Source organism: Leopardus geoffroyi, chromosome D1, assembly GCF_018350155.1.
Source record: "Leopardus geoffroyi isolate Oge1 chromosome D1, O.geoffroyi_Oge1_pat1.0, whole genome shotgun sequence".
Taxonomy (NCBI): Eukaryota; Metazoa; Chordata; class Mammalia; order Carnivora; family Felidae; genus Leopardus; species Leopardus geoffroyi.
The window spans coordinates 110,460,950-110,515,774 of NC_059329.1; the positions used below are offsets into that span (position 1 = coordinate 110,460,950).

The 54,825-nt window shown below is 58.3% G+C and overlaps 5 protein-coding genes and 1 long non-coding RNA gene across 16 annotated transcripts; 3 read left to right on the forward strand and 3 right to left on the reverse strand.

The window, feature by feature from the left end:
• The first annotated feature begins 549 nt into the window (after positions 1 to 549).
• On the forward strand, positions 550 to 7,398 carry LOC123602005 (aryl hydrocarbon receptor interacting protein). Of its 2 annotated transcripts, none has more exons than XM_045486076.1 (6): positions 550 to 787; positions 4,323 to 4,502; positions 5,715 to 5,903; positions 6,365 to 6,541; positions 6,636 to 6,769; positions 7,083 to 7,155. In XM_045486076.1, the coding sequence occupies exons 1-6, from the start codon at positions 689 to 691 to the stop codon at positions 7,153 to 7,155; spliced, it is 852 nt and encodes a 283-aa protein (XP_045342032.1). In that variant the 5' UTR covers positions 550 to 688. The 2 variants fall into 2 exon arrangements, with proteins under 2 accessions (XP_045342032.1, XP_045342031.1); XM_045486075.1 differs by having other exon boundaries at positions 551 to 787; positions 6,636 to 6,777; positions 7,083 to 7,398.
• Positions 7,399 to 7,981: 583 nt separating this feature from the next.
• On the reverse strand, positions 7,982 to 22,290 carry PITPNM1 (phosphatidylinositol transfer protein membrane associated 1). Of its 4 annotated transcripts, none has more exons than XM_045486072.1 (24): positions 22,133 to 22,290; positions 20,248 to 20,366; positions 18,329 to 18,543; positions 18,123 to 18,244; positions 17,722 to 17,946; positions 15,914 to 16,240; positions 15,742 to 15,837; positions 15,552 to 15,656; positions 14,820 to 14,881; positions 14,477 to 14,727; positions 13,973 to 14,162; positions 13,782 to 13,889; positions 13,340 to 13,497; positions 13,045 to 13,250; positions 12,409 to 12,579; positions 11,598 to 11,762; positions 11,205 to 11,353; positions 10,977 to 11,087; positions 10,407 to 10,523; positions 10,094 to 10,242; positions 9,859 to 10,008; positions 9,595 to 9,778; positions 9,141 to 9,269; positions 7,982 to 8,505 (listed from the first exon to the last, which is right to left on the reverse strand). In XM_045486072.1, the coding sequence occupies exons 1-24, from the start codon at positions 22,134 to 22,136 to the stop codon at positions 8,242 to 8,244; spliced, it is 3,777 nt and encodes a 1,258-aa protein (XP_045342028.1). In that variant the 5' UTR covers positions 22,137 to 22,290; the 3' UTR covers positions 7,982 to 8,241. The 4 variants fall into 4 exon arrangements, with proteins under 4 accessions (XP_045342028.1, XP_045342027.1, XP_045342030.1 ...); XM_045486071.1 differs by having other exon boundaries at positions 15,552 to 15,659; positions 22,133 to 22,288; XM_045486074.1 differs by lacking the exon at positions 22,133 to 22,290 and adding an exon at positions 21,864 to 21,954 and having other exon boundaries at positions 15,552 to 15,659.
• A 383-nt stretch (positions 22,291 to 22,673) lies between these two features.
• CDK2AP2 (cyclin dependent kinase 2 associated protein 2) lies at positions 22,674 to 24,873 on the reverse strand. Of its 3 annotated transcripts, none has more exons than XM_045486078.1 (4): positions 24,183 to 24,873; positions 23,785 to 23,885; positions 23,565 to 23,697; positions 22,674 to 23,198 (listed from the first exon to the last, which is right to left on the reverse strand). In XM_045486078.1, the coding sequence occupies exons 1-4, from the start codon at positions 24,262 to 24,264 to the stop codon at positions 23,131 to 23,133; spliced, it is 384 nt and encodes a 127-aa protein (XP_045342034.1). In that variant the 5' UTR covers positions 24,265 to 24,873; the 3' UTR covers positions 22,674 to 23,130. The 3 variants fall into 3 exon arrangements, with proteins under 3 accessions (XP_045342034.1, XP_045342035.1, XP_045342033.1); XM_045486079.1 differs by lacking the exon at positions 24,183 to 24,873 and adding an exon at positions 24,052 to 24,167; XM_045486077.1 differs by having other exon boundaries at positions 23,565 to 23,885; positions 24,183 to 24,867.
• On the forward strand, positions 23,969 to 26,159 carry LOC123602008. The gene is made up of 2 exons (XR_006714312.1): positions 23,969 to 24,154; positions 25,617 to 26,159. It is a non-coding gene; the product is annotated as an uncharacterized LOC123602008 (long non-coding RNA).
• Positions 26,160 to 31,043: 4,884 nt separating this feature from the next.
• On the reverse strand, positions 31,044 to 36,237 carry CABP2 (calcium binding protein 2). Of its 5 annotated transcripts, none has more exons than XM_045487214.1 (7): positions 35,153 to 35,299; positions 34,452 to 34,628; positions 33,841 to 33,871; positions 32,640 to 32,774; positions 32,149 to 32,258; positions 31,888 to 32,035; positions 31,044 to 31,298 (listed from the first exon to the last, which is right to left on the reverse strand). In XM_045487214.1, the coding sequence occupies exons 1-7, from the start codon at positions 35,207 to 35,209 to the stop codon at positions 31,273 to 31,275; spliced, it is 684 nt and encodes a 227-aa protein (XP_045343170.1). In that variant the 5' UTR covers positions 35,210 to 35,299; the 3' UTR covers positions 31,044 to 31,272. The 5 variants fall into 5 exon arrangements, with proteins under 5 accessions (XP_045343170.1, XP_045343169.1, XP_045343172.1 ...); XM_045487213.1 differs by having other exon boundaries at positions 32,544 to 32,774; XM_045487216.1 differs by lacking the exons at positions 34,452 to 34,628; positions 35,153 to 35,299 and adding an exon at positions 36,073 to 36,237.
• Positions 36,238 to 44,905: 8,668 nt separating this feature from the next.
• GSTP1 (glutathione S-transferase pi 1) lies at positions 44,906 to 45,919 on the forward strand. Its single transcript, XM_045486087.1, has 3 exons — positions 44,906 to 44,945; positions 45,335 to 45,441; positions 45,545 to 45,919. The coding sequence occupies exons 2-3, from the start codon at positions 45,349 to 45,351 to the stop codon at positions 45,902 to 45,904; spliced, it is 453 nt and encodes a 150-aa protein (XP_045342043.1). The 5' UTR covers positions 44,906 to 44,945; positions 45,335 to 45,348; the 3' UTR covers positions 45,905 to 45,919.
• The last annotated feature ends 8,906 nt before the right edge of the window (positions 45,920 to 54,825 follow it).

Consider the following 54,825-nt stretch of genomic DNA (forward strand, 5'->3'; position numbering starts at 1 on the left):
GATTCAGTGGACGACACACTACTCCCGAGCCCACAAGGGGCTCTCACAGTCTCTTGGGAGTTTACTGTACTCCCAGGAATACTGAAGCCCTCCCTCCCCTCCCTCTTACTCCTCGTTTTATTTTTTATTTTTCATTTATCTATTTTTAAAGAGAATAATCCAGGACGCAAAAGTCACCATTGTGCTAGAGATGCAAAAAGAAAAGGCCTGAAAAGAATACACAATAATAGTAGTTTTAGGGAGTGGCGTTACGGATGGGGTCCTCCCATTCTCCGAGCCCTGTAATGTTGTTCAACTACTACAACTTTAAACGGGCTGGCGGGCGGGCCAGGCACACAACCACTCGCGAGGGCCGGTCCAAAGCCACACAAGGACGCAACTGCTAGGGACGCCCCGCCCCGCCCCGCCCCGCCCCGCCCCGCCAGGCAGACCCTGGCCCCGCCTCCCTGACAGACCCGGTCCCTCCCCCAGAGGGCCTCAGGCCCCGCCCCTGGGTGACGCGCGCGCTCGGCCGCCGCGCGGAGAACCAATCACCGTCCGCTTCTACGTTTAGTCCCTTTTTGGCGTCCGCCCTCAGCTAAAATGGCGCCATCTCGGAAGTTGCCGAAGCTCTAGAAGTTGCCGAAGCAGGTCCGGAAGCTGCCGAACGGGTCCGGAAGTTACCGAAAGAGAGCAGCGGGGAAGAAGGATGGCGGATCTCATCGCAAGACTCCGGGAGGACGGGATCCAGAAGCGTGTGATACAGGAAGGCCGAGGAGAACTCCCTGACTTTCAGGATGGAACCAAGGTTCGTGCCTAGCCCCCTCCCCTCAACCCTTCTGCGGCGCGGTGCGCATGCGAGGCGGGAGGAGGCCTTAGGCGAGAGGTTGCGCATGCCCAGATAGTAGTGGCCGGTGACCCTACTGCTCACATGCCGAGCTCGACGCTGGTTGGTCTGAATTTCAGTACGGGGTGAATTTGGATACGTCTGCCTCGCCCCGTGGCTTGGCCGTGTGGCTGCATTGGTCGGGGAGGCCGTCAGTCATCCTAAGAACGTTGCAGGGGTTTGGCCTCAGTGTCTAAGCCGACCTGGAGCTGGAGGAGACCCGGAGCAGGAAACCTGGGACTTTGGAGGTGCCCCAGGACTGGGGAAGGGAGCCCAGGGCCTCCGGGTTGCAAGGTTGAAGTTCTTGTATAGATAGGAGGGCCTACTGAAAACAGTGAAACCAGCTCCCATTGTTTAGATGGGAAAAGTGAGGCCCCAGGGCACGCAAACCCATTGAATATGCCCAGAGGTCAGGTCTGCCAGACGAGAGCCTTTCGGCAGTTCTAAGTGATGTTGCTCAGGACGGACAAGGGCTGGGACAAGGGCTCGGAAGGTAAAGGACCTACCACCCTCCTCCTTGGTACATCCAGTCCTCTTTGATCTCCTCCCCCAGACAACCTATGCCTCCAGGCTTCCGTGCTTCTGCTCACGCAGGTCCCTCCTCCTGGAGTGCCTTTCCCAGTTGCCACTTGTCTGTAGAGTAAGGAGCTTCCCAGGGGCAGCCCCTGGGCCCAGCAGAGCAGCCACACAGAACATGCACAGGGAGAGAATGATCAAAGATCCTGGCCTAGACTGAGCACTCCACAAGTCAGAGCAGCTGTGAATGAACACACGCTCCTGGGGTAGAACTATGCGAAGGTTGGGCAGGTAAAGATCCTAGCCTGGCTCGGTGTGAGTGCCCTGAAAGCAGAGGGGAGCTGCATGGTTCTGGTGATCAGTTATATTGAGAGGGATCGTTTCTGAGCGGAGAGAAGAGGTGTGGGTGTGGATGCATGCTCCCATGGGCTGGGGGGGGTTGATGGCCTTGAAGAAGGTCCTGGCAAGGGAGATTCTGGATGGAATACACACCCGGAGGAGACACATTGTAAAGATAGTGAGATAGTGAACAATGGCACCAAAAAACAGGGACAGGTAATATTAAATAACAATCCCCAGGTTAGATTGAATGCTCCTCGTGCACTGTGCTAAATGCTACACAAGTTTATTTCCTTCCATTCCCACAATGTGGGATAGGTACTGTTGTTGACGTGGGCTTCTCTACCTATGTCCTGCCAAGGGTTCAGTCTTCAGATTTCTTCTCTCTGCACTCACCCCCAGATGATTTCCCCCAGGCTCATCTCTAAAAAACTCTCAAGCGTCTGGGTGGCTCAGTTGGTTAAGCGTCCGACTTCGGCTCAGGTCATGATCTTGTGGCTCTGAGTTCAAGCCCCACATTGGGGTCTCTGCTGTCAGCCGCAGGGCCCGCTTTGGATCTTCTGTCCCCCGCCTCTCTCTGCCCCTTCCCCTCTTGTGCACGTGGTCTGTCTCAGAAATAAATAAACATTTAAAACATAATTGTAGGGGCGCCTGGGCGGCTCAGTCCATTGAGCATCCAACTTTGGCTCAGGTCATGATCTCGCAGTTCATGGGTTCAAGCCCCACATCGGACTCTGTGCTGACAGTTGGAGCCTGGAGCCTGCTTGGGATTCTGTGTCTCCCTCTCTCTCTCTGCTCCTCCCCCATTTGCACTCTGTCTCTCTTGCTCTCTCTAAACTAAATAAACATTAAAAAAAGTAAAAATAAGAAATTCTCCTTGCCTGGACTAGTCCCACATGTGTATTTCTTTTCTTTTCTTTTCTTTTCTTTTCTTTTCTTTTCTTTTCTTTTCTTTTCTTTTCTTTTTCTTTCTTTCTTTCTTTCTTTCTTTCTTTCTTTCTTTCTTTCAATGTGAAGCTATCTTTTTAATTTATTTATTTTGAGAGAGCACACACATGTGCACATGCTTGTGTGTGTGTGTGTGGGGGGGTGGGGGACGGGCAGAGAGAGAGGAAGAGAGAGAATCCCAAGCAGCCTCTGCACCATGAGCCCGGAGCCTGGAGCCCAACTCGGGGCTCGATCTCACAAACCTGAGCCAAAATCCAGTAGGATGCTTGACCGACTGAGCCACCCAGGCATCCCCCACATGTGTATTTCTGGCTGCACCTCTTCCTTGTTTAAGGAAGCTCCCAAATGGCTTGTGTATTTCTGGCTGCTCCCAAATGACCATCTCTGCTTGGATGTCTGGTCAGCAGCTCAGACTTCACCCACTGCGCCCAAGCCTTCCCCGTCTCAGTTAAGGGCCCCCGACCTTCTGGTTGCTCAGGAAAAACACCCCCCAGTCTCTGCGGCCCCTTTAGTTCTCTTCGGTTCCACAAGTCTTCAGAATGCAGCCGGGATCTGACTGCTTCTCACCACCTCTCCCATTACCACCTTGGTCCGGGCCGCCGTTGTCCCCCCAGGCCTACGGTGGTAGTCTCCTAACTCCCCTTCCTGCACCAGCCCTCGCCTCTCTGCCTCCTTTTCTTATCTGGGCAGCACCGGAACCCAAGTTAGATCCTGTCCTCCTCTGCTTGGAGCCACCCAGAGTAAAGACACAACGTCCTCACCACAGCCTCCAGGCGCCGCGGGATCCATCCCTGCCGACCCCGGTGACCCCACAGTGCACCCCTCCCCTCGTTCACTCTGCTTCTGCCACACTTGTCTTGACGCTTCTTCTTTTTTTAAATGTTTATTTTTGAAAGAGAGAGAGAGGGAGACACAGAATCCGAAGCAGGCTCCAGGCTCGGAGCCGTCAGCGCAGAACCTGACACAGGCCGCGAGATCGTGCCCTGAACCGAAGTCGAAGCTTAACCGACTGAGCCACCCAGGCGCCCCTGCCTTGATGTTCCTTGAACACACCACACAATCCCACTGCTGCTCTTTTGGCCTAGAAAGTTCACACCCCTTTGTACCCCAGCACCTGTCTGGTGTGCTTTCTTCTGTACTCTGTTCGGATCTCGGCTTATGTTGCCTCCTCAGAGAGTCCCCCCGCCGCCCTGTGTATAGATTCGCCCTGTCTTATTCTGCTGCATTTCATTTTCTGATCCATAACCCTTAGCTCCACTGTTTTGTTTGAGGCTCATCTCCTTCCTTTAGAAGTTCCATGTGAACTCCATGGGCACGGGGTCTTTTGTCTGCTTTACCTACTACTGTGTCCAGCACAGAGCTCAGGCACGTAGTAGGTGCTCAGTAAATATTTGTGGAAACAATATTTGGAGCCAGAGTGCTTGACATCCCATCCCAGCCCGTCCCCCCCACCCCCCACCCAACCATGTGACTTGGGCCCCTTACTTCCCTCTCTGTGACTTAGTTTCTTCCCCTGGGTGCTGGGGTAAAGGTCAGGTGGTGACCCTCGGGCGAGCCCTGTCCCTTGGTGCTATCTGCAGGCTGCGAGCTGGGCTTGGCCTTGGGGGCTTGGCGGGAGTGTGTGCCCTCGCCTTATCCCACGTGTGGCCCGCAGGCCACATTCCACTACCGGACTCTGCACAGCGACAAGGAGGGCACTGTGCTGGATGACAGCCGGGCGCGTGGCAAGCCCATGGAGCTCATCATTGGCAAGAAGTTCAAGCTGCCTGTGTGGGAGACCATCGTGTGCACCATGCGTGAAGGGGAGATCGCCCAGTTCTGCTGCGATGTCAAGGTACCCGATGTCCCGCACCTGCCTGTCGTGTCTGTGCAGTCATCCCCTATTCCCCATCCCAGGGCCTCTGCCCAGGTTAGGCCTCCTCCGACTCCCTCTAGGGCGCCATACCAACAGGACGTTAGGGTCCTGGCCTCTTCCGCCTTCTCCTCTTCATAGACAGACTGCAGCCAGGGGATTGCACATGACCCCTACGACTCCTTCTTCAGTCCTCTCTGGCCCCTAATCATTGCCAGGCTAGACATATATAAGCTGTAGGGTCTGACCCCTGTCAGCTTTCCCCTCCCACTCACCTCCCTGCCTTTCCTTTCCATCCGCTTCTCAGCCAAGATTCTCCCTCATCCTTCAAAGTGAATTCCTGGGTTCACTACCCCCAGGAAGCCCTCCGTGACTGCCGGTGGTTGGCTCAACACCCTCCCCTGGATCCTCTAACCCCTTATGCCCTGCGTGACCAGGATCTGGTCCTCTACCTGGGTCTGAGCTACAGCAAAGCAGGGATTGGATGTGTTTACCCCCAGCTCAAAATGCTCAGCACCGAGACTTAGGACACGTCTGCCGGCTGGATGTTACTGTAGCAGTCTGCCCCCACTGCGGACAGTAGGGACCGTGAATGGAGCTGGTTGAACTGGGGAGTCTGGGTCCCATCATCTCAACAGCTGTTCCTAGTGAAAGTCAAAGGCCAGGTCCTCTATGCCTAGAGGTCTCCGCCGAGGGCTTTGAGTCGCTCCCTTGGGCCCAGCCCTGAGATAGGCCCTGAAGGGGGTGGGGGTGGGGCAGGAGAGAAGGAAGAGACACTGAGAACAGAACGTAGGGGACCCCAGTAGTGGTGACAAGTCCAGCTTGTGGGCCACACCCCTAGGAAGATGGGGGAAGAGGCATGAATCCCGCTGAACTTGTAAGGGCAGGGAGACAGGTTCACAGGGAGAGGGAGAGTGTGTGTTTTTGTTGGGGTAGGAGGGGGAGGTGCTTGGCTTGGTTTGGTGGCCAGAGAGTGTGGCAAGAGCTGGGGACTTGGCCAGAATAGAAGGCTGGAGGCCCGAGGACTCCTGAGGGAAAGGCCCTCCTGCGTTTCAACTGGACCGGTTGCTGCCCCTCCTTGGGCTTCAGTGTCCTTTCGAAGGTGGCGGTGGGGCCAGGGGCTGGGCCTCTTGGGCCCGGTGACCAGGCAGCCCCTGCTGACAGAACCCCTGGTGCCCGCTCGCCTTTTTGCAGCACGTGGTCCTGTATCCGCTGGTGGCCAAGAGTTTACGCAACATCGCGGCTGGCAAGGACCCCCTGGAGGGCCAGCGGCACTGCTGCGGGATCGCCCAGATGCACGAACACAGCTCCCTGGGCCATGCCGATCTGGACGCCCTGCAGCAGAACCCCCAGCCTCTCATCTTCGACATTGAGATGCTTAAGGTGAGGGGCCACCAAGCCCCAGGTGCCTCACCAAACCAGCCCTGCCTCGCCTCACCGCGGGACCTGGCCCTGCCGGCCTGCCTGGGGCTGCTGGGCTCAGTGGATGCACTGTTGGGGGCGGGTGTTGGGACAGGACAGGGGTGTTGGTACGAGAACAGCTGGCGGGGCCCCCGGCAGTCCCCGTGGGTGTCCCTCCCGGGGCCCCTCTGCTTCCACCCGTCTCTGTGAGGGTGGGGACTGTCCCCATCTTGTTCACTGTTCTATCCCTGGAACCTGGTAGTGCCCGCCAGGTAGGAGGTGCTCCTAGAGCGTTTGTTTGTTGAATGGTCACCGGAGGAGCAAGGGGCTCTGTTTCTGGTATTTAGCGTCCAGAGGCCCGGCCGGCCCAGAGGTCGGGTCTGCGGCCGGAGAAGCGGGGGTGCCCCTGGGGCCGCCCCCTGACTTGGCCGGCGCTCTGGCAGGTGGAGAACCCTGGCACGTACCAGCAGGACCCCTGGGCGATGACGGATGAGGAGAAGGCGAAGGCGGTGCCGGTCATCCACCAGGAGGGCAACCGGCTGTACCGTGAGGGCCACGTGAGGGAGGCCGCCGCCAAGTACTACGACGCCATCGCCTGCCTCAAGAACCTGCAGATGAAGGTGCCGCCCAGAGGCTGTGGCGGAGGGGGCGAGGTGGCGCCAAGGGACCCAGCTCTCAGCATCTCCTGCCCTCTCCCCGCCCCCCTGCCCCCAGGAGCAGCCTGGGTCCCCTGACTGGATCCAGCTGGATCAGCAGATCACGCCGCTGTTGCTCAACTACTGTCAGTGCAAGCTGGTGGCCCAGGAGTACTACGAGGTGCTGGACCACTGCTCCTCCATCCTCAACAAGTATGACGGTGAGCGCAGGGCACCGGGCTGCACAACTGGGCCTCTGACCGCCCCCCGCCCCCTCCCCCGCCCAGCCGCCGAGCCCCTGCGCGAGCCCGCACAGATGTCCTCCACCCAGGCCTCCACTGGCCCTGCTGTGCCAGTGACCTACGAATGTGTCATGGGGTTAGAGGTGTGGTTGGCATCCTCAGGTCGGGAGGGCTCTGCCCCACGAGGGGCCCGTGGTGCCAGAAGGCAGGCCGGACGGCTGGCTGGTCCCCCCCACCCCCCACTCATGCCTTCGCGTGCCTGCTGCCCGCTGCTACCCCTGCAGACAACGTCAAGGCCTACTTCAAGCGGGGCAAGGCACACGCGGCCGTGTGGAATGCCCAGGAGGCCCAGGCTGACTTTGCCAAGGTGCTGGAGCTGGACCCCGCCCTGGCGCCCATCGTGAGCCGTGAGCTTCGGGCCCTGGAGGCACGCATCCGGCAGAAGGACGAAGAGGACAAGGCTCGCTTCCGGGGCATCTTCTCCCACTGATGGGGCTCTGCCGGCCCTGCCTGCCCTGCGTTGCCCCCTGCTGCTGCCGCCAGCGCCCCTGCCCCCGCTCCGTCATGCTTCTCTGTATATAAAGGCCGTATTTATCTCTCCCTGGTCCTGCCGGGCTGATTCCATTGCGAGAGAGAATTGCCTGGTACTCGGGTGGTCTTGGGAGGCAAAGGATCAGGGTCCTCCCTCTCTGGGCCTCAGCGTCCCCAACAGAGATAAGGAGGATGGTCTCTGTCACAAAGGAAGTGCGTTTTGCTGGCCACGTGCCAGCTGAGGTTCCTGGGAGCCTTCAGTCTTCAGGGGGAGACAAAGGCGCAGCCAGGGAGCTCCGAGTGAGACGGCCCCCCAGCGCAGCTCTCCCCTTCAGCCTCTGGTCCCGTGGCCTCACGGCCCCCGCTCCGGGAGGCAGAGGATTCAGTCGGAAGCCGAGTCTGGGCCCCTGCGAACTGAAAGGCCGGCCCAGGTCTGGAGGGCTGGATGAGGTGGGAGGACTATTCAGGAGGAGGCCTCAGGTAGGGAGGACACAGCCCTCCATGAGACCTCCAAGGCCCAGTCCCCCATCCTGGCCTCGCCTCTCACCTGTGTGACCCTAGTCACATCCCGGCCCCTCTGCCCTTCAGTGTCCCCATCAAACTGGAAACTGGGCTCGGTTGCCCTGTGGTACCAGACAGGTGGGCAGTCAGGTGGGATGCAGGTGGTTTATTTTCATGGATTCACACACACTGGAAAAGCCTCTGGGCCGCATCCTCCTCCCCGCCCCCCCCCCGCCCCCCACCGAGGCTGGGTGCCTCCCCCGTGAAAGGGAAGTAACACCGAGGGGCAGACAAAGATGTAGGGTGTGGGGTTGGGGGGCCAGAGGTCTGGGCCCCCAGCCTCCCCACCGTGTGCCATTCGGGCCCCTCGAGTGCATGAATAAATAACTCCGGGCCCCCACGGTCCAGGCCTCACTCTTCGCTGTCCAACTTGAGGCTGATGCTTCGGGGCTTGCCTCGGGCCAGGGTGGTGGGCGGTGTCCCCGGGCTCTCCCGCTCCACCTGACTGGGCCCCCTGGAGCGAAGCAGCTGGCTCTGCTTGCGGAGGAAGTCCACGGGGGCGGCCCCAGCATAGCTGCTCTTGGCCAGGGCGGCTCTGGAGGGCCCCGTGGGGGCGTGAGGGTGGGAGCCGGCCTCCAGTTGGCCCAGGTGGGCCACGTAGCCGTCTGACAGGAACTGTGGGCAGAGACGGGTAGGGCTGAGGGCACTGCTGGTCTCAGGCCCACACGCAGCCTCACCTGTCCCCGTCCCCCAGGCTCGTGGGCAGTGCCGGCAGCATTACGGACCCGGCACAGCCTGACCCGGTGTCTTCTCTCAGCAGATAGGAACCCCAGACCGGGAGCCAGAGCACCCTGGCTTTCCTCCTATCTCTGCCCCTCTCGGGGCTTCAGTTTCCTGGGATCTTGGCGGGAAGTAACAGCGGCTGACAGTAAGCACCTACTCTGTTCCCACCCCCGTAGGCATTAAGTGGTGTTCGTGAAAGCTGTGGGGGTTGGTGCCACTTCATCACTTCCGTTCTACAGACAGGAAATTGAGGCTCAGGAAGCTCAAGGTCCATGGCCAGGGCCATGCGGGGGTGGATACGAACATTCAAGGTCTTGAGCACACTTCCGCCTGTTACCTATCCCTGCCCGGCAGCTTCGAGCCGTTCGTGACTCCTGTCCTAGGAGGAGCCCAGTCCCCTGAGGCCAGCTGGCCTTTTTGGAGCCGCCCCTGTCAGGTGCTTCTTCACAGAGGTGGTCTTCGTGGCCTCACACCCAGGCTCCGGCTCCCGGGCCAGCCCCCAACCCCGGCCTGCACTTGGCTCTCACCTGGCACTGAGCCTGCAGCTTCCGCACCGCACGGCCCACGATGTAGGTCTGGCTCGGGGGCAGGCCCAGGGCCCCGTATACGGCCACGTCTTTGGGGGACCCATAGCCGGCCACGATGTTCAGTTCTACCTGTGGCAGGAGAAGCCAGTCAGCCACCCTAGGGCCGCGAGACTGGGGCGCTCGGCTGGGCATCCAGGGTCTGATCGCTTCGGGGAGGGTCTGGCCGGACGGAGGCAGGGCCACGGGGGTCCTAGGTGACCAGGCCCCGACACTAGTCGGAGTTAGTCCAGAGGACTAGGGGCCTCTCGGACCACTAGGGGGCCGGGCCCAAGGGGCCCCTCTTGCCAGTTAGGGTCCCAGGCCCGTGGGGGTGGGACCAGATGGGCCCGCACAAGTCCTACAGCCCCAGGCGGGGACGAGGGCGGGGGCGGGGGCGGGCCCTCCCCAGGCGCACCTCCTGCACCAGGCTCTGCAGAAACATCGCCTTCTGGCGCAGCGGGTCGTGGGTGAGGCCATCGCAGAAGGAGACGACGCCGTGAGGAAAGTTGTGCTGCGACAGCCAGGCCACCACGCGGTGCTTCTGCATATCGGGCCGGCCCGTTACGTACACGATCAGGTAGCCGGCGTCCTGCCAGTGCCTGTGGGGTGGGACGGCGGTCGGTTCCATCTCCGAGGGTGGGGTCGGTCACCGCGACCAGCCGGGTGGCGCCGCTCCTACCTGACCACGTCCACTGCGCCGGCGCGCACCTTGGGGTCGCTGCCCATGATGGAGACGCTGGCGGTGAAGGAGCCGTCGATGCTGAAGACCACGGCCTCCGTGCCGCGGGCCACCACGGTCAGGCAGCACTCGGCGTACGTGTGGTCGCCCCTGCGGCCCACGGACGGCGTGAGCGGCGTGGGTCGCGGCCGGCGGAGCCCCCGCCCCGCCGAAGCCCCGCCCGCCTGGCGCTCACCTGACCACCATGCGCACCGGGTAGACGCCGATGCCCAGCGCGCGCTCCAGGGGCACCGAGAAGGTGAGGCGGCCGGAGCTGTTGGTGACCTCGGTGCCGAAGTGGATCCACTTGCCTGACAGCGGCTGCGTCATGATGTAGACGTCCACCTGGTGGGGAGAGCGGGCGAGGGGGCCCGTGGGGCGGAGCCTGAGCGGAAGGAGGGTCTGGGCGGGCTGTCGTCGGGGGTAGACGGGACCGAGAGTTCCCTGCGGGTGCGAGGTCGGCTCGATGGGGGCGGGTCTACCCGGGGCCAAGACCGCCGCGTCCTGACCTTCTCTCCGGTGAGCGTGACTACGTCCAAGGGCCCGTACATGAAGCGCCCGTTCAGCACCTGGGGGCGGCCCTCGCACACCACCGTGTCGCTTGCCCGGTGGTTGGAAGTGACATTCTGGCGAGAGGAGACGGCGTGAGACCGCGGCCGGGAGACGACGTGGATGCAGGAGCGGCTGCTGAGGGGGACCCTAGCCCAGGTGGGGGCGGGGCCTCTGCAGGAGGAGCGAGGCCCGAGCGGTGGGCGCTTTCCCGACCCCCACCTGAGGTCCCGAGCGCCTGCGTGCGGACTTCGGCTCCCAGGGAGCGGAGCCGTGACAGGACGGGATGCAGAGGATGAGGCTGGGTGGGGAGAGCTGGGATCCGAGGCCCGAATTAGCGGTGGAAGGGGAGGAGGTTCCTGGTTCCCAGGGGCGGGACCGAGACTCGAGGGGGCGGGGCCAGGACTACAGCGGGCTGGACGGCACCCGGGGAGGTCGCGGGAAGGTGGTGAGGGGCGGGGAGGCTGCGGAGAGAGGGCTGGGCCTCTCTCCCCAGAATCTCCCGAGGACCCGAGGGGGCGGGCACGTACCCGGATCTTGACTTGCGTGCGTTTGCGCTGCCACTTCTCCCTGGGGAAGGCCGGGCTGTAGATGGACGGCTCCTCGCACTCCGTCAGCTGTGGCTGCTCCTTCTCGATCACCTGTGCACGCGAGGCCACGTGACCGGGGGACCTGGGTCTGCCCCTCCTCTGGCCGGCGGCTCCCCATCCTTGTCCAGTGCTCATCTCCCACCCTGTATGCCCGATCCCCGAGCCCACCTGGCGCAGGATGAAGGCCACCACATCAGCCGACTCCCAGTAGCTGGCGTGGAAGAGGTGGGGCAGCGTGACGGTGGGGAAGGCGGTGAGCGCCTCGGGGCAGTACAGCGAGTAGTCAATCCGCTTCGTCCCCCACCAGCGCTCCAGGACTGCACGGCCACGTTGGGCAGGGAGTCAGGGGTGGCCCCCCACCTCGTGCCCACGTGTCTGGCCCCTGGGTACTCTTTCCTCCCTCTTTTCTGCCGAGCCTGCTCTTTGCCAAGCCCAGGGTTGGGTACCGGGGCCCCCTCGTCCCAGAGCAAATGCTGGGGAGGGGGGGGCAGGGGGTTTCAGCTGGGCTTTGGGAGTTAGAATAAGGGTCCCCTCCCCAGTCTGGGGGTCTGGCTGACTTACTCTTAACCACTTCACTGGTGGTGCTGGGGGCAGCTGGCTGGGCCGGTGGATCAGTGCCTAACTCACTGCCCTTCCAGAAGGCACCGCTGGCAGAGGTGGGTGTGGAGGGCACCAACATCTCCAGCTCTTCCAGAAAGAGGCCTGAGTGGGTCTGCAGAGTGTCAGCTGGGGAAGGTGGGGCAGCCTGAGCCGTGGTCTGAGCCGGGCCGCCCTCCCAGCTTCCCATCTGAGGGTTCCGGGACAGCTTGGCCCTCACACATCCACCACCTTCCCTGCCAGCCCTCCCTGGTCAGGTCTTGGCTGACGCTGAAGTGCCCTACATTTGGGTGGAAGTGAAAAGGGCCCGACAGCCGACTGTGTTCCTTCCAGAATGCCTGTCACCACCACCCCAGTGCAGTCCCATTTGTCTCATGGGGCCAAACGGGTACCCACTGGCACACCCACGTGTACATGCCCCATACCAATCCGTGAACACAAGTGTATATGGATACACCCCTCCACACACATACAGCAGCCCCTCCACATTGCGGCGATTCTCAGACACTGGCACCCCGGTGCCACCCTGGCTCCTCTCTTTAACCCAGACATCACCGCTGCCCCCCACTCCTTGGCAGAGAATGTCAGAGGGTCTTGGGGAATCCAGACCTCACAAAGGGCCAGGGTAGGGCTCCTTGGTCCTGGAAGTGGCGACATGAGAGGCTACCAATGATAGAGGAACCACCTCACATCTTCCTGGGGGAGGGGCGCCCATCCCCATCCCTCCCTGTTAGTGCCCTCCTCCCTCTCCCCTTTATCTTGGTTGGGGGCATACCCAGCAGCAGGGATGAGCCGTCTCCCAGGGGGAACTTCTGGTAGCGGGGCACGGCTAGTGGGGCGATAGCTTGGAACTTGGGGGCCAGCAAGGGCTCGAGGCGGGAGGCGCAGGGGTCGGCCGCGTGGAAGAGGTTATAGATCTGCTCACAGGCGGGCCGCATCTGGGCCACTGGTACCCAGAAGATAAAGGAAGGAGGAGATTCAGCTGGACGTGCTGGAAGGTAGGGGGTGTGGGAAGCAGCACCTGGCATGCTGGGTGACCCTGAACCGGCCCTTCCCGACCTGTACTCCCCAAGAGGTCACCAGGGTCCTGTTAATGTGAGACAGGTGACTCAGCTAAGAAGAGAGCAGACCCTTCATCTGCCGACGGGGTGCAGGATGAAGCCTTTCCTCCTGCCAGTCAGACCCCGGCTCGCGCAGAGCGGCGTGTGTGGGCCTGAGTTCCTCCTGGTGCGCTTTGGGAAACTTGGCCTTGGCAGGTTTCTGGGCCTCAGGTTCCCCTTCTCTAGCCAGGCCGTTTGATTTGTTCAGTGAGGTATGGCAATAACACCAGCATCTCGTGGGGGACGAAGGAGACGGCAGAGGGACAGATGAAGGAAAAGGCGTGGCTGCCACCCCCACCCTCAGGGCTCACCCTCCAAGGCGGGCATCACGGTTTTGCGCAAAGCCAGCACCAGGCCCAGCGGGGAGCCAAAGAGGAAGAAGCCGGAGACCTTGAAGTCAAGGCGGGCGGCGCTGGTGGGGCCATCAGGAGCCTCAGAAGTGGCAGCAGGGGGGCAGGAGGCTGTGCTTGCCTGCCTGGGCTCCCCGGAGGAGGTGGCGGAGGGGGCCGCCTGCAGGCTGTGGGGGGGGGGGGAGGGGTGCTCAGCGCTGCTGCCTCCACGGCCCAGCACAAGCCCAGGGCACGGGTGATGGGGCAGGAGTGTCACCTGTTCTGAGCACCCTCGGGCTCAGGACTGGCCATGTCGCTGGGGGTACGCTGGGCAGGCAGGGCTGAGGGTTCTGGGCTGGCCCGTCCCAGCCCGTCCACCCCATCTGCCAGGGGGTCCCGCACTGGGCCGACCTCCGGGGAGAGCAGCTCATTGTTCTAGACAGAACAGGGGACAAAAATATCCTTAGGGTTGGAGACGATTCGATTTCTACTTATTTGGAAGCGAGGAGAGAGGCTTGGAGGTTGGGCAGGGACTCAAGGAAGGAACTGGGGCAGAGCCCAAGAGGGGACAGAGCGAAGCAGCAGGGAAGCTGCCCGAAGAGAAGTCCTACTGCGGGGAAGCAGTGGTGGTGGTGGTGGGGGGGGGGGGGGGGGGACCTAGAGACCTAGAGCTGGAGAAACAGCCCCCTCCTGAGTTGGCAGGGTCCGGCCACACTGACCATGCTCCCTCGGCGGCTGCTGCCCCGGCTCCCGGTGCCCGCGCTGGCACTGTGGCAAAGTGCGTCAAAGCCCAGGATTCCGCCCACGCCGTCTCCAATCAGCACCACCTGATTGGGGAGAGCGGCGCCATCAGGAGGACGGACGCGGGGCTCCAGCGGCAAGCTTCCCTGGAACGTCCCCGACCCCTGACCTGCCCGCAGAAGCCGGCACCCTCCGACGAGCGCAGGAAGGCAGCATAGGCCTGGTTGGTGCGGGCGATGACGGTGGCCACAGCGCCCTGGTATCGGGAGGATGAGGTGGCCAGCAGTGGCAGGGCAGCCAGTGGAATGTGGTCCTGGGAGCGGGACAGGCTGTCACCGTCGTGGCTGTAGGGGCTCAGGCTGGAGGAGGAGGGGCGGCGGGTGGGTGGGTGGGAGGGCCTCCGGCCCCTCCACCGCCCCCTCCGAGTCCCCTCGGCCTGTTGGCAAGTCCCAGCTCGGCGGCCGCCTCTGTGGGGAGCATCGGCACCCAGGGGGCCTTTGTGACGGAGCCACTGACTAGAAACTGAAGTCCAGCCGGGTGGGTGGCTGGCCTCCCCCCCTCGCCCCTCCCCCGCCCCTTCCCTCGTGGGCCTCTTTGGTCCCGGGAGCCCCCGGCGGCTGTCTGCACCTTGGAGACCCTGTGTGTCCCCCGCCCTTCCGCCCCTGACCAGTACTTGGAGACAAGGGCATAGGCGGCCGCGCAGATGGGCGGGCAGGGCACCAGACGCAGCGCCACGTGGCCCAGGGCCTCGGGGAAGTGGACTCGGGTGACGGCCTCAAAGGCCAGGCTCAGGGTCTGCACGTCCGCCTGCTTGGAGTTGGCGTCTCCAGGGCCTGAGTCCAGGATGTTGCCGCTGTGCAGGATGAGGAAGAGGGCGTGCACGGCGCACGCCTCGGCGCCCAGCTCCCCGGCTCCGTCTGGGCCCTGTGGGGCACAATGGGGTGCCCGGGTGTCAGAGCAGTAGCCTGCCTGGTGTGGGGCAGAACTGCAGACGTGGGGAAGCCGGCCGTACTCACCTCTGAGTCCCTGGGCGCTCGGGCCCCATCCCCGATGTCTTTGGTGGCCTCGGTTCCAGGGTCTATAGGACGGGGGGTAGCCAGTGAAGGAGACTGAGGGGCCTGCGGGGGTCCCCTCATCCGGCACTTCGGGTACCCTCACTTCGCTGTCTGCCTCTTCCTCTGACCTCTCTCACCAGACTCTCACGGGGCGTCTCACGCGGCCGGGCCTTTGCACGTGTTCGTCCCGTTGCTGAGAGGGACGCCTCCTCCCCACAATGCCCGTTTGCCTGGAAAACTCCTTCTAATCCTGCCCTGTCCAATATGGTGGCCACTGGCCACAGGGGCCTGTTTAAATGGGAAGGAATTAAAGTACAACACAAATTGCAGCTCCTCAGGCTCACGAGCCACAGTTCAAGTGCCGGAAGACCACACGTGGCTGGTGGATGTCCGTCATGGCTGCAAGTTCTGTGGGACGGAGCTGGTGCAATCCCTCAAAGTCTGGCTCACATCTTACCTCGCCCGTGTCGCCTTCCTGGCCTCCACGTTAATTCCTCCACGTTTTGTGCTATGTCTGAACTTGGAGTCCATTCTAAGCCCCCATCTATCCTCGCTCACCCGCCCATCGTTCACCTGCGTGTTCAACGCACACTCTCTCTGGATTGGCGCTCAACTTAGGGCCCCGTTAAGCTGAGGGCTGGGCGGTGCCGAGTGCCCCCTGCATGCAGGGTGCTGGTGGCCGGCAGTCTTTACCTGGGGGCCCCTCAGCCTCCACGGGGGAGGCAAAGGCATCAATGAAGTCACTGGAGTTCCACTTGGTCATCTCCTTGGGGAAGACCTCGTCACTGTCCGAGAAGCCTTCTGAAAGGACAGGGGGCCGTGTCATGGGGCAGTAGGAGCCGCTCAGGGACACCCCTGCCCCCAGCAGGGCTCTGGTGCTGACCGTGGGCATCAAAGAACTCCTCCTCGGAGCTGTTCTCAGAGTCTCGGGCGATGTTCTGCATGCGCCATTCGGACAGGCTCTGGGGAGACACGCCCCCTGCAGGGCCACCTCAGTCTCAGCCTGGGGTCCGGCCCGAGGGCGGCTCCCTCGCTTCCCCGTGCCCCAGCCTCACCTCCATGCTGGGATGAGTAGGACGAGCGGGAAGATGAGGACCACTGCTTGCCAAAACTGGCATCGGGCGAGGCATCGGGGCCGGAGGGTGCCTCGGGCCGGTCGGGGGTGCCAGCATGGCTGGCTGCAGCCCGGGCCTCAGCACTAGGCTTCCCAGGGGCCTGGGCTTCGGGCCCCTCACCGCCCGTGTTGCACTTGGCCATGCGCTGTGCCAACATGCGGGCAGTCTCTTCCTCCAACGCCCGGATGTCAGCCATGCTCAGCTCTGTCCATTCATCCTGCCAGCACCAGGCCTGGCGGTGGGCCCGTAGCATCACTCGACGCAGACCTGGAGGTGCCCAGGCGTCAGAACCATGCCCCCCCCCCCCCCGACCTGAGCAAGAGTTTCCCTGCCACTGCCCACCCCGCCCCCCCCCCCCCCCCCCGGGGCAGCAACATTCCCAGCCCTCTACAGTGGGTGATGGCTCCCCTGGGCATACCACCCACCCAGAGCCACGGAGTAGGGCGAGGCTGGTGCCACCCAGGAGATGGGAATAGAAACTGGGGCATTTGCCTTCCTGCCCCGGCTCCCTCCCTCTGTCCCTGCCTCTTTCATGCCTCTGGACACCCCAACTCGGAGCACAAACCCAACCCCAACACTCTGGGCAGCTGGGACCAAGGCCACTTCTCGCTGTCTTTCAGCTGGCTTCCTGCTGACTTCTTCCGAGAAGTCAACAATTAAGGCATTAACAGTTAATGAAATTGTTGATGGTTAATGAAAGTGTGAATAGTTAATGGAAGCATTGGCACTTAATGAAGTTTGTAGTGAAAGATGATACCCATTCTGGGATGTTTTCATCTTAAGCAGAGGAATAAAGTTAGAAGCTTCAATATCTAGGAAAGAAATTAATAAGGGTTGGATTATAATTATAAACTCCTGGAAGGAAATATATATCGGAATCTTACTAGCGGGTATCTGTGGGTGATTTCATTTTCTTATTTGTGCTTTTTGGTATTTTTACAAACGCAAGACAAGGAGCCTGGATTATTCTCTGAGCTACGTTCCCTCATTTGTAACATGGGAATCGTAGCTCCCGCTCTGGAGGGGTGTCAGGGCGTTAGAGGAAATCTTGCATGAGAAGTGATCGGCAAAGGAACTTGCATGTTGTGAATGCTCAGCGGATGTTAGCTCTTGATACCTGGCCCGGCCTCCTGCTCACTCACAGAAGGGAAAACAAAGATGCAGAGACGCGAAGTAGCTCAATAGAGGTCCCGTGGAGCCCAGGCCCCCAGAGGCCCCCATCCGGGGTTCTTGTACCTGCAGGCGGCCCACCCTCGGACCTGGGGGATGGGGCAGGGCTGAGCTGCAGGGGCTGTGGGGTTAGCTTTAGGAGGGTGAGAAGGGGAGCTGGGAGCGGGAGGGACCCCAAGAGGATGAGTCAGAGTCACAGCCTGTACTTCTTGGTGTGTTGCTGGTTAGGGCTGCTGACCCTTCCGAGAGTTTCTAAGTCTCCCCGGGCCCGCAGAACGTTGGAGAATCCGGGAAGCCTCATGGATGAGAAGCAGCATCTCTGAACGTCAGAGCCTGCGTGGACCTCAGAGCTCAGGCCCCCAGCTTCTTGCCCTCCTGACTCTTACCTCCACCTCAAGGCTAGGCTCCCCTGGCCCCCAGCCAGGCTGTGCTGTTCCCCTCTGCCTCAGTGCCACCATATCAAGTGGGAACGATGGCTTTATGCTTCTGTGTCCCCAGTAGACGGGGAGCGTCCCTGGCTCAAACACGGGGCCTGGTGCATGCTGGGTAAAGGGAGCCTCCCGTGGCTGGGTGCTCACCGACATCGTGGATGAACTGCTCGATCTTGGCCTGCATGCCCCAGTAGCGGAACTCGACCTTGCACAGCTTATAGGCACACATGAGGGGCCCGGTCTGGGCCGCTGTGCGAGCCCAGTCATCGGCCAACGGTCCCCGGCCAGTCTTGGCCGAGCGGTACAGCCGGGGGTCCTCTTCTGCTTTGTATTCTCCTGGGGCCACGGCGTCCCGCACGATGTCGATGGTATCTGAGGGGGTTCCAGCGGCACTGAGCCACACGGACCCCCTGCGTCCCTGCCACCTCCTCCCTGCAGCCAGGAAGCCGAGGCCAGGACAGAGTCTGGGACTTGTCAGAGGCTGCCTACTGAGGTGGCAGGTGGCCTGAGAGGGGCTCTAGGGTCCCCTCACTGGCCCCAGGCCTCACCCAGGATGCGCTGTCTCCTCTCTGCTCCACTCAGGTTGAAGACATTTGGCTGCTGCCCCCCGTCAGGCAGGTAGTAAGTCTCTATTTCAATGGAGAATTTCTCCACAAAGGGGCAGGTGTACCTGGGTGGAGGGCAGGGGCGGGGTCACTACTGTGCCCTCCGGGGCTGTTCTCCTTGTAGCCCCAGGCCTGCCCCACCCACTCACCGAGTTCGGGTGTAGGGATATGCATTCCAGGATTCCTCTTCCACCTGTAGGGCGGCCTTGGGCAGCAGCGCCCGGAACCAGCCTGGGATGTGGGAGCCCACGTGGTACACCTTGTGAGTGTATTGCCCACTGCCGCCGGGCCCGTCCGTGTAGGGCCGGTTGGCCAGGATCTCCACACCACTGCCCTCACCGCTCGACTCCTCCCGACTCTTTTTCTGCACCCGGGGCAGAACAGAATGGGCAGCTCAGCTGAGGCTGAGCTCCCGGGGTCCCCAGCTGAGCCTGGCCCCCTGCACAGTGCTGGAGCCCTAGTCCCAGCCTTCCCACCTCCCTGCAACTTGACCCTGGCCCCCTGCAGCTCCCTGGGATCAGGCCCACAGCTGCTGTCGTCCTCCACAGGGCTCGCAGCCCGGCACTCACTCGTGTATTTATTGTCGGCTCTGTTCCAGGCATATTGGGATTATATTAATTGGGACCTGTTGATGAATAAAACAAAGGTCCCTGCCTGCCCTGCGGGACTTAGGTTCTAGTGGAGGAGGGGGGGGGGCATAACAGAAGCCAAGTGACAGGGTATATTAGAAGTGGGAAGTGTTGGGGCGCCTGGGCGGCTCAGTCGGTTGGGCGTCTGAATAGGGCTCAGGTCATGATCTTGCGGTTTGTGAGTTTGAGCCCCGCGTCGGGCTCTGTGCTGACAGCTCGGAGCCTGGAGCCTGCTTGGGATTCTGTGTCTCCCTCTCTCTCTGCCCCTCCCCCACTTGCGCTCTCTCTCTCTCTCTCTCCCTCGAAAATAAATAAAAATATTAAAAAAAAAAAGTGGGAAGTCTTATGGGAAGAAGAAAGTGTAGACTAAGGTAAGGGATATTGGGTTGAGATTATGGCATATTGGCATATTGGCAATTAGGGCAGGATGATCAGGGAAAGCCTGAGAAGATAACATGACCACAATTTGAACATGACTTAAGTGGGGGAGGGTAGACGGTGGAGTGCAGATGTGGGGTGGGGGGAGCTATTCAAGGCAGAGGGGATGCCAGTGCAGGCTCCTGGGGTGGGAGTGTGTGGCGTGTGCTCTGGGGGCAGCAAGGAGGCCAGGGAGGGTGGGCTGGAAGAATCAGGGAGATCCTCCGAGAACCTGACCCCAGTCCCCTCCCTCCCCGAGACCCCAATATGGGCCCCTGCCACACCCCTTATAGCTTGAGAGCACTCAGATACGGCCCTTTTATAGCTCTGGAGCCTGAACCTGGCCCACTCAACCCCCTGAGGCCGGATCCTGGCCCTCTTGTCTCCTCAGACCCTGACCCTCATTTCTGGGGCCTCCCTGAGGCCTTGCACCCACCCTCTTCTCCCCCTGCCAGGCCCCATGCTTCTCACAGCCCAAGTCCAGACCCCTACCTCTTGGATCCCTGCCTGCCCCTCTCTGTCACAGTTTTGGGGTCTGGTCCCCCCCCCCCCCCGTTTCCCTGACCCCCTGGGGTTGTCAGGACCCCCTGGGGACCCGCTTCCAGTCTTCTCTACCACCCAGCACCCCTCCTCGCTCCCTGCCTCTCACTCTTGCCTCCTCAGGCGCTCCTTTCCCTCCCGCAAGGGGTTAGGATTCTAAGGAGGATTAAAGGAGATCAGAAGTGGGCTGAGCGGCAACCAGCCAGCCGGGCCGGGCACTTGGGGGATGGGGAGGCACCACCAGGCCCTTCTGTCCCTTTTCCCACCGCCGCCCCCCTCCCCGCACTGGAAGGGGGACTTTTCTGTCCTCCCCTAGGCTCTGAGTCCTTCCAGGCCCCAGAGCCGGGCTGGGGGGGGGGGGGGGGGTTGAGGCGGCCCGGACCCTCGTCCCAGGTGCGGCCTGCGCGCTCCTGCCGTTACCCCATCACGAAGTGTGCCCTCCCCGCCCCCCCCCTTAGGCTCCTGCTGCCTCCCGCCCTCACCTGGATCATGTAGAGCTGGGCCACCTGGTACTCATCCAGGCTCATGGGAAGCAGAATGTGGTACTCCTTGATGAGCATCCTGAAGGTGCTCGGCCGGCCGCGCGCGGCCTCCGCTCCGCCTGGCGCAGGGCACGGCGCGGCAGTCAGTGCGGGGCGGCGGCGCGCGGCCCCGAGCCCTGCGCGCGGGCCGGAGGGCTCGGGCCGCGGGACCCCATGCCTGGGCCCGCCACGGGGGAGGCAGAGGCGAGCCCGGCGCCGCCGCCAGCCGCAGCGAGGCTGAGCGCTGACCTCTTTTCCGCGCGGCCCCCGTCCCCCCCCCCCCCTCACCGCCCGCCCGTCGCCATGGCAACCGCGCGCTGACGCGGGCCCCCCGGAGCGGCGGGCGCGGGCCGCCGGGCTAGCGGGCCGGCCGCGCCAGTGTCCTAAGCCCCCTGACACCGCATCCCTCGGGGACCCACCCCCGGGAGCCCCGGTGCCCTCTTTCCCGGCCCGCCTTCCACAGCCGGCCCCTCGGGGCCCGCCCCCTGCATCCCTTTCCCCTAGTCGGTGGGGTCGCTTGCCCCCCACTCCCAGACATCCACTTAGAACCTTGTCCCCCGGGGTGTCTCCGCAGAGCAGCCCCGTGCGCCCCTCCTTGTAACGTCTGTCAGTGTCCTCCCACACCCCCCCCCCCCCCCCCGCCCCGCGCCCCACCTCCCCGAACCTACCTTCCAGGACCAGATAACTAACCCCTCCGGCCCCCAGATCTGCCTTCCCCATTCTGCCCGGCAGCCCAGTCCTCGACTTCCCCGCCTCAGCATCTTTCCTGGACCCCCGGCACACGTCTGTGCAGCCACCCCATCATCCTTCCCGGGGTTGACCCCTCTTCGAGCTGAGGCATATCCCACGGGCCCCGACCCTGGGAGACCCGCTCCGCCCGCCCGCGCCCCGGTTCCGCTGCAGGCACCCCTCCCACCTCCCCACCTCGCACCCAGCGAGCGGGCGAGAGGCCCCATTGTCCCCACTTCCCTCTGCTCCCCGGCGTCCCCGTCCCCTGCCGCGCTCTTGGCCCGCCCGCCCGCCGACGTCCCGGCTCACCTCTAGTCTAGGGCGGGCGCCCCTCACCCGGTGCGGGCGGGGGCGGACGGGCCGCGGGTCGGAGCCCGGAGCACCCCCAGCCCCAGCCTCGGGTTCCAGCGGTGGCCGGACCCTCTGAAGGCGCAGCGCGGGCCCATGGCCCCGACCTTCCTCCGGGTCCGCCCGCCGGCGCCCCTGCTGTCCCTCCCCGCCGCCCGCCGCGTCACGGCGGCCGCCCCGCCCCTTTCCTGGGCCCTGCTGTCCCTCCCCACTTCAGCGGGGTCCCGGCGGCCCCGCCCGCGGTGGAGGAGGGCGGCCCCTGCTTCCTTCCCCCAAGGCGGCAGGGGAAGAGGCAGTTCTCCAAATGCGGGCGCTTTTACTCCGTGTTCTCTGGGATCCCCTAAACACTTCCTATCTCCACCCTGGCCCAGCCCTCCTGTGTGCCTTGGAAATATGGCTGGACCCATCCCCATTCTTCCCAGCCCTCGAGCCCGGGACCCAGGGTAGGGGAGATGCCGCGCGGCCTCCAAAGTCTGAGGAGAGGCTGGCCTAAGACTTGCCTGTCCCTAGGGGGTGGCGTTCCAGCGCCCCGGGCCTCTAGGGTCATTCAGCTATACACTCAGGCATAGGACTGCAGTCACTCCGAAGCCGTGGTCTAGCCCCTGATTGGGGCCCCGTGGCTTTCCCCACTGATACCTTCCGGGTCCACAAGTCTGGCCAACCAGACCCTGGGCAAAGGCTGAAACACCTGAGGGCTGGGCTCACGGGCCACACCCAGCAGGCTAGAAGGTGCTGGGACAGTGGATGGCAGCACCGAGCTGGGTCTCACCCATTTCGGAAGGCAGTCCTCTCCCCTTGGCTCTGCTTCCCAGGTGCTGGGGGGGAGGGAAGCAGCAGTGTCCCCTCTCCCCTGAGGAGTCAGGATGTGTTCAGAGCCTCTCATGGCTGACTCGGAGTTTAAGATGTTAGGGCATGAGAGCATGCGACCGCCTGGCTCACATGAACTGACATTTCCACCCTGCCAGACATCACTGCCAATCCAGAGAAAGAAGCCTCTAGGCCCAGGCTGCCGACAGTGCCCTCCAGCTGCGGAGGCTGCCAAGGCCCTGCGCTGCCCCCTGGCGGCACCATGTGTAGGAGGGCAGGGCTCCCAGGTACTAAAGTTCAACCCTTTCCACAACTGGGAAGGCTGAGGGCAGGAGAAGGGCAAGGTCCCAACCCAAATCAACTGACAGCAAGGGCAAGGCCAGGCTGGGCTCGGCTGCCCTCTCTCTCCCACCACTGCACCGACCCTTTCCCCTCTGTAAGTCTCCTCTTTCCCAATTTCTGCCTGGCTTAGCAGAAGTACCAGACTCAGAAAGACTAAGAGATGAGAGAACAACTCCAAATTATCTTTTATTTATACAAAAAGGGCATATTTAGCAAAAGACACTGAAAAAAGAGTCGCTATGGCCCAGGAGACGAGGCAGGGAGGTGACAGGCCTTCGGAGGCCCTGCTAGGGGAGGAGTCTGGGAAAAGTGGTGAAAAGTCCTGGGTAAGTGCTGAGTGGTGGGGGCCACAGAAAGGAGAACGCTCCAGTTGGATCAACACTGTTGGCAGGTCATGGGTGGGACTCACAGTGACCTCGCTGCTAACTCTTGAAAGAGTCCCAGTTAGTGCTGTCGACTGGAGTGAGAGCCGCCCCTTGGTTCCTGGAGGGCACCCACCACGGGACACAGGACAGGAAGCCCAGGCTGGGAAGTGCAACTCGGGGTGAAGGCCAGGGAGAAGCAGGTGCTCTGCAGTGGCAGGGAAAGGTCCAGATTCGGAGGCGGAGTTGCGTCCTGTTACGTGCGGGCGTTCCGCTCTGTCTCTGCCAGGCACTCTCTGACTAGGGCCCGGGCATGGATGATGCCTGAGGTGGGGATGCGCAAGTGACGTAGAGTGACTCTCCACAGTCCCACCCCTCCCCCCCAGAGGAAGACCCCTCCCTCTCTACCCCCTTTCCTTTCAGTAAAAAGGACAAGGGCTATAATCTAACGAGGGGACTAATACGATTAGAGACGTGGCTAACCCTCAAATCTGCCTTGTTGAAATACAAATGCTCTGGTCCTTCCCCGAAAACGGACTCAATTTCAATTCAATTCAAAACACCTCTCTGGATGGTGATCCTGGCCCTTGTCTAGGCTTGGCTCAGGTGGCCTTCAGATGTCCTTCCCTTCCTCATGAAGGCCTGTCCGGTGTTAGTCTCTTGACCAGGGCGGGTGAAGGCCTCACTTACCTCTCTTCAGACGCTCCATGGCGCTCTTGCTACCAGCATAGGTTGGCCGGATCTCCTTGCCCATCTCCTCTATGACCGACAGCAGGTCCGTGTAGGTGCTCTGGGAGCCCTGGGCGCCCGGTGGCTTCATTGCCTGTGTCAAAAGAGGACAGGGCGATGAACTCAGGCCCCGAGGGGACCTCCAGTCCCCATCCAGAGGCAGTCCCTCAGCCCCACTCACCTGCACATAACCCATGGAGGGCGGTCCGAAGTCGTTAAACAGGGGTCTGAAAGGGGCAGCGGCTCCCGGCACCGAGCCCGATGGCGATGGGACACTTCCGGCTGCAACACGCGCGAGTAAGAGGTCAGCGCGGGGCCAGGACGCCTCCTCCCAGCGTTCCAAGCCCCCGAACGGATTCGCCCGATTCCCTCCAAACGGATGCTTCACTTCAGGAGCTCAACTTCAGGGACAAACCCCTCCCCCTGCACTCCACCAACTAGCCCTTACGTGACCACGCCCACTTCACAGGCCAGCAAACTGAGGCTCAGCGAGGGTAGGCGGCAGGCCCAGTGTTGCAGAACTCAGGCCGTCTTCCCGACCACCCGGGCAGGTGAGCAGGGGTAGAGCTGGATCCTCACCTGTAGGGACCGGGGTGCCGGGCCCAGGGGTGCTGGAGCCGGGGGTACTGCTGGGGGCGGGGGCGATGGGTTTGTAGGACATCCCCAACTCTTGGGTGCGGCGGACGCCGGCCGGCCGCTCCTCCGGGGTTGGCTGCTTGGCCGCTCAGCCGCGCTCTGATTGGTAAACCGGCCGCACGCCCCTGGTAAATAGAGCTCAGGCCGGAAGGGTAGGCGGGCACGAACGCTCTCTCACTCCCTATTGGTGCGCGAAGATGTCACTCGAGCCTCCTCATTGGCCGAGACCGGCCCCAACAGGCCGCAACCGCTGCTGATTGGCCTCCGCCTTTCGGGGCTCGCACCTGTCTGCTCCGGATTGGGCGGTGGCTGACGCCCTACGCAATTGGCGAGTTCGCGGTCCAGGCCGGCGCGCTCTCAATCCGATTAGTCCCAAGGCCCGAGAGGCGGGGCCTCGGAAGCCGGGACCCCGGCCCGGTCCGCCGCGGTTCACGCGGAGGGGTCTTTCCGTGTGCGGGCGCCGCCCTAACGCTTCCCTCGCGCTGTTTTGCACGTCGGCTGCGCTCCACCTGGTCTCGGTCCAGCTGGGGCTGTTATTGCTGCCGCCGCCACCACCGAACGCGCCTTTCTACCGCTCTGGGTGCCGGAGGACGCAGGGCTTTGACGTTCGGAGCCCTGCGTCTCACCCCGTGCGCTTTTACGTCACCTTTCACCGGTTCAACACCCTTTCCCCGGTCCGCGCATGCGCCCTCCTCCTAAAGCCTCCGTGTGTTCCTATGGCAACGGGTCCCTCACCAACGCTACCGCCGCGCCTGTGCTTCTCATTTGCCTAGTGCTCAGGTCCAGGCTGGGTCTCAGGTCCGAGGGCAACCTCAGAGACCCCTCAACCTGGCCCCCCAGACCCCAAGCCGGTGCCTCATACTGACAATAGCAGGAACGGCTCACCTCCGTTGACTACTCACTGCAGGTCGGGCCCTGTCCCAAACTGGTGATGAGAGCATCGACTGGAGTTAAATAAGCTGATGGTTCGAATCTCACACTACCCCCACAGGCGATTTCCTCCTGGGCAAGTTACTCACCTCGGCATGCTTGGGTTTCCCCGTCTTTTAAGAGGTGGACGCTAATAATAACTATCTTATAGGGCTGTCGTGTGGACAAATGAATGTTCATTCTCCTCTTTTCCATCCATTTCTCTACCCAGACCCCTCCCCTGAAATCTCATTCCTCATAACCCTATATCTTAGACTCTCCTCCAAACACTAACCCTTTCTCCCACGCTACTCTTCCTCAAAACTTTTCTGGCCTCGCATACCCCTCATGCCCCGGGTCTGTAGATTTTTCTCATCTGCAGGACATTCGTTCGTTCGTTCGTTCATTCATTCATTCATTCATTCATTCATTCAACAGACATTTTTCTGACTCTATCCTTCGTCCCAGGCCTTGTGCTGGACACTGATGATATGGAAATGAACTGGCCATGGCTTCTGCCCTCAAGGAACTCTTAGTCTCAAGGAGAGACGGACAGGGAAGCGAAGGCACGCAGTATAGTAAGACAATGGGAGGTCTGGTACAGGATGCATTGGAATTTGGAGGAAGGAGCCTGCTTGGTGACATCACAGAAGCCTTCCCAGAGGAGGTGGCGTTCAATTGGCGAATGAGCAAATTAACTGTGATATATCCATATAATGAACTATTATTCAGCAATAAAAGGAAATCATCTATCTCGCCATGAACAGACACGGAGCGGCATATTGCTAAGTGAAAGAAGCCAGTCTGAAAAAACCATGTACTGTATGATTCCAATTGTAGGGCGTTCTGGAAAAAAGGAAACTTCTACATAAGGTAAACAAATGACTGGTTGCCAGGGGTGATGAGGGGTAGAATTAAGTAGCTGAACAAGGGATGTTTTAAATAATTGTTTAGAAGTTTATGTATTTTTTTATAATCTTCTTTCACATTAAAAATTTATTTTTTAGTGTTTATTTTTGAGAGAGAGACAGAACACAAGCGGGGGAGGGGCAGAGAGAGAAAGACACAGAATTCAAAGCAGGCTCCAGGCTCGGAGTTGTCAGCACAGAGCCCGATGCAGGGCTCGAACCCACGAACCGTGAGATCATGACCTGGGCCGAAGTCGGACGCCCGACCCACTGAGCCACCCAGGCACCCTGGACTTTTTTTTTTTTTTAAGTAGCCTTCAAGCCCAGTTTGGAGCCCCATGCTGGGCTTGAACTCATGGCCCTGAGATCAAGACCAGAGCTGAGATCAACAGTGGGATGCTCAACTAACTGAGTCACCCAGTCACCCTGGGGATTTTTGTTTTTTTTTAAGGCATTGAAACCATTCTATATGATACCATAATGGTGGATACAAGATATTAAGCATCTGTCGTAAAGAGTAAGCTTTATGCACAATTTAAAAAATCATTTAGGAGGTCAGGGGATCCCAGGATGGAGTGGAGAATGTGACAAAAGAGTCTAGCTGTTTTACAAATGTACGAGATGGCCTCACTGAAGGGGCGGGTGACTAAGGTGCTAATCTGGAAATGAGTGGATCTGTGACAATGAAGGAGCACTGTCTCTAGTTGAAGTGGTTTCCTGTGGGGGTGTGGGCTGACAATTTTAAAACCACTGTGCACATACACGGGAATTGAAAAGTAAGGAAACGAACATGGATGATTTCTTATTTTTTGGACGAGAAGTTACTTGTAAGCAAGGGGAGGAGGCTAGCATGATCCATGTGATAATGGGTCGGAAATTGGAGACATTAATATGAACTCGTGTTTAGCTCAATATAGAACAGTAGATTCCATACAGAAATATTTAAAAATTGTATATACACAGATTAGTGTACATGCACATCTTCTCTATCAACTGAGAGAGACTAGAAGCAATATAGCACCCAGATCTTGGTTTCTAATAGCATTCTCCAATAAAGTGAACCAGCGTTCCTTGGAGAAAATGGCTAATTCTAAGACTGGGGCAGAAAACAGACAAGATGATCCTGGAGCATCTTATACTGCTAGAAAGTAAGAAAATGCTGAAAAACAAACGAATGAACAAACAAACAAAGAAACTCAAACCCACCACACCCCCAAATCCCCAAACCCTCAATGCCACCATGATGGGGGTATGTCAAAGGGACACAGGAGCTAACTGAAAGGGCTCCCAGTGGCCCAATCTGGAGGAATATGAACAACAAAATTTTTAAAACTTTGGATTATAACTTGTATAAAATAAATATCTATGAGCCCTTACTGACATGTATTTCTATCTCTATTTCTATCTCTGTCTCATCTATCTCTATATCTATATCTAATGGTTGATTAAATAAAGAGAGAGAAGAGACAAATCTATATAGAAGAATTCCAAGTAATTTATGTAGAGACTCTGTCCTTAATGAGGTGGGCTCACCCCTTAAGTGTGGGCTATGCAGAGTAACTTTCTTCCAGAGAGTGTAGTACATAATGGGCGAAAGAAAAAGTAATTTTGTAGTATAGAAACCTGACAAACACTACCTCAAGCCAGGTGATCAAGGTCAACATCAACAGTGAAGTCATGTTGATGCTATGTACCCTTTTTTTTTTTTTTTTTTTTTCCAACGTTTATTTATTTTTGGGACAGAGAGAGACAGAGCATGAACAGGGGAGGGGCAGAGAGAGAGGGAGACACAGAATCGGAAACAGGCTCCAGGCTCTGAGCCATCAGCCCAGAGCCCGACGCGGGGCTCGAACTCACGGACCGCGAGATCGTGACCTGGCTGAAGTCGGACGCTTAACCGACTGCGCCACCCAGGCGCCCCCGATGCTATGTACCCTTGATATGATGGGATGAGAAGGGCACTTTACCTCTGTGGTCTTCCTCCTACAAACCCATAACCCCGGACTAATCATGAGGGGAACATCAGACAAATCCCAACTTAGGGACTTTCTGTAAGATACCTGACCAGTGTTCCTTAAAACTGTCAAGATCAGAAAAATGAAACAACACAAGGGAAGCCTGAGAAACTTTCACAACCAAGAGGAGTTTGAGGAGGCATGATGCCTAATGTAATGTGGTGTCCAGGGTGGCATTCTGGACAGCAAAAGGATAGTCGGGGAAAATTACGAAATCTGCATAGAATATAGATTTTAGTTAATAATTACGTGTGTTTATTAATAGCAACAAATGGACCATTCTAACATAAGATATTAATAGAGCATGATGGCTAATTTTAAGTGCCAACGTGCCTGGGTCACAAATGCCCAGATGTTTGGCTAAATGTGACTTTGGGTGTGACTGCGAGGGTGTTTCTGGATGCAATTAACATCCACTGAATTGGAGGACTGAGTAAAGCAGATGGCCCTTCCAATGATGGGTGGGTGGGCCTTATCCAATCAGTTGAAGACCCAGATGGAGCACCAAGGCTGAGTAAGAGGGAACTTGGCCTGCTCGAGGGTCGAGGCAGGACATCTGTCTTCGAAACTTTGCTGGTCCTCAGTCCTTCAGGCTCAGACTGGAACTGAAACACCAGTTCCCCTGGCTCTCCACCTTGCTGACTGTCAACCTTGGGACTGCTCAGCACCTATAATCACCTGAGCCAATTCCTTACAGTAAATAGCTACACACACACACACACACACACACACGTCTTCTATTGGTTCTGTTCTCTGGAGAACCTTGCCCAAGCTGGCTGTGGCGGATTGTATACAGGAACTCCCCATAGTATCTTCAAGATACTTCTGTAAGCCTAGAACTGTTCTAAATAAAATAAGTGGATGTAATGTCTTGATGTGGGTGATGGTTCCCTGAGTGCACACACATATAAAAATTCATTGAGCTGTACATGTAAGGTTTATACACCTCATTGAATTCTATAGTCAGCAAACTATTTAAAGTGGACTTAATTGGGGTGCCTGGGTGGCTCAGTCAGTTGAGTGTCTGACTCTTGATTTCTGCTCAGGTCCTGATCCCCAGGTCGTGGGATGGAGCCCTGAGTCTGGTTCCATGCTGAGTGTGAAGCCTGCTTGGGATTCTCTCTCCCTCTCCCTTTGCCCCTTTCTCCCACTCACTCTCTCTTAAAAAAAAAAAAAAAAAGAAAAAATCAATAAAATGGACTCAATGTAAGTCTGAGTTTACAGTTTCTTTTGGAAACCCAGAAGATCTCGTAGCTCCAGCCTGCTCCAGCTGGCCACAGCCTACGGGGTTGGGGGGCAGGTGCCCCCACTAAGCGGAGAAGGGGCTCTTGGCTCAGGACAGTCTCTGCCCGCTCACTGTTTCTTCCCGGCCCTGGGCCCTGCTCCAGCGGTTACTCTGTTGGGACTTTCTGGGCCAGCAGCTTTTTGGGGGTAGGAAGGCATATAGGAGATTTGGAGGAGCTGTGGGCACTTTGGGGGGCCAGCAGATACAGGGCGGCCAATTATCACCATCCCATCGCCATCCCCTCCCCCTCCCCCCGCCCCAACCACAGAGCCTGCCAGGCGGGAGCCCGCGGGCCACGTCCGTCACCACCCCCAGCCCCTGCAGAGGGGACGGACGATGCCATTTGTGCCAGCAGGTGGAGGGTGGTGGCAGGGAGGGGGGGTGGTGGCAGGAGAGGGGGTGGGCCCGAGCCCCCAGGGAAGCTCTGGGGCTGGGGCAGCTCCTTCTCATCCCCAGGCCTGCCAGACTGGCAGGAGAGATCCCCTAATTGAGAATTAGGGATTAATTGGGATCTGCCGGGCGAGTGGTGCTGAGACCGCCCCGGCACCTCGGCGTCCAGGCTCTGGGTGGCCCCCTGCCCTCTCTGTCCCTAAGCCATCTTGTCGGCAGCAGCGATGGTGACGACCAGGCGGGGGCGCTGTAAGCTCCCTCCCCTTCTCGACCAAAAGGTCAAGGCTCCCTCCCGGCAGGTGGGAACAGCCGTGGGTCAGGCAGTGCTCTGCGAGGCAAACCTTTGCTGCAGTTAGCAGAGGCCAGGGCCCGGCTCCACGGTGACTCGAGGCACCGGCTTGTTGGGGCTGTGATTTTAGAGTCCCGGGGCCTGGCTGTAAGTCCCACCTCGGCTTCGTCCTAACTGTGTGTGATTCTATGCCAGCCCTCAACCTCCCAGAGCCTTCTGGTGCCTGAAGAAGCGGCTGGATTAATCTGGGGGCGATGGGGGCGGGGGGGGGGGGGGTTGTCATGGCCAGTTCCTGAACAGAAGTGTGGCAAAATGTAACGCTTTAGAAAGAATAATCTGGCAGCACGTGCTGCATGGACTGGGCGGGGAGAGACGGCGGTGGGGCCGTGTGACCGCTAGCAAGGTGGCTTAGACTCAGCGTCTTGGTTTCCTCCGTTTGCAGAACGGGGCTCTAAGGACCACGGCAGCTCTGAAGCGAGGGGACGTGTCGTTTGGGTCCCCCCGGAAGCAGACGCTGAGGTGAAGTCAGGAATGCAAGAGAGAGAGGGCGAGGAAGCGGGCTTGGGCAGGAGAGCCTCTGAGCGGATGCCGACCTGGCCCCTGCCGTGCTCAGGCGTTTGAGGCGGGAACCCCAAAGCTGATGTGTATCCGAAGGGGCCCGTCTGTCACTCACTCCTCCCAGCTGACCTTCCAGCTCTTTCTCCCTCCCAGAGTACGTGAGGTTGGCCTGGGAAAAGCCCTCACTCCCTTGTGCTACCCTCTGTTGTAACCCCGGCCCTGACGGGAGCCCTTTTGCGGGATGAGGGGCCAGTGCCCATCCCAGCTCTGGGGGAAGCAGGTGGCGTTTACTCATCTAGGGACGTTTCCTGATACTGGCTCTGGGAGGGGCCCAGAATCCAGAAAGGGTCCCTGCCCACCTGGAGTTCACGGTCGAGGGATCTTATAACTTTTGGGGGGCCAAACACTGCGTCCTCCAGGGTAAACAAACGAGAAGCAGAAGCCATCCCCTCAGGCTCCAAGACACTTTACTCTCAGAGAGACAGGGACGGGCAGTGGGGCTTGGTGGGGAAGCGGGGGTGAGGGTGAGGGCGGGACAGGGTGTTGCCCACAGGCAGGGTAGGGAGGCGGTCGGTGGGGGGGGGAGGGTCAGCTGGGAGCAGAGGGTTTCCGGGCGCACGCTGGCAGGCAGTGGCTGTGGTCCCAAGTCCCGTCTCCTGCCTCCAGCTTCGGTGCAGACTCAGCGAGACATCATTCGCACAAACTCTGCCAGGACAAAGCCAAGGTTGCGGGTCTGCAGTCTGGACCCCGGTAGGGGTGAGACCAATATATTGGCCTTGAGGTGGGAGGAGGTGTGGTCCAGGGCAGAGCCCACAAGGGAGTCTTCTGGATCTGGGGAATGGGCCCCCAGGCGAAGAAGAGGGGCTTTGCTTTACAAAACGAAACGAAACAGAGAAACAGCAGCAACGACAAGACCCCCAAACCTCGTAACTGAACCTGTTTTCCTCTTTGCTTTGGCTGCTAGGAAGCTCAGGAACAACTCTGGGAGAATTTGTACATACTGATTTTCCTTGGCTTCCTGTCATTATTTAACCCTGGTTTTCCCCCTGGGGCAACGCGGCCTAGAGGAAGAACGAGGTTCTGGTCAACCCGCCTGGCTTCCCATCTTGGCCACATCCACATCTTTGGCCAAGCGCTCCCGCCTCCCTAAGAGCTGACTGTCTTGTCCTGCTCCCGGGGAGAGGGCACAGAGTGCCTAGCGCACGGCGCCGATGCCCCTTTGGTCATTCCCTTGAGCTCTTAAACACCTCCGGGGGTTGTGCTGGCGCTAAGCGCGGAGGGCAGTGGGCGGTACCTTCAAAGTCCACCAGGCCGTCCCCGTTGAGGTCAATGTCGTGGAGGACCTCGTCCACCTCCCGCTGGCTGAGGCGCTCCCCCAGCAGGGCCTTGAGGGCTGCCCGCAGCTCACCCAAGCTGATGCGGCCATCCCCGTTGGTGTCGAACTGTGGCGGCGTGGGTCGAGGCGTTGAGTCCCCGGCCAAACCGCGCATTCACTCAGCCCTCCGTCACGGCAGACCCGAGGCCCCTGCCCTCCCTCCAGCCCCAGGGGCCGCACCTCCCGAAAGGCATCTCGAAGCTCCCTGACGCCGATCATGTCTGCCGTCTCTGCCAGCAGCTTGGGGCCCATCAGCTCGACGAAGTCCTCAAAGTCCACCTTCCCGCCACCTGGGGGCCGTACCCGTCAGGGACCCCAGGCAACCAGAGACCCCTGCCCGGCCCCGGCCCTCCCCTGCCCTCCTCTCCTGGCCCGTGTCCCTCTCCCCCGCCCCCCTAAACGGGTCCTTCCCTCTCGCGGGGCCCCGTAGGCTGGATCATCTGCTCAGTTTCCTCATCTAAAAAGTGGGGATAACGGTCCTTGCCCCCCCCCCCACCTTGTAGGGGATGGGGAGATTCTTCAGAGGCAGAGCAAGCCCTTGAGAATGACCAGGGTCCCCGGCTCTGGGGGCCAACCTGTGGAGGCATCTCTCTTCCCTGGGCCGCCCAGCTGCTCAAGCCATGGCCATGGCCCCTGGAGAACTGGGCTTGGGGCAGGTCTGAGGCACGTACTGATTTGCTGTGAAATCTCGATGAGTTCCATCTCAGTGGGCATGTAGCCCAGGGTCCGCATGCAGGCGCCCAGCTCCCGGTAGCCGATGTAGCCGTCACGGTCTCGGTCAAACTCCTGGAAGGCGATCTGCAGCTCTGCCGGGCAGGGCGGGGTCAGTCCTTCCCACTCGTCCCCCCGGACCCCAGCCTGGACCAGCACACCCTTCCTTCGTCCTTTGGTCGAATCGTTTCCTCCTTGTAAACGTCAGTTTCTCTTTGCTGTCTCAGGGCCTTTGCATGTGCTAGTTCTTTAATTCATTCTTTCAACAAATATTTAAGGAGCATCTACTATGTGCCAAGCTCTGCTCTAGGTAGTGGGGATAAGGAAGGAAGGAAGGAAGGAAGGAAGGAAGGAAGGAAGGAGGAAGGAAGGAGGAAGGAAGGAGGAAGGAAGGAAGAAGGAAGGAGGAAGGAAGGAAGGAGGAAGGAAGGAAGGAGGAAGGAAGGAGGAAGGAAGGAAGGAGGAAGGAAGGAAGGAAGGAAGGAAGGAAGGAAGGAAGGAAGGAGGGAGGAAGGAAGGAAGAGGAAGGAAGGAAGGAAGAAAGGAAGGAAGGAGGAAGGAAGGAAGGAAGGAAGGAAGGAAGGAGGAAGAAGGAAGGAGGAAGGAAGGAAGGAAGGAAGGAAAAGAAAGGAAACAATCCCTAACCTCATGGAGCTCATGGAGCTCACATTCTGGAACACTCTTCCCTCTTCTGGTCTTCGGGTCACCTGCCCAAGAAAGTCTTCCGTCTAAATTCAGTCCCCTCCAGCCCATTTGTTCATTTCTTTGCCAGCGCTTAGCATCATTTGTACTTGTTGACTCATTGACATCTGCCCCCACCCCCCCGAGGACATGGGCTGTATCTGTCCAGTTTGCCACACTCCCTGTGCCCAGCACAGGGCCAGGCACGCAGTAGGCACCCAGGAGGCGTTTGCTCAATGAACAAACAAAAGGGAAGTGAGACCCACCTGGCGAATGAGACCTGGGGACTGACAGCTGGGGGCTCTGTCAACCCCTCCCCGTTCGGTCTCGTCCCCATCTCTCTGTGATCTCCTGCAGCCCTTCTCTTGCCCCTAGTTCCTTCCTGGTGGAGACCACCGAGGCCCCACCCAGTGTCCCCACCCTGTGCGCTCCGCCCTTTGTCCACCCCTCTGGAGACTAGTCTTTTCCAAAATGCTTTACCTTCGATCTCCTCTGGCCGCAGCTCCCGGTCCTGGAGGGGGGGTGGCGCACAGAGAAGTTAAGAATCCCCTGGACCACCCTGACACCTGCACCCCTTCCTCTTGTTCTTTGGGGCTCCCCAGTCAGCACCCCCAACGTGCACGGGCAGTGCCTGGGTCATCTGACACTGCTCAGGGCTGGTGGCTGCCACCGGTTCCCGCCCACTGGCCCGGGCGTCTTGGGCCACCCCTTCCGTGCCCCCTGCCCAGACCTCTGCCCACCTCCTGCCCCTCCCCTTGCAGAGGTCGCAGAGCTCCATTTGCCAGAGGTGGATCTGGGGTCGGGCAGAGCCTCAGACGTGGCCCTGGGGACCTCCGTGTGTCTCTCTTGTTCTCTGTCTCGGAGGCCCTGCCACCTCCCTGCCCACCCCCTGGGTGGCTGTCTCTTAGGTTCTCTGTCCCCTCTCTTCTCTCTTTCCTGGTAGGTCTCCTTGGGTCTCCCCGCTGTTTGATCCCCTTGATGTTTTCTCCACTCTTCTCTGTCCCACCCCCTGGATCTGTGTGCCTTTGCTCCAAAGACCCCACTCAAGGAGAGGCAGAGTGGAGGCAAAGGCAGGGGCTTGCCATACATACGAGCTGGGTGGCCGCGATGCTGGGCCGCAGGAAGATGCAGGCGGGCCCCACCAGGCTGCTGAGCACCGAGTAACCCTGGATGCCCGGCCCAGGGTCCCCCCGCTCCTCGGGGCTGGGGCCGGGGCCGGGGCTGTGGTGGGAGCGCCCTGGGGGGGAGCTGGGCCACTGCCAGCGCTCCTGCGGCAGAGCCAGCTGTGAGCCGGGGCGGCGGCCCCTCCACCCTCATTCACCAGCCTCTCCCATCTTTGGAACCGGGCACAGGAGATTGGGGGCCTTCACCCATCAATACTCTAGGCCGGAAGGGTCCACCCCCTTACCGTTCAACTGGGCAAACCGAGGCCCCCGAAAAGGCAAGGGACTGGACCAAGGTTGCTCAGAAAGCCGGTGGCAGAGTGGGACCTTCAGCTCCGGCTCTGGCCGGCACAGGGCAGCTGGATGGGCACCCGGGGGGGCCTGATGAGTTTGGCGGGAAGGCCCGGGGGTCTGTGGGAGCCAGGACCGCAAGGGGCCGGAGTCTGGGGCCTTCCCCCGGGGAAATCTTGACTGGTCTAGGGTGGCGGGAACCACCCCCTCCACCCGCCTGCCCTGCTCCACCTCTAACCCCAGCCCGGCCCTCACACAGGACTCTGCCCACCCCACCTGACCCTTCCAGGCTCCAGCCCAGCCTCCTGGCCTTGGCTTCTCCCCCTTAGCCGTCCTACCTTAGGCCCCCGATGTCGAGGCCGTTTGGCACAGTTTCCCATGGGCTCCTGAACCATGCCAGGCCTGGAGTCCTGGGGGCGGCCCAGGGCTGGGCCTCAGCGGATGCTGTGGGCTCCTGTCTGCCCCCAGCTGTCCCCAGTGAGAGCCTGGGAGCATTGCAGGGGATTTTCCTAGGGTTTCGCGGGGAAGATTGGGAGCGGGTGGGCAGGCGGGGAGCCGTGGGCCCGGGGGCTTGGGTCCTAATCCAGGATTATCTCTGAGCATCCCTGCTGGTGAGGGGGGCCACTCAGGAGCCAAGGCCCCCTGGAAGGCACAGCCTCCCTGCGCTCACTCTGAGGGTCTTCTGGGCACCTCCTCTCCAGCACTTTCTCCCCCAACCCCTACCCCGAATCTCCCCCAATTAGGAGAGACTTAATGTCTTCAGAAGCAGGGCCCGGACACGGGAGGAGGAAACCAGGTGCCCAGGGTGCCAGGGCGGGCTGGGGCACCTCTCCCCTCAGAATGGTGGTATGAACTCGGCAGGCCCTGCCCCTACCGCCTGTCCTGAGAGGAGGCCGTCTTGGCCCGGTCCAGAAAGCTCCTGACCCTCCGGGCCAGGGCCCTTGCTCTCACCTTAGAGCCCCTGGCCAGCCTGCCCGCCCTCGGCACCTCTGCCTGGACCAGCCCCCCGACCCTGTACTCAGGTGAAGAGCGGAAGGGAGACAGCTCTGGGTGCTGTGGGCTGGACGCGGGCTTCGGTGAGGGCAGAGGTGGGGAGAGACGCCAGCCTCCGTCCTGGGCAGCTGACTGAGCCTGCCTCCCACCTGCACGTCCCGGGGCTCCTCCCTGAGCTCTCCCCTGGGTCTGTCCTACAGGGTCCCGGTTGCGGCGGGGGATCCCCGCGGCTCCCTCTGGCGCCCCACACCCCCGTCCCCTTTACCTGCCCGTAGGCTGCCTGCACCTGGGCCTCCAGTTCCTTGAGGAGTGCCCGCCGCCTGTTGGCTGCTGGGCTGGCAGGGGCCCGGCTGGGCCCTGGGGTGCCCTCAGAGGGGCTGGGGTCCCCCGCGGGGAGACTGCCATCCGCCTGGCCCTGGGGAAGGGCCATGGAGACCGCCTCCTCTTCCCACTCTGGTCGCCCCGTTCCTGCGGGAGGGTGGCTGAGTGGGCAGCTGTGGGTGCGGTCCCCACAGGCTCCCGGGTACTTTCCCCTGTCCCTCTCTCCACAGGCTGGTAGGGCTCTCCCCTGTTGCTCACCCAAGTCCTAGCCTCCCCCAACCCACCGGTCTCCAGCCCCATGCTGGCCACGGACTACCTTGCAGAGCCCTGGTCACCTGGTCACCTGGCCTTTCTGGCTTATGGTCTCCCCCCCCCCGGCCCCCCGCCATTTGGGTCTTGCTCGCTGCATCTCTCTGCCCATCTCTCTGCGTCTGTCTCGCCCACGGCCCCTTGCCAGCCCCCCTGCACTCTGCTGACATTTGCCCTGCTGTCTCTGGGGGTCTCTCTGACCTCTCATACCCATCTCTGTCACTCCCTCCCTCTGCTCCGTTGGTCCATCTGTCTGTCTGTCCATCCTTGCTCTTCCTATTTTCCCTTCCCGCACCGCCCCCCCCCCCCCAGGATGACTCCTGGATTCTGGAAAGACAGCACCCCCCCCCCACCATCCTGGCCCCAGACGTCCCCCCTTCTCCCTACCCAGAGCCCCAGAGCAGCTCTGAGCTTCCCCACCTCCTGCCAGCACCTCTCACCTACCTTCTGCTGACCTCCGGCCTCTCGTTTGTCAGGGAGAAATGTGGGGCTGGGCCAGGCAGCCCCCACTGGCCTCTTGTGCCCCCCTGTTCTGTCCCCAGCCCTCTGACTGCCCAGCTGTGTGCGCTTCGCCACCCAGAATGAGGTCAGTTGTCCTGCCCCGGCCCCGCTCCAGGCCCCTCATGATTTATTCACCTGCCCCCCGCACCAGCCTTTGTCTGAGGGAAACGGATCCCTCCAGACACCTGCCACCTGAGCCGGTGGCTCTGGCCTCCCTCAGCCACACGAATGGCCACCCATTCGTGCATTCCTTTTGCACACATCCGAGGCTGGGACCGAGCCTCCGGCCAGCGGCTGGGGCTACGCAGACAGACCATGTCTGCCCCGAAGGCCCTGCTCTCAGGCACCGCTGACTCAGGAAAGGGCCCCAGACAGTCTAAGTACTCGGGAGCACTGGCCCAGGCATCAGGGAGGCTTCATGGAGGAGAAGGGAGAACGGGGCCTCCCTTTTAGGCATTGCCCACCTATGTTTAACCCATGCTCAGCCCTGGGTGAGTGCTGGGACCCTGGCGGCGATCAACTGTGAATGTGGAGGGCTTCGGGTGCTGGAATCCAACGGAGTATGTTAGGCGGAGGCCCTCAGGCGGGGAGGCAGGGCTCACACCCCCAGGCGGAGGTCCTCAGAGGGGAGGCAGCGGTCAGTGCCCCTGGAGGAGGTAGGATGGCAAGAGGCCGGAGAAAATTCCAGACGGGTGGCATCTTCAACAAGTGTTTGTGGAACACCTGCTATATGGCTTCCTGGGTGTTGGGGACCAGTCCCTGCCTCCTGGAACCTTCCACCTGGTGGGAGATACACATTCAGCAGACCCAGAATGACTATGGAGGAGAAGAGGCTGTCAAGAGGGAGGAGAATGGGGACCTTGCTGTGACTGGGGGGCTGAGGAAGTGGCGTGTGAGCCAAGACCAGAGAGACGATGGGAGTGACCGCCTGAAGGGAGGGGTGGCCAGCAGGCAGAGGGGACGGCCCCCACGCAGCCCTGAGCGGAGCTGAGGACCTGGGGAGTGGTCAGCGTTCAGAGGTGAGTGGACACCAGCCAGGTCGGCAAGGATGGGAAGGGCTCCTTGTGAGGGTCCGAGCTGACCACTTGAAGGTTCAGCCTCCAGCCGCCTCCGGCCCTCCGTACTTGGGGCCTCCCCCCCCCCCCCCCCCCGGAGGCCAGGGGAGTTCTACATCCCAGGCGGCATCTTGCAAACATCCTTCAGATATAGGAATTTTACCGTGTTCTGCAAGGTCTTAGAAAAGGCCTGTAGGCCTGGGTTTCCCCATGCACTCACTGTGTGACCCTTGGCAAGGTATTTCACCTCTCTGAACCTCGGTTTCCTTATCTGGAACATGGGGGTTGACCTGGGCCTCGTGGTGCCTTTGTGAAAATTAAATAAAGGGCCTAGCAGTTTCCCGGCACTTAGGAAGGGCTCGAAAAACGGTGGGCATCATGTATGATGAGTGACCCTGTGCTCACATGACCATCTAAGGCGGGAAGTGGTTAGAAACGTGTGCCCCGAAGTTTGAGCCAATGTAGTAGGGGTGCCAACTGGTCAGGGTCTAGTGGCTAAACGTGTTTTCAATCACAAAGCGAAGACTTTGTGTCCAGGGGGAGAAAGCGTGGCTTGGAAATCCTTCCTCACTTGTGTTCAATGAACAGCAAGCATGCTAGGGTGTTCATCTTGATGCCCTTGACTTGCCCAGCCCAGCTTAGCCAAGCTGGAGCTCCAGCTCCAGTGTCTAGGATGGCCAGGTGGATCAGTGGTTGACGGATGGATGGATGGATGGATGGATGGATGGATGGATGGACAGGTAGCTGATTGAATGGAAGGGTGGGTAAACAGGCTAGTGGTTAAACAGTTGATAGGTGGATGGATGGATGATTGTACCAATAGATGGTTAGGTGAATGGATAGATGGATGGATAGACAGGTAGAGGATGACCGGTCGGGTATATGGGTAGTTGGGTGGACGGGTGGATATATAGAGAGGTGGATGTTTTGATGGACTGCTGGTCAAATGTTTGGTTGTCGGATGGGTGGATGATTGGGTAGATGGGTATATAGATGGACAGACAGAGAGATGGATGGAGGTAGGTAGATGGATGGGTGGGTGGGCTGCTGCTGAAGGCCTTAGATTCTTCTTAAAGAGAGTCCATTAACGTGGAGACCATATCTTACCCGTCCTGGTGTTTGTCGTGACGTCTAGCCCACTCACGGCCTGACACGTACTCATCAGTGTGTGAATGAAGCGTCGTGTCTGTCTCTGTTCTGAGCTGTGATTCTTTAGAGGGCGAAGATGATGGCTCCTTCTCCACCCGTTCCCCCCAAGTCGACCCAGGCTTGGCCCCCATAGCCATGCTGAGGTACCATTTCACACTCACCAGAATAGCAAGAGTGGAAAAGACAGACAGCAACAGTGTTGGTGAAGACGTGGAGAAGTTGGGGCCTTTGCATATGCTGCTGTGGGGCTTATAAAATGGTGCAGCTGCTTTGGAAAAGAGTTTGGAGGTTACTCAAAATGAGCTACCATGTGACCTGGCCAAGCCCACTCCTAGGGGCGTGCCCCAGGGAAGTGAAAGCATACGTTCACACCAAAAATTTTCTCATAACTGTTCACGGCAGCATGCTTCATTAAAGCCAAAAAGTGAAACAACCCAAACGTCCCTCTGTGTAGAAATGGGTAGACAAAGCGTGTATATCCAGGTAATGGAATACTACTCGGCATGGAAAGGAATGACGTACTGATATACGCTAAAGGGTTTCTTTCTGGGGTGATGCAAATGGTCTGGAATTATATCATGGTTGCACAACATTGCGTATACTGGAGCCACAGAATGTACACTTTATTTCATTTTATTTGAAAATTTTTAACGTTTATTTATTTTTGAGACAGAGACAGAGCATGAACGGGGGAGGGGCAGAGAGAGGGAGACACAGAATCTGAAACAGGCTCCAGGCTCTGAGCTGTCAGCACAGAGCCCAACGCGGGGCTCAAATTCACAGACCGTGAGATCATGACCTGAGCCAAAGTCAGATGCTTAACTGCCTGAGCCACCCAGGCACCCCTATTTTATTGTTTTTAATGTTTATTTATTTTCGAGAAAGAGAGAGAGAGAGAGCACAAGCAGGGGAGGAGCAGAGAGAGAGGGAGACACAGACTCCGAAGCAGGCTCCAGGCTCCGAGATGTCATGACACACAGAGCGCGATGTGGGGCTCGAACTCACGAACCGGAGCTCCGGGACCGGAGCTCCCGGAAGGACGAGCTTTTCATCTGTAACCAGCTGGGGAGCAAACTCAGTCACCAGTCTCTGAATGTTCCAGCAAATGTTCCCCAAAGGGGAGCCAGCCCCGCTTCTGCCCATGATAGGCTGGAAGCCCAACCTTTCTCTTAGGGTTCCTGCCCCCATATAATTAGAGGGGTCACCAGAGCTACCAAGCCCCTGCGGGTCACTGTGGTCACCCTGTGCCAGGACATAAAAACTGGTGGCTCAAGTCCCCACCTAGAGCAGAATCATTACAGGCACGTGCTCTGGGGCCGGAGAGCCTGAGTTCAAATCCTGCCTTGGCCTCTTAACCAGCTGTATGTCCTAGAGCAGGGTGCCTTCACCTCTCTGGGCCCCAAGGTCCTCATCTGTGAAGTGGGAATATTGACAGCATCTACGAGGTGGCTTCTTTTGTGAAAACCAAATGAGTTAATATAAGTGACATGCCCGGGACATCACTCGGAGAAAGCTCAACGCTGGGGGTCACTTGTCACCTCCCCAGCTGGAGGGGCTCCCAGCCTCTCCCCAACCTAGCCGTCTCATCTCCCCCACACCTGGCTGCACCAGCAACCCGGAGCTCCCAGCTGCCCAAAGAGGGGACCTGCCCTCCACTCCCCAGGGTCCCTCCTCCTGACCGCGGGAGCCTCTTCTATTCACCTTCTTGGGGTTGCAGAGCTATACAATCAAAATGCCCACGGGGCGCCTGGGTGGCTCGGTTGGTTAAGCATCCGACTCTTGGTTTCGGCTCAGGTCAGGATCTCAAGGTTCACGAGTTCGAGCCCCACGTCAGGCTCTTTGCTGATGGCGCGGAGCCTGCTTGGGATTCTCTGTCTCCCTCTCTCTCTGCCCCTACCCCGCTCACGCTCTCTCTCACTCAAGAACAAATAAATAAACATTAAAAAAAAAAATGCCCAGCCCGGTCACCCCAAAGAATATGGAAGCTGTTGGTTACAGGAAGCTTTCAAAAGAGCAACTTTCTTCCTGCCGCTCTGGGATCTACAGGATGCCGGTGTCTCCCCGGCCCGTTCTGTGACCCTCCTACGGCCACCGTCCCGGCGGCCTGCACGGTGAAACACCGCGGCCTGAGGGTCCTGCCCTCCACCCCCCAAGCCACCGGTCAGGGCACAGAGGAGGCTCACAGGCCTCAGCCCTGCCCTGCAGTCACCCGGGGTGGCCCTAGGTGACCCAGGAGGACGACAGGGGCTTCCGGGCTCTGCCACTCTCCTCTCGGGGACCGGTGGGCCCTTCCTGGGGCGTTCCGCACACAGAAGCCGGCTGTCCTCTAGGAACCCAGACTGCCGACCAGCGCCCCCAAATCCGGTGCACGAGAGACCTTCCTCACGGGGCCTCTGCTTGAAGCCCGTGGGGCAGAGGCTTGTCTAAAGGGCCGGCCAGGCCAGGCCACCCAGAGCTCCAGGCTGGCCTCGGGGCATATACACTTGGGCCCGGCTGGCCACCCGCCGGGCTGCCGGAGGGTGACCGTGGGCGACACGTGAGAATGAGCAACGCTGCTGCCCGTGTGAGACGGCAGACTGTGTCACTTCCCAGGGTACAACATGTGCGGAGGTCACCCTGAGTGTGTGAGCGGACCGTGGAACTCACAGGTGCCGGGGACTGCTTGCCACATTCACGGCTGCCCTTGTCCCAGACTCGGAGGGCTCCCGGGTTGCCGCAACCATGAGTGCCCCCAGGGAGGGCACCTCCCTCCCGCGGGAAGTCCTCCGGGTGGATCCTGAAGGCCTGACGTCTCCCCTGCCAGTCTGGACCCGGAACCGCTCTTTGTCTCGTGGCAGCTCAGGTGGGTAATGCCGTCCCGGGGGCCCAGATGCCCAGCCCAAGCCTCATCCTCCCGAGGCTGCCCGGGGAGGGGCAGAGGGTCCGCGGTGCCCTCCAGCCCCTCAGTGACCACAGCACCGCTTTCCGCTCACCGTGTTTGTTGGTCCCCAAGGGCAGTCCTCTCGAGGGAGGCACGTTCACGTCTAACGGGCGCCGAAGACAGGGCGGTTCACGTGCTCAGGGGAGGCCAGGAAGGCCTTGAGCTTGGGCCGGGCGCTGAGGCGCGCCTCGTAGGCCTAGAGCAGGGGGAGGGAGTCCAGGCAGCCGGGGGCCAGGGGCTTGAGCAGGGTCGGAAGAGAGAGGGGCTTGGGGCCCCTGGGTGGCTCAGTCGGTGAAGCGTGCGACTTCGGCTCAGGTCATGATCTCACGGCTCATGGGTCTGAGCCCCAGGGTGGGCTCTGTGCTGACAGCTCAGAGCCTGGAGCTGCTTTGAATTCTCTGTGTCTCCCTCTCTCTCTGCCCCTCCCCCGCCCACGCTCTGTCTCTCTGTCTGTCTCAAAAATAAATAAACATTAACTCCTTTTTTAAAAATTTTTAACGTTTATTTACTTTTGAGAGACTGAGAAACAGAGCACGAGCTGCGGAGGATCAGAGAGAGAGGGAGACACAGAGTCCGAAGCAGCTTCCCGGCTCCGAGCTGTCATGATGCGCAGAGCCCGATGTGGGGCTCGAACTCACAAACCGTGAGATCACGACTTGAGCCGAAGTCAGGTGCTTAACCAACTGAGCCACCCAGGCACCCCAAATGCACACTTTATAAGGGTGAAACTTAAGTAGCAGCAAAGCTGTTTATTTGTATTTAAAGAAGTGCCAAAGACAGGTGCTGATATACACAGGGGCTGAAGGTGGGGGCGTGGGCACAGGGAGGTTCCTGGCTCACTGGGCTGGGAAAACTGCTCTGGACCTCAGAGGGGGAGGCCTCAGGGGGGTCACAGAACTAGTCCACGGGCATTGCCTGTGGAGCCAGAGGATTATGGGTAAAAGCAGCCAGCTGGAACATCACAGAATAGAGCCCCAAGGACCTGGGGGACAGCCAGCCCCGGGGAATTGAGCGTGATGGCTGGAGGGTATGAGCCAGTAGGAGGCTGGCCCGCCGGACAGGAAGGGGGCCCCCAGGCCATTGATGCCTGTCCACAAAGGGAGGGCACGCGTGCTCCAGGCCAGAGCGGGTGAATGAACCCCGGTGAACCTTGGTGTCCCCGTCAGTATAATGGGAACAAGCCTCCCTCCCTCTCAAGATGTGGTGGGGATAAAATGAGACCATTTGCATGAAAGCTCTTTGTAAGCTGCTAAGTGCTGGGCAGATGTTCCTCCAGCTGTGAGTCACGGATAGAACCCAACTCTGGCTCCACCTTCCCCACCCCCCCAGCCCCAGGCGGCTGTGGGCTCCGACGAGGCTAAGGGATTCTCCTGATTAGGTGCCTTTGGGTTTTTCCCCCAGGCTTTTAGATGGGTACTTCCCCAGGGGAAGGATGCCTTCCTCTGTCCTTGTGCCTCTGGCAGGAAAACCAGGCTGAGACATCTGGTTCGGTACGCTCCAGTTCCCGGGGAAGGACCATCACGCCCAGTGGGCCACCCCCCACCCCCCAGGAAGGGGCAGCCAGGAGAAGGGGGCCGGGGGTGCCAGGTGGAGGCAGGCACTGGGCTCCCCTGGCGACACACAGCCCTCTCAGGGCCAAGAGGTCCTGCAGCTCAGTCTGTCTGTCTTTCTGTCCACCCGTATCCCCAGGTGCAGTCAGTTTTTAAAGAGTGCACAGCACTGAGACTCTGTCAAAAAATGGTTTGGGGATGACAGGGCTTTGCAGAAGAAAGGCCGAGGGTTAAAAGTGAGGCCCCTGGGGGGGAAAAAAAAGTGAGGCCCCTGAAGCTAGCCAGATCTGGGTTTAAATCCTGTTTACTAGCTGTGTGACCTTGATGAATCGAGAAAGTCACTTAACTTCTCTGTGCTTCAGTTCGCCCTTTGTAAAATGAGGATCAGAATGATCAATCCCAAGTCCTACGGTTGTAAAATCTATGTCAAGTTCCCAACACAGGCCTCAGCCCCTGAGGGTTTGGCACAATTATTATCTCAGAGAGAGGATGTGTAAAGGGCTGTGTCTGTTGACATTGCATTCATTCATACAACAAGTATTTTTTTTTTTTTTAATGTTTAATCTTAACGGGGGGAGGGGCAGCGAGATCCGAAGCCGGCTCCAGGCTCTGAGCTGTCAGCACAGAGCCCCATGCGGGGCTCGAACTCACTAACCGGGAGGTCATGACCAGGGGGGACTTCGGACGCTTGAGGGACTGAGTCACCCAGGCGCCCCTGCAACAAGCATTTGATGAGCACCTCCTGTGTGCCGGTGCTGGGGCCCCAGCCGCTGGCTAGGTCCTCAGACCTGGCCCTCTGTGGGCCCTGAGGCGTTCTGTGTGTTTGGGTGTGGCCTGGACAGGGTGGTGGCTGTGTCATGCGAAAGTCAGTGCCCTGCAGGTAGGGTACAGCCCTGCCAAGGAGCAGGTGAGCCTGTCCGGCCTTGCCCGATCCTCACCCAGCCTTACCCAGGCCCGAACTGCGCTCAGTGACTTGGCGCATTCCTGGGTGTGGCGGGGAAGGGAGGAGGGGGTGGGACAACCAGAAATACAAGGTCACTGGGCTCCTTGCCACTTCCAGCCTCTCTTTCACTTCACGGCCCGCTAGTGAGTAGGGTCTGGGCCAGGTGGGGGCCGGGGCCGAGGTTGAGTCACCCCCCTTTCCCAGGGGTCTGACCCTACCCCTGCCGCAGGCTGCTGGGAGGGGGGGGGTCTCCCCCAGGGGTCTGACCCCTGCCCCCGCCCCCCACCCCCGCAGCTCCTTCCGGGGGGGCGGGGGGGGGCCTCTTTCACCACCCTGTCTGTCTGTCTCTCCTAGTGCCGCCCTACACCATCGTCTACTTCCCCGTCCGAGGTGCGGCCCCTGCTCCTCCAGGAGAGTGAGGGGCACCGATGGGCCAGGCTGCTCGCCCTGGCCAGGGCCATGGGGGCGGGGCTGGGATGGCGGTGGCGGCCCCAGGCCTGGCCTTCCCCCGGGCAGCATCCTCTTGGCCCCCGTCTGGCTGCGCTCTGGCCATCTGCCTCTGTCCCCAACCCGGGGCACTTCGGGCTGCAGTCTGCACCCCTCGTCTCCCTCCCCAGACCGCACCGGTGCCATGATCTCCATCTTTCTCCGCGGTTCGACTTCTCAGCAGACTCCGAAGCTAGAGTTTCTGTCCTGTCGCCACACTCCTGACCCCTCCCCAGGGTGCTCCGAGGCTGGGGTCTCCCCGCATCCCCCCACCCTGTCCTCCCCTCCCCCAGGGCGCTGCGAGGCCATGCGCATGCTGCTGGCCGACCAGGGCCAGGGCTGGAAGGAAGAGGTGGTGACCAAGGAGACCTGGCTGCAGGGCCCGCTCAAGGCCTCCTGTGTGAGTGGCTGCCGTGCCCAGAAGGGGGTCAGGGGCTGGGCAGCGGGGGAGGGCAGCCAAGCTCCGCATCTCCGATGGAGCTGTGCCGCCCCCCCACCCCCAGCTGTACGGGGACTCTGCTCCCTGCCCTGGTCCGGGGACCCTGGGAGAGGGTCAGAACCCTTGGCTGCCCTTACCCAGATGTGCAACCATGGACAAGTGGCCAATCCTCTGTGGGCCTGTTTCCTCCTCTGATGTCCCGGTGGTCACAGAGTGCCACCCTGTTTACCCGGCACCTCCCACATTCAGACACTTGGCAGGTCTCAAGATCTCCGTTTTACAGCGGAGAAAACAAACAGGTCAGGGCCGGAATTTGCAGGCAGGCGCCCCGAGGGGCACCCCCACCTGCTTTCCCAAACAGCCCCAGAAAATGCTCTCAAATGCGCCCTGCACACAGCTCGTCGTCAATGGAGTGGTTATTTAAAATGTTAATGTCAGTTAAATGTTCAATATCCCGATTGAAATCAAGTCAAAGCCGCGGGGAGTTTTAGAAGCGAGAGCATAGGTCGTGCCCCAGCCCTGGGCTCCTCTGCTGTTTGCGTCCACGCTGCTCTTCACACGTGCGGGTTTGGGATCGGGGTGAGCTTGTGCACGCGGAACGCAAACCGCCGAAGGTGTCTGGGAGGGGTTTTTGGCAATGAATCCACACTTGAGCGCGGTATCTCCCCATTGGAGGACTTTGTTTTTGTTTGTTTTTTTAATTTTTTTTTTCAACGTTTATTTATTTTTGGGACAGAGAGAGACAGAGCACGAACAGGGGAGGGGCAGAGAGAGAGGGAGACACAGAATCGGAAACAGGCTCCAGGCTCTGAGCCATCAGCCCAGAGCCCGACGTGGGGCTCGAACTCACGGACCGCGAGATCGTGACCTGGCTGAAGTCGGACGCTTAACCGACTGCGCCACCCAGGCGCCCCTGGAGGACTTTGGACAGGTGAAGGGGAAGGCTTCTCACCTCCAGATCGGATTTTTCCACGGGATCAGGAAACTCAGCCCAGGATCCTGTCTGTGGGCATGAGCTTGGCTTTTCACAAGCCTTGTTCTGAAAAGCAGCACCCAGGGGGGGAAATAAAATGAAGACATTCGGCCCGCCCATTGGCTGCGTCTGCGCCGCCAGGGCGTGTCAACGGCGAGAAGGTGGCCACGTGGCCAGGCGCCACGGGCTCCCTCTGGGACCAGAGCTCTCTTTTCTGTGCGAGAGGCCACCAGGGTGTGAATTCAGAGCCCACCCTGGCAGCGGTTATAGCTGAGAGCGCAGAGCCATGCACAGAGAACAGTGCACGAGTGTGTTTGAGAGAGAGAGGGAGAGAGGGAGGGAGTTTATTTTAGGTCCCTGGTTCCAGCTCCGGGGAGGCCAGCTCCCTTCTCTCCTCCTGCTGGTTTGGGATCCACCAGTAACAAACTATCTTTTCAATGGCAGTTGTCTCCCCGGGTGGGTCCGCCTGCCCTTACCTAAATAACAAAAGCTCTATTTAAAACAGAGACCCCCATGCCACAGCCACCCAGCCAACGCGCTCCTTAATTTCTTTAAAAAAATTTTTTTAATGTTTATTTATTTATTTATATTTATTTATTTTAATGTTTATTTATTTCTGAGACAGAGACAGAGCATGAGTGGGGGAGGGGCAGAGAGAGAGAGGGAGACGCAGAATCCGAAGCAGGCTCCAGGCTCCGAGCTGTCAGCACTAAGCCCGACACAGGACTCGAACCCACGGACCGTGAGATCGTGACCTGAGCTGAAGTCGGTCGCTCAACTGACTGAGCCACCCAGATGCCCCATCAATGTTTATTTATTTTTGAGAGAGAGAAAGAGACAGAGTGTGAATGGGGGAAGGGACAGAGAGAGAGAGAGAGACAGAATCAGAAGCAGGCTCCAGGCTCTGAGCCGTCAACACAAAGCCCGACGCAGGGCTCGAACCCACGGACCGTGAGATCGTGACCTGAGCCGAAGTCAGACGCCTAAGTGACCGAGCCACCCGGGCGCCCTTGCACTCCTGAATTTCTGACTCCAAGAAACAGAGTTAATACATGCTAGTTGCTTTAAGGAGGCTGAAGTTGGACGTGGCTTGTTAAGCAGCAATAGATAATTAATATAAAGTCACAACCAAGCAGGACCATATGGCCTCAGTGGGAGACAGAAAGCTTTCAAGGCTCACATTGCAAGACAGGTGCTCTGAGGTTTAACAAACTATTTTCCGGAAGTTTTCTGGTTCCTTGCGGGGGGGGGGGGGGGGGGTTGGTTCGATGTCTTCTCTGAGGCCACTCAGCCGAGGTGTGGGTCAGTGCTTGGGACGAAGGCACATCCCTCAAAACAGGAGTCTTTCCTTTGATGCCCCGGATTCCCGGAGTCAGTGTGGCTGAGCTCTGACAGTGTACATTCCAATTCCCCTTCCCAAAGCAGCGTGTTCGTGTTGAAGAGGCAGGAGGCCGTGGTTAAGAGAGCAGCCGGTGAACTTAAGTTCGGGTCCCAACTCCGTCCCTTAACTGCTGTGGGATCCTCAGCGGGATACCCAAACAACATAACACCCCTGAAACACTTAGCACAGGGAGGCACATAGTAAGCGCTCAACGAGAGGCTGACAACAACATTTGTAAGAACCCAGCTTTGCCGATATTATCGCCAGCATTAATGTGGGAGCTACCTCAGTCTTGAGTAAGCCACACCCCTTCTTTCACCATACATTTTGTGCAAACAAGCAATTGAGCAAGAAAAAAAAAAAAAAAAAAGCTGGTGAGCCGACTTCTAGCGAAACTTGAAATTTGACATTTTCAGCCAAGTCATCACTTGGGCCCTGGAGTCTAGGATGAAACCAATAAATATTACCACACTACGATTTCCTCTCCAAGTTTTTTCAGGGAGGCTTTTTTAATTGTTCAGTTTTGAAAATCCACATATTATTTAAGACTCGAGAACAAACCAGGGGCGCCCGGGTGGCTCAGTAGATGAAGAGCCTGACTCTTGATTTCGGCTCAGGTCATGATCTCGCGGTTCGTGAGTTCAAGCCCCTCGTCGGGCTCTGCGCTGACAGCTCGGAGCCCGCTTGGGGTTCTCTCTCTCTCTCTCTCTCTCTCTCTCTCTCCTTTCTCTGCCCCTCCTCTGCTCTCTCTCTCTTTCTCTCAAAATAAATAAACATTAAAAAAAAAGATTTAGGGGCGCCTGGGTAACTCAGTCGGTTGAGCGACCGACTTCAACTCAGGTCACGATCTTGCGGTTTGTGAGTTCAAGCCCCGTGTCGGGTTCTGTGCTGACAGCTCGGAGCCTGGAGCCTGCTTTGGATTCAGTGTCTCCTTCTCTCTCTGCCCCTCTCCCATTCACCCTCTCTCTCTGTCTCTCAATAATAAATAAACATTAAAAAAATTTTTTAAAAAGGTTTATATCTATCTCTATGTATAACTATAGATTTACATATATATGTATATATAAAGATCTATTTATATCTGTGTATTAGGTATGTATCGATCGATAAACAGATTTGTTATAATGAATCAGCGCACATGATTCGGGAGGCTGAGAAGTCCCCAATCTGCAATCTGCAGGCTGGAGCCCCTGGAGAGTTGTGGTGTGGTTTGAGGGCTGACAGCCAGAGGGCCAAGGTAGATTCCAGTCCAGTCTGAAGGCCTGAGAACCGGGAGGGCTGAGGACAGGAGAAGATCAATATCCCGGCTCCACAATCAGGCAGAGAGCGAATTCAACCTTCCTCTGCCTTTTTGTTTTATTTAGGCCCTCAACAGGTTAGATGAGGCCCACCCACGCCCGGGAGGGCCATCCGCTTTGCTCTGTCCGCCAATTCAAATGCTGATCTCTTTGGGAAACTCTCTCATGGACATACCCAGGAAAAATGTTTAACCAGTGACCTGGGCATCCTTTGGTCCAGTCAAGTTGACCTGTAAAATTAACTGTCACTAATTGCTTTGAAGTTTTCCCTTTTGGGTAAAAGACACAGTCCATATTGTTTTGTTTTTGTTTTTGTTTTGCCTCTGAGCCCTCCGTGATGGTCCTTCTAGATCTGTATCACACTTCTCATGCTTCAACCGCGAGGGACAGCTGTCCCTCCTCACGCTCGCCATTTCTGCCTCTCCCTCTTTCCTCAGCCGGCCGAAGTCCTTCCAGAACTGCCCTGTGATCTGGGCCCCTCCCCTGCCTTCCTGTGAGGGGTGAGGCAGCCTGGGACTGGCCTGAGCCGCTTTGAAGTGAGACGCGCCCCCGCTGGGCATTCACTGGGGTCAAGGTGGGAATGAGCTGAACAGGAGCGTCACTTTGCAAAACCAATAGTTGGTAACATTTCCCAGCTGGCCCCGTTTCTCCCCCCTCTACGCGTCCAAAGCACTGTCTGGGCCTCCAGATTTCCAGGGCACGTTTGATTTTGTGCTAGAATGCTGGCTTATTATGACTAGAAACCTTTAGAGAGAACGGTGTTAGAATAACCCCTTTAGAATAACTGTGTTATTCTTTTTCTTTCCTACTTTTATTTATTTACTTTACTTTATTTGAGAGAGAGAGAGAGGGAGGGAGAATCTTAAGCAGGTTCACATTCAGCACAGGGCCTGATGCAGGGCTTAATCCCACCACCCTGGGATCATGACCTGAGCCCAAATCAAGAGTCAGACGCTCAACCGACTGAGCCATCCAGCTACCCCTGTTCCCACTTTTTTTTTTTTTTAACGTTTCTTTTTTATTATTGAGAGACAGAGGGAGACAAAGCACGAGCAGGGGAGGGGCAGAGAGAGAGGGAGACACAGAATCCGAAGCAGGCTCCAGGCTCTGAGCTGTCAGCACAGAGCCTGATGCAGGGCTCGAACTCACAAACCGCAAGATCATGACCTGAGCCGAGGTGGTACCCACCTTTTAATTGAGACTCAACTTACAGCAGCTCGTTCGATGTTTACACCTGGGTACGGGTCCAGCCCTGCTTCCCAAAGGAAAGACTCCCTCTCTGCTGTGTCACTGGATGCAACCACATTTGCTATTTGCTGTATACCAAACTGCCCCAACAAATAGTGGCTTAAAGTAACTCACATGGCAGGGCGCCTGGGTGGCTCTGTTGGTTAAGAGTCCGACTCTTGATTTCGGCTCAGGTCATGATCTCGGGGTCGTGAGACTGAGCCCCACATCGGGCTCTGCACTGACAGTGTGGAGTCTGCTTGGGGTTTTCTCTCTCCCTCTCCATCTGCCCCTCCCCCACTCGTGCTGGCTCAGGCGCTCTCTCTCTCTCAAAAAGAAAATAATAATAATAACTGACGTTTCTTATTTCTCCCAATTATGTGACCTGACCTGGTGGCTATTCTGGTCTGGGCCAACTCCACTGGGGCCTGGGGGTCTAGATGGCCCTCCCTTCCACATGTCCCATGGATGGAGACAGCAGGGACGACTTTCTAGATGATCCCTTGTTTTCTGGGAGGCCAGCCCAAGCTTGATTGTGCAGCGGCAGAAGGTTTTTCCAGCGGCAGGCAAGGACCAGCCTCAATGCACGAGGGGCCCCTGTCACACTTGCTGACATCCCATTGACCAGGGCAAGCCATGTGGCCAGGCCCGGACTCAGGAGGCAGAGAACTCCCTTACCCCCTGAGGGGACAATCACCAAATTCCCACCACAGGGGGGCAGGTGTAGGAAAAGGGGGAGAACTTGTAGTCAGTTTGCAATTAGTCCGCTGATGTTCTCGGGGCAGGAAGGGAATGATCACAGGCAGAAGGCTAGAGATACAAGCAAGTAAGCAAAGAGGTAAGTATGTTGGTGGATTTTAGGGAAACCCTGAATGAACAGGAACGGATTTGCCATAGAAATTAGTAGTGAAGAAAAACGGAATGATATACCCAGCCAACCCAAAAGAAGGCAAGAAAGAAAAGAAACAGGACAGACAGGGCACATAGCAAAAAGCAACACAGATTGAAGCCCAAATATGTAATAGCAATTCTGCTCTATGTGAAGAGATGACCCACACAAATATGCCCGATGGGTTTTTTTTTTTTTTCTTTCAAAGATGCGAAAGCATTTATTCAGTGGAGGAAAGAGCCTTTGCAGCAAGCAGTACTGGGACAGTTAAACTGCCATCGGCCAGCACGTGGGAGAAAATGTTCAGCATCTGGCCAAGGTTAAGGTTGCTCAGGTGTGGTTCTAAAAGCATGACCCGCAAAAGGAAAAACTGATAAATCAGACCTCATACACATGAAAAAGTGTGCTCTGCCAAATGCCCTGTGAAGAGCATGAAAAGACTAGTTATGGGTGGAAGAAAATATTTGCCAACCACCTACCCAGAGAGAGACTAGTCCCTGGGACCTGGGACGTACAACAGCCTCTTCAAATTCAACAGTTAAACAAAAACAAAACCAAAAACAAAAAACACCGAGCAATTCTGTTTTGAAAATGGGTGAAAGACACGGAGAGACACAAGGACTACAACTCAGCCATAAGAAGGAATAAACCATTGATGTAGATAGAGCAACGCGGATGAATCTAGAACACTGTGCTGAGTTACAAAAAAAAAAAAAAAAAAAGCGAATCCCAAAAGGTTACATACTGTTTGATTCCATTTATATAACATTCCTGACATGATCAAATTATAGAAATGGAGAACAGATTAAGGGTGGCCAGAGATTAAGGACAGGAGCGGGAGGTGGAGGGAGGGAAGTCGGTGTGGTTATAAAAGGCTGACATGAGGGATCCTTGGGTGACAGAACTGCTGAGTGGCTTGACCGTGGTGGTGGACACATGAGCTTACACGGGTGATAACATTGTACAGAACTAGACACACACACACACACACACACACACACACACACACAGAGCCGACTATAACCCCCCAGGAATCTGAACAAGATGGATAGATTGTATCAATGTCAATATCCCGGGTATAACATTGAGCTGGAGTTTCGCAAGATGTTGTCTCAAAAGAAAAGTTCAGGTAAAAAAAAAATAAATAAATAAATAGATTTACATATTCTAATGAAAAAAACAAAAGACCACAGTTAATTTTTCCATTGCCCTGTTGGTGGACACTTGGGTTGTCTCCAGTTTGGGCCCATTATGAGTAAGGAATTGGCTCGTGTGTTTGAGAAAGCTTGGTAAATCTAACCTCTACAGTGTAGGGTGGCAGGCTAAAGACCCAGGGAAGAGGTGATGCTGCGGTTCGAGTCAGAAGGCAGTTTGCCGACAGAGTTCCCTCTTTCTTGAGTCTTTTTTTAAAGGCCTTCAACTGATTAGATGAGGCCCACCTATATTACGGAGGGCAATCTCGCAGTCTATTGATTAAATGTTACTCTAAAAATACCTTCACAGGAACATCTAGAATAATGTTTGACCAAATATCTGTGTACTGTGGCCTCTTCAAAGGGACACAGAAAATTAACCGTCACAAGTACATGTACGTAGGACTGGAGCTTTAGTAGATGACGCAGTTTTCCAGCGCGGTGGAGCCATTTTCACACTCCCGCCAAGACTGCATGAAAGCTCCAATTGCTCTGTAGCCTCGCTAACACTTGGTATTGTCAGTGCTTCCGATTTTTCTAATGGGTGCATGGTGATCTAATGGGTGTTGCGGATTGAATTTGCATTTCCCTGATTGCTCAGGATGCTGAGCGCTTTTCTCGCGCTGAAATGTTGTATAGAAAAGGTTGCATATAAAATGTTGCCACACAAAAGACCTTAAGACGGCAAGTACTTTTTTTGCACTGAGGGTTGGGCTGTGAAATATGTCCGCAGGTAGGCTAATAGTATGTTCCTTTTTCAAACCAAAGTCTTTAAATATTTACTCAACGTGTATTTGGTTTGGCTGATCAGACGCTACTTTTTTTTTTTTTTTTTTTTTTTTACAGAATGTTTACAGAAATAGATTCGCTTTTGGAGGCTGAAAATAAAAACCCTCCTAACCATTTCCGACGTCCCTGTGGTTCTCAGTATGGCTATTAACTAGTTCAGCTGAGGTTACAAAGTCTCCAAGGAACAGCAGCAAGGACAAGCTGGATCTTTTTCCGCTCAGCTGAGAGTCCAGCGTCCCCTGGCCAGGGCCGGCGTGCGCTCTCCATGGTGTTGGGGACCCTAGCCCCTTCCGGCTGTCTCTGTCACTCTGAGGGTGCTGTCCTCTCCCCTCCGGGATCCAGCCAGGGAAAGGGAGTTCTCCGAACCCTACCCGCTGGGGAGGCATATGCTAAGGTTTACAATGTAGATGATCAAATCAGTCATTTGTTGCCAACACACAGCATGACTCCGTGCAGGGCTTGGAATTTCTGACTGTCAATTGACAATGACTTCTAGTGAATATGCCTTGCAAGAGCTCTTGGCAGAGAGAGGCCAGTGTTAAATCAAGAAGTTCTTTTTTTCTCTCCCTTGAGTGCTCCGGTGGGTGGGGTCAGTTGCATTTAGCCAGTTACTTACTTAGACGGGGAGGGAAGCTGGCCGCCTGTAACTGATTGATTCCGATTGTTTCCTACGCTGGCCCCTAGGGAAGGTGTCTCTCCCCTGGCCCCCATTCCTGTTACCCAGACCGCTCCCCAAAGAAGCGGCCACACACAATCCCTGGCCTCAGGCTCTGCCTTCTGCAGAGACCCAGCCTAAGACAGCAAGGGTAGTCATAGTAATAATTTTTGCGAGTTTTTCTGACATGGAGAAGGGGAGGAAGGATGTGATGCGCTTACTATTCTTGTGGACATTTGCCATCTTGCAGTGCCCAGGGAGGTAGATGGACAGCAAGCTCCATGAGCACGGGGACTTTGTCTTGTTCCCTGCCGAGTCCCCGGCACCTTGAACAGCACCTGGCACTTAGCCGCTCGAGAAAAATCTGTTGAAGGAAGCAGCATCTGGCTGTTCTGGAACCATCCTCCGGTTGCGCTCAGCAAGGTTTCTTCCCCCGGGGACGCGTGGTCCTGGCTGCTGCACTCCCTGGTTTCTCCTCGGAAGGCACCAGAACCTTGGGATCTAGTGTGGGAGCAGCCAGAACTGGGCCCTAAAGAAGTGTGCCCCGTGGCTCCCAGGACCCCCATGTAACAGGTCTCTGGCTGTGGGTCCGAGGGTGCGAGGGAAAAACTTCTTCTGGGCCCGAGTCCTGACCCTAGCTTCTCCTGCATTGAGCTGGACCTCATCAGGCCCCCGGTAGGTGGAGGGACAGCTCAGGTGGGGCTCACTCCCTTGAGCCAGACTCAGGAAGCAGAGATCCTGGGATTAGAAAAGGCATCTGGGAGGGGCGCCTGGGTGGCTCAGTTGCCTAAGCATCTGACTCTTTGTTTCGGCTCAAGCCATGGTCTCATGGTCCATGAGTTCGAACCCCTGGTGGAACTGTGCCATTAGCACAGAGCCTGCTTGGGATTCTGTCTGTCTGTCTGTCTGTCTCTCTGCCCTTCCACTCTTCCTTCTCTCT

Bases quoted from the DNA above. Each gene is read 5' to 3' on its own strand.
- LOC123602005 (XM_045486075.1), top strand. From the start codon at position 689: ATGGCGGATCTCATCGCAAGACTCCGGGAGGACGGGATCCAGAAGCGT. The intron at 4,503-5,714 runs GTACCCGATGTC...GCCTTTTTGCAG, and splicing joins AGTTCTGCTGCGATGTCAAG to CACGTGGTCCTGTATCCGCT. The intron at 6,778-7,082 runs GTGAGCGCAGGG...CTACCCCTGCAG, and splicing joins CATCCTCAACAAGTATGACG to ACAACGTCAAGGCCTACTTC.
- GSTP1 (XM_045486087.1), top strand. From the start codon at position 45,349: ATGCGCATGCTGCTGGCCGACCAGGGCCAGGGCTGGAAGGAAGAGGTG. The intron at 45,442-45,544 runs GTGAGTGGCTGC...CCCCACCCCCAG, and splicing joins GCCCGCTCAAGGCCTCCTGT to CTGTACGGGGACTCTGCTCC.
- PITPNM1 (XM_045486071.1), bottom strand. The intron at 12,580-13,044 runs GTGAGCCCTGAG...TCTGGGTACCAG, and splicing joins CGTGATGCCCGCCTTGGAGG to TGGCCCAGATGCGGCCCGCC. The intron at 8,506-9,140 runs GTGAGAGCCAAG...CTCTGCCCACAG, and splicing joins AGCTGCAGGCTCAGTGCCAG to TTCCTGTCAGACGGCTACGT.
- CDK2AP2 (XM_045486077.1), bottom strand. From the start codon at position 24,264: ATGTCCTACAAACCCATCGCCCCCGCCCCCAGCAGTACCCCCGGCTCC. The intron at 23,886-24,182 runs GTGAGGATCCAG...CGCGTGTTGCAG, and splicing joins CGGCACCCCGGTCCCTACAG to CCGGAAGTGTCCCATCGCCA. The intron at 23,199-23,564 runs GTAAGTGAGGCC...TCCCCACCTCAG, and splicing joins CATGGAGCGTCTGAAGAGAG to GCATCATCCATGCCCGGGCC.
- CABP2 (XM_045487213.1), bottom strand. From the start codon at position 35,209: ATGGTTCAGGAGCCCATGGGAAACTGTGCCAAACGGCCTCGACATCGG. The intron at 34,629-35,152 runs GTAGGACGGCTA...GCTCTGCCGCAG, and splicing joins CTCGACATCGGGGGCCTAAG to GAGCGCTGGCAGTGGCCCAG. The intron at 32,259-32,543 runs GTTGGCCCCCAG...TACGGCCCCCAG, and splicing joins GAAGAGAGATGCCTCCACAG to GTGGCGGGAAGGTGGACTTT.